The following is a 72,089-nucleotide window of genomic DNA, read 5'->3' as shown; positions in this document are numbered from 1 at the left end:
ACTTAAACTCTATATTTCTGCATTATAGGATTTGAAGGCTCCTGCTGAACTTGAGTCTCAAGGTTTCCAAGTTTTTAACTGTTAGGAGGAAATGGTAGGATAATTACTTGCTGGTAAAGTGCTTTGAGATCCTTAAATAAAAGCTTTCAGTGTGTGAGATTAGAGCTTTACTTTAAAGAGAGAGAGAACCTTTGGTGGTAGCTTTATCCATTTTTTTCTGTATTATAATTTTTTTTTTTCAGACACATCAGGGTTCTTTTGTGGATTGCTTCTGTCTTTATGGAATTCTTGCTTTTAACTAGCACCCAGGCAGCTTTTGGAAACAAAATGATAACAAAAGCAACATGCAGTCACTTCTTTGTTATGTGGGTTTTTCCCTCCCTTTAGTCTTTTATCTTTACATTTTCCTTTTTGTCTGACATTTCTGCATTCATCACCCCATGTCTAGTTGCAATAAGGCCATTATAAGATGGATGGATGAGGAGATGACAGGAACGTAGACAATTCATGTTTTTCATTTCCTTTGTAGCTGGAGTTTTAATAGTTTTCTAAATCTGTATTTATCTTCTTATCAAAACCCTCTTTTAAAAGCAGGTAGATAGTAGTCTTTCTTCCTATCTCATTCCCAAAACATTTTCCATGATTCCTATTCTTACAATATTAATGAGTCTATTGTGAAGATAAGGAGATACAGGTTCACTTATGATTCAGTGAACTAACAACTAACTTCATACATGCTCAAAGGCCTCAGAACCCCTTTCTCTAGAAGTTAAGGTAATTGTAATCCTAGGCTTCCTTTTTCTAACTCAATGAGCAGGAGCCTGCAGAACAGTATTCAAAAGGAGGCTTTCTAATGGGTGGTCTTGTCATTTCCAAATTGTGTGATCTTGCCACAGAGTTGGAAATGGGGCTCAAGTCAGAATTTTTGAATAAGTAAGACAGTTTCCTAAAAAGTCAAGGTCAATTAGATGAGAATTATTCACTCTGATTTCACTCAGAATTAATATAAAAAGAAGTAATGTTATAGCACAAAGACACTGTAAAATAATTGAAAATGAATTTCCATGAGTAGATGGTAAATTAATTTCATTCCTTCCTAGGTGGCCTGCTTTTCATCTTTGAGGGAGGCACTTACAAATTATTTGAGTGTAACACAGTGTGTATAAGAGAGTCACAATTATGCAGCATGTATTCAGTGGTTATTTTACCATAGCACCAAAATGTCTAGACCAATAGTGAAGGTTTAGTCCATCATCCTGCTATTGGTCAACATTATGTCACATATATTTAGAAACATATGACTTGAATTAATGCACATTTCAAGTTTATTCTATGTGTTTGTTGAGGTAGAATAAATATCTGGATAGTGAAAATTTTCACTGAAATACAGTTGGTTGGTTTTACCTTGTTATATACCTCTGCATTCCTTAGCCTTTTTTGGGCCTGCAGACTTCGTGTTGTCAATTCCCTACACCACTGATGGCAGTCAGTACTTTAGGAAGCCCATGGCTAGCCATAGGTGGAGGCTCTTATTCATCAGGCTGTTATTCATCATATGTTATATCAACATATATGTGTTGATAGTGCATAAAGTTAATCCTGAGCCCCTATGGTCTCTGATAGGCAGGCTTTTGTAATCTCTATTAGAGTTTCCAAATTTATGTGGCTGGTTTCTACTTTGATTTTGTTATTTTTTCCTTCACTTCTCCTGGTGGGACTTCACTACTCTAGGTTAGGGTTGTGACACTGTATAGTTATCCTTTGTCAACATTTCTTCCTTTTCCATGGCATGTGTGTGTGTGTATAAAAGATGTGATATATCTATATATAGATATAGATATACATATAGATATCTATATATTTTTATCCTTTCATCCACTGATACTTAGTTTGCTTCTATATCTTATCTATTATAAATAATGCAGTGAATATGAGGGTAGATATGTCTTTGATATCTTGTTTTTGTATCTTTTGAATATATACCCAGAAGTGGAATTGATGGATCATACAGTAGTTATAATTTTACTTTTTTGAGGAGTCTCCATACTGTTTTCCATAGTGGCTGCCCTAATTTGTGTCCCCCCCATGGTCAACAAGTATTCTCTCTTCTCTACATCCTCACCAACACTTGTTTTCTCTTGTCTTTTTGATTATAACCATTCTAACAAGTGTGAGGAGATAACTCATTGTGGTTTTAATTTGCATCTACATGATGTTTAGTGATGTTGACCACCTTTTATATACCTGTTGGTCATTTGTATGTGTTCTTTGGAAAAATGTCTATTCATTTCCTCTGCTCATATTTTACATACTTGAACATTTTAATAAAGTTTTAAAAAACGATTTTATTTATTTATTTCAGAGAGAGAGTGTGTGTACATGAGTGGGGGAAGGGGCAGAGGGAGAAGAAGACCCCCTCCTGGGAAGGGAGTCTGACATGGAGCTCAATCCCAGGACCCTGAGATCATGACCTGAGCCAAAGGCAGATGCTTAATGACTGAGCCACCCAGGTGCCCCTAATAAAGTTTTAATAAAGAGATAGAGTCCTTGAAGTAAAAATATCAGATCCCAGAAAACTGTCATTACCTTACAAATGTTTCCATCTTTTTCTAAATTTACAAATTGATTATATGTTAATATGCCATGTGTACATAAAAGTCTGATATATGATACAGTTGCCAGTAGGGGAAGGACAAATTGTTTGATGGATGGTGTAGGGAAAACCTCAACAAATGCAGAGAAATTAAGCTAAAATACTTGGCACCAAAAATATAGTCTTCCAGTTTGATTAAATATCTAAATGTAGAGGTAAAAATTAAGATTTAGTTTCTAAACTTTATTTTGTACCATGATTTGTTTTGTTTGTTCTTGAATAAGCATCATAATTTTTTATTATTATGGCATTTGTTATATGCCTTGATATTTGGTAAAATGTTTAATCTCTGTATTTTTCTTTTTCTAAGTTTTTTCTTTTTTTCTTTTTCTAAGTTGACTTATTCAATGGTGTTTATCCTTCCATATAAATTTGAGAATAGGTTTGTCAAGTTCTTCAAAAGATCTGCCTATAATATTGATCAAAATTGCATTGAATATGTGGATTAATCTGTGATAATTGACCTAATAAGTGTTATATCATTCTCTCCATGTACATGCATGTCTAGTTTTTCAAATCTTCCTTTATGCTTTTTAAAACAAACAAAATGTAGTCTAATTTCATGAGCTTTAGTAGAGTTGTAACTGATTTAAAAGGTTAGTGGGTCATTATTAGATTATTTAAATTTTGTGTTGCTGTTTTGGATGATATTTCAGATTGCACAAGATTTTCCAGTTAGCCATTACTGGTAGAGAGGAATAGTATTCATTTTTTAAGTTGGACTTGCACCTTGCAATATTATTAAGCATTAAAATTAGTTTTAGCAGTTTGTATAATCAGTGTCTGTGTAAATGATGATAACATCTGCAAACAATAAAGTTTAGTTTATTCTCTTTTAATTCATAAAACTCTTTCACCCTTTTATTATAATAAAAATTTGGCTAGGCCCTCCAATATTATGTTAAAATAGTAATGGTATTTGTGGACACATGGTGTTTTTCTTATCTTAATGGGAAGACATCTAAGATTTTATATTAAGAATATAAGTTGTTCTGATAAGAAAACAGTAAAAAACAACAGAAAGAAAACTACAGATCAATATCTCTTTTGAATATAGATGAAAAACTGTTCAACAAAATGTCAGCAAAAGAATCTGGCAATATAGAAAAACTAATTATATACCAATACCAAGTGGGATTTATTCCAGGAAAGTAAAGTTGGTTTAGCATTTGAATGTAATACATCATATCAGTAGATAAAGAATAAAAAACTACATGATAATTTTAACAGATACAGAAAAAACATTTCTCAACATCATTTCATAAGAATATTCAACAAACTAGGAATATAAGGGAACTTCCTTAACCTCATAAAGGCTATCTATGAAAAACCCACAGTTAACATCATACAGAGTGGTTAAAGACTGAATACTTGAATACTTTCCCTCTAAGATAAGGAAGAAGACAAAGATGTATGCCCTTACCACTTCTATTCAATATTGTACTAGAGATTTTAGTGGAGAAATTTTAGACAATAAGATGAAATGACAGGCACTCAAATTGGAAAGGAAGAAGTAAAATTATCTTTATTCAAAGATGACATGATCTTGCATATAAGGAATCCATTAAAACCTTTAGCAGTAATAAATGAGTCCAGCAAGGTTATAAGATTCAAGATCAATATACTAAAGTCACCTGTATTTTTATACACTAGCAATGAATGATCCAAAAATGAAATTAAGAACACAATTTTTACTTAAAATAGCATATAATTTTCAGAGTACAGGTCTTTTATCTCTTTGGTTAAGTTTATTGCTAGGTATATTATCCTACTTGGTGCAATTGTAAATGGAATTGTTTTCTTAATTTCTCTTTGTGCTACTTCATTGTTAGTGTATAGGAACTCTACCAATTTCTGGGTATTAATTTTGTATCATGAAACTTGACTGAATTCATTTATTACTTCTAATAGAGTTTTGGTGGAGTCTTCAGTGTTTTTTATGTATAGTATCGTCATCTGCAAATAGTGATAGTTTAACTTCTTTATTATCAGTATGGATGCTTCTTATTTCTTTTTCTTGTCTGATTGCTGTGGCTAGGACTTCCAGTACTATGTTGAATAGAAGTTATGAGAGTGGCCATCCTTTTCTTGTTCTTTTTTTTTTTTTTTTTTTTTTTTTCATCCTTTTCTTGTTCTTGATCTTAGAGTAAATGCTTTCAGTTTTTCACCATTGAGCATGGTGTAGCTGTGGGATTTTCATATATGGCCTTTATTATGTTTCCTCTAAACACACTTTGTTGAGAGTTTTTATCATGAACAGATGTTGAATTTTGTTAAATGCTTTTTCTGCATGTATTGAGATGATCATATGATTTTTATCCTTTGTTTTGTTGATGTGGTCTATCACATTGATTGATTTGTGAATATTGAACCATCCTTGCAACCCTGGGATAAATCCCAACTGATCTTTATGAATGATCCTTTTAATGTATCACTGAATGCAGCTTGCTAATATTTTGTTGAGGATTTTTTCATCTATGTTCATCAGGGATATTGGTTTATAGCTTTCTTTTTTTTGTGATGTCTTTGGTTTTGATGTCAGGGTAATGCTGGCCTCATAGTATGTATTTGGAAGCTCTCCTTCCTTTTCTCTTTTTTTGGAGTAGTTTGAGGAAAATAGGTATTTACAGCATAGGGAATATGGCCAATGCTATTGTAATAGCATTGTATGGTGACAGATGACAGCCACACTTGTGAGCATAGCATAACATATAGAGAAGATGAAATACTTATGAATAAATTTAAAAGAAGAAATGTAATAATCTGAAAGTGATAAAACATTGCTGAAAGAAATAAAAGAACATCTAAAGTAAATGGAAATACATCTCCTGTTTATAGAAGACTAATAATACTCTTATGATGAAAACATTCCCTAAATTGATCTACAGATTCAATGCAATTTTAATCAGAATCTCAACTTTATTTTTTGTAGAAACTGACAATCTGATCTTAAAATTCATTTTGAAATTCAAGATCCAAGAGGCAAAATGATCTTGAAAAATCGGAGCAAATTTGGTGGACTTATGTTACTGATTTCAAAACTTACTACAAAACAGTAGTAATCAACACAGTGTGGTAGTAGTATAAGGATAGACATTCAGATCAGTGGAGTAGAATTTAGAGTCCAAAAATAAATCCTTATGTTTAAGGTCAATTGATTTTCTTTCTTTCTTTCTTTCTTTCTTTCTTTTTTTTTTTAAGATTTTATTTATTTATTTGAGAGAGTGAGATAGAGCTTGAGAGAGAAAGAGAGAGATAACAAGCAGGGGGCAGGTAGAAGGAGAAGCAGACTTCCTGCTGAGTAAGGAGCCCAATGTGGGACTTGATCCCAGGACTCTGGGATCATGACCTGAGCTGAAGGCAGATGCTTAACCAACTGAGCCACCCAGGCACCCCTAAGGTCAATTGATTTTCAACAACAGTACCTAAACAATTCAAAGGAGAACGAATAGTCTTTTCAATAAATGGTCCTGGGACAAATGGCTGTCCACATGCAAAAGAATGAAGTTGGACTCCTTCCTCATACTAAATACAAAAATTGACTAAAACTGGATTACAGACTTAAATGTGAGAACTAAAATTATAAAATTCTTAGAAAAAAATATAGGTGTAAATCTTTATGACTTTAGATTTGGCAATGGCTTCTAGATATGACACCAAAAATACAAGCAATAAAAGAAAAAATAGATAAATTGAACTTCATTAAAATTAAAATTTTATGTATATCAAAGGACATCCAAGAAAGTGAGAAGACAACTTATGGGAGGAAATATTTGCAAATATTGTACCTGATAAGAGACTTGTCTCTAAAATATATAAAGAACTCTTAGAGCTCAATACAAAAAAGACAAATGACACAATTAAAAAAAAGGCAAGAACATTTGTTTAGAAATTTCTCTGAAGAAGATATACAAATGACCAATAAATACATGATAAGATGCTGAATATCATTAACCATCAGGGAATTGGAAATCAAAACCATAGTGAGATATCACTTCAAACCCACTAGGATGGTTATAATGAAAAAAGAAAGAATATCTAGTATTAGTCAAGATGTGGAGAAATTGAAATCCTCATACCTTGACTGGTGGGAATATAAAATGGTGCTGCCATTTTGGAAAAACATGTGAGTTCCTCAAAAAGTTAAACATAGAGTTACCATTTGACCCAGAAATTCAACTCTATGGTATATATCCAAGCAAAATGGAAACATATTCACACAAAAACTTAAACTTAATTGTCCATAGCAGCATTTATAACAATAATATATAATAATAAGTAATATGCAATTGTATTTCCTATTTATTATTTATAATAGCCAAAATGTGGAAACAACCCAGTGTCCATCAACCAATGAATGGATAAACAAAATATGGTGTATCTATAAAGTAGAATGTTATTTGGCCATAAAAAGAAATAAAATACTGAGCTATACTAAAGCATGGATGGACCTCAAAAATATTTTGCTAAGTGAAAGAAGCAAGTCACTGAAGATCACATACTATATGATTCTATTGAGAGATCTTTATAGACATAAAATTTAAATAATAGTTTAATTGGAATATAAAATTTTATGTTGAAATTTATTTTCTTTCAAAACTTTAACATATTGCTCAAATGTCTTATATTTACTGTTATTCTTGAGAAGTTTAATGATCCCATAATTATATCTTTTATGAGTGATCTTTCTTTTTCTAAAAGCTTTCCAATTTTTTCTTTCATTTTGATACTGTCATATTTCATATAATGTGTGCAGATATGAGTATATTTGTTGTTTGAAAATTTGTTTAATCTCTCCTGTCTGGTACTCCATTTTTCTTTTAAATTTGATGTTTCACATCTTTATTTAGTTCTTAATCGTTACTTACTCAAATATCTTCTTTCAGTCATTTTGTCTTCACTCTTGGGACTTCTATTACATAAATGCTGAAAAGTCTTCCATCCTCCATACCTCTCAGCATTTCTTTTCTATTTGTGTCTCTTTCTTCCCAGTGTCTTCTGAAGAGTTCCTCAATCTGATCTTTCAGCCACTAATTTATTTTTGGATTTTATTGGTTATCTTTTTACCCTCATTATTGAATTTACAGTTCATATATTACACATATTTTTGAAAAATACTTCCTTTTGGGACATAACAGACATATACAAATGTAGATAGAATAAGAAAATAGACAACCATGAATATATCACCAGCTTAAATATATTTATCAGCTTATGGCCAATCTTGTCTTATTTTTACACTTACCTATTTTTCTTTTTCCCTTCAAATCATTTTGAAATAAACTAATAACCTCATGACATTTCATCTGTGAATATTTTTGCATGTGTCACTAGAGATCCAATTATTTATTTCTAAGCATCACCATTTTCTGAAAAATTAACATTAATTCCTCAATATTATTAAATCTCCAATAAATACTTAAAATTGGTATTTACATCTAATCGTTTCTTTAATCTTAATCTTTTAATTAATAATTTAGTAATCTTTTAATCTTTTATTTTTTATCTTTTATGGTTTATTTGATAAAATTAGTATTGAAATATGGAGCATATATTTCAATTGCTTGAGTTTTCTCTTCAATCTCTTTAAATCTATAGATCTCCCCTAATTTATTTACTGGAAAAATCAGTTAGTTTTGTATAGTTTCCCATAATCTGAATTTTGTTGGTTGCATCCCTGTGGTGTTCTTTAAAATTGTTTCTATGATGTATTTGCTGCAAATTAGTAGCAAAAAATAGTTTAGAATTTCAGAGAAAATTTCTCAATGGTTGGATACTTCTATCAGTACCATAATGGCCTCTTTAGATTTTGGATGGTGTCAGTCATTGATCATCATTGTTTAGGATCATTGATTTATTAAGAGTTGCAAAATGATGATATTTTATTTTCTCATTTATTCCCATTTATTAGCTGGAATACTCTATGTTATAGATTGAATTGTATCCCTCAAAAGACATGTTGAGTCCTAATCCCTATACCCATAAATGTGGCCTTATTTGGAAGTAGCATCTTTGCATATGTAATCAAGTTAAGATGAGTTCATTAGGGTTGGCCCTTAATCTGATATGACGTGTTTTTTTTTAAGAAGAGGGAAATTTAGACATAGACACAGACACTGAGGGAGGTCCATGTGAAGATGGAAACAGAGACTGGAGTTATGCTGCCACAAGTCAGAGACTACCTGGGGCTTACAGAAGATGGTAGAGACAAGGATCCTTCCTTAGGGGCTCTGGAAGGGAACATGGCTTTACGGATATCTTGACTTTGGTCTTCTGGCCTCCAGAACTTTTGTAGAATAAGTTTCTTATGTTTTTACACTACCCAGTTCCTCATAATTTTTTTACGGTAAGCCTAGGAAACTAAAGGTCTATAAGGAGAAACTTTCCCTGGTCAACTCTTAGTTAACATTGGATAGGAAGAATATTTGTTTGAATCTTTTTGTTTACCAGTTTTCTAAGTAATGATCTCAAAACCCAGCATCCTCCTAAAGTGATGAGTGAGATTGTTTTTATTTTGTTTTGTTTTGTTCTAAGTATCATTATATGCACATGGATTTAAATATATTTGATGTCTTTAAATGCATTGCAGTTTTTCTTGAAGTTCGTATTGCTCCATATTTGGCCAGTGGGAGCCTTTCAATTGGCTGCTAATTGTTTTTTGGCTCACTCTCAGAAGTCTTTGATGACTTCCTTGTTTAGTGACTGATATGATAAAATATTTCAGCTTCATTTTATACAATTCCTAGTCCAGACCTCAAATCATATATCTCTTTAAGAAGCTGTATATTTCTTTTAGTGAAAAATGGTATTTAGAGACCATGAAATGGGCACCAAGGAAGCTTGTTGCTACCAGGTTGGTCTTTATTATACCTAGGAAATACATATATTTTTTAGAATAAATACATTATGAGTTCAAATTTATATTTCCAACTCAAAGACTGTAGGGTTTCTACTTAAGCTCATCCATTTACATTGATTTCCTCCTTTTCCTATGCTTCTAGTTCCAATGTCTTTACATTAATAAAATTTATTTGCTTTATTTTCAATATTACTGCAACAGTTATCAATACTACCACCTAAAGTAGGACTACTGAAAATTACTTGTTTTCAGTACTTTTTGTCTTTATGATATATTGCTCCTAGGATGTATAATAACATTTCTTTGTTTTAGTATCATTAGGAAGGGCTCTTCTCATTCTGATTATGTCATGAACTGCATATATGTTTAGGTAGATTTGTATAATTTTGCCTTAAAATTTTTAGATTGCTTTCTTATTATTTAGGTTTTTTGTATGATTGTGTACATTGTGTCAAAACCAAGTAGCTACAACAAAGTATATTTAGGTCCACCTTCTATTTATGATCATTTCACCCTATTTCTTCCTTCTCCTATAGGTAACTATTTTCCTGCTTGTAATTCCAGTTTGTTTTGTTTTTGTAACTGTTTCCTGCTACTTCAGGCTGATCTTATTTTTCCTTAAATCTTTTATAATATGTTTACCTTCATTTTATATTTTTTCTATTTGTGTTATAGTTTAGATTGTTTAGTTTGTTTTCTACCATTGTGCCTATCCCTCTCCTGTGGCATCCAGCCCCCATCGGCTCCAGACTTCATTTTCCTCCCCACACTGTGTCACATCAACCTTATGTCTCCCCAGGGATAACTCAGGATCTTTGTTTTTTCAGATCTTCATGCTTTTCTTTTACCCATATAGCATATCCAGGGATTGAACTAGGGGAGGGAAGTGGTAACCTACCGTGTCTACTACCAACAATCAGGAGCCCCAATTAGTTATTGTGAATATTTTTGAATACAAGGACCACAGGCAAAGACCATTTGAATATTATCAACTCTTAACAGGGAATGGATTTTATTAATTTAGAAATAAATGACAGAAATTGCTTCCAATTATCCACTTTAGTACACATGAATTGGAAAAACCAATTATATTCCCATTGAATAGTTGCCTTTGTTATTTTGTTACTATCTTATATAAAGAATATATTTCTCTTTTCATCTTAATATTTTCTTGCATAATACATTTTCTTGCATTTTAAAGTACGTTGTATGTTTTAATTATCAGCATATACATGGGGTTTGGAGCATGATGGACTTGATTAAATTCCAACTCTGGGGGTGCCTGGGTGACTCATTTGGTTAAGCATCTGCTTTGGCTCAAGTCATGATTCCAGGGTCCTGGGATCAAGCCCCAAGTTGGGCTCCCTGCTCAGTGGGGAGTCTGCTTCTCCCTCTCCCTCTGCCCCTACCCCCCCACCTATGCTCTCTCTCATTCTGTTCTCTCTCTCTCTCAAATAAATAAATAAAATCTTTGAAAAAAATGCCAACTCTGTACCAGCAAGCTCAGTGGCTCTGGGTCAGTTACAATAATAATAATCCCTAACATATAGGGATTTTTTGATGACAATGTCAATCATTGATGTCTATGATGTTAAAGATGACAAGGATGATGTGAGGCTACACTTCTCTTTTCTATATACCTTCAATTGTAATGAAAGATAATAAGTGAAGATGACTAAATAATGAATATATATAAAGTATTGTAAATATGTCTGTTCAATGAAATGAGATAAATGTTACAGTATATATGCTTTTATCTGAAATAAGAGCCTGAAGTGAACAATTTGATTCTAACAATATCATAATTTAAACTAGCCATTGTCTTATAATTTGTACTAATTTAGATTTTAAGGAAGGCAATGGTAAGTTACTTGAGAAAAAGTATTCTCTATTTTCATTTGACTTAATAGATAATTATTTAAAATGTTAACTGTGTTTCAGTCTTAGTTTTGAATTCTTTGTGAATTTTCTGTCTGCATATTTGCTCATTTATATCTTGCTAATATTTATGTTTATATCATTGTATACTGCAGAGATTGGGAAGAAATTACGTACCTTGAATTTTACTGGACTCCCTCTCATCTTATTAAAAGCCTTTTTAAACTGTTCTTTGACACAACTCATACTTTCTGGGATTTGGAATTTTCTAAATCCCCATCCTAGAAAGTTCTCTACATTTTTCAACCTGTGTCAAGAATTAGTGTTCAATTATCTCAATTCATTTAAACAAAGTGCAGGAAGGCAGAGTAGGACAAAGAAGGAAAGATGGGTAATGGTGGAGGTGATGGTCTGAGTGCTGTTCACCGGGTCCACACAAGGTCTGGGGGTGTGGCCTCTTCTGCTTCCCTGGCTGCAGTTTGTGGAGATGAACTATTGGAAGGAGAAAATAAAAATGTGATTTTGGGGGGCACCTGGGTGGCTCAGTCGGTTAAACATCTGACTGCAGCTCAGATCATGATCTCAGGGTCCTGGGATTGAGCCCCACGTAGGCCTCTGCGCTCAGTGGGGAGTCAGCTTGTCCCTCTGCCCCTCCCCCCCACTCATGCTCACTTGCTCTCCCTCTCTCAAATAAATAAAATCTTTAAAAAATGTGATTTGGATTCAGATTTAAAATGTCTGTCAGCAAAAACTGATTACCCTGCTTCTCAAGGGGATAAATCCTGCTGCAGAAAAGACTATTATACTTCTCTTTAAGACTAAATGACCTTAAAATAGTTCCAAATATCTGGATTTAATACCATATGCTTCAATTGTGCTATATTTATATGATAGGTATATTTAAACAAAACATGCCTCCTTTATTTTTTCCCCATGATTTTGAACAGAGCTGGTAAATTCTTTTACTCATTTATTCAACACACATTTATTAAATGCTTATTGGGTGTGGGTATTTTCACTTGAAAATCAGAATTCACTTAAGACAACTTAAAATCCATCTTTCAGGATCTCAAATGGATTCAGTGCTTTTTATTTAGTATAGTAAGGTGCTTTATCTTACATAAAACCCAAAGCTGCTGTTTATGGCAGAACACTTACTTAGCTTTGTCTTTTTTTTTCTCCTAGAGGTAACTACAGTTTTGAGCTGTTTGGTCCATACTCTTTATCAATAGCAATGGGACTTTCCCTGGCTAGGTACAGGGGTGAAATTCATGGCCATGGAATAGAACAAAGGCAGTTACTCCATAGGACTGATATTAATATTGTATTCTAACCAACTGAGCTAAACAATCTCAGACTTTGAAGATGTTCTTTGATTAGGAGAAAAGCAAACTCAACAGATTTCACAAATTTCAGCAGACGCCACAGATTTCAACAACCAAGAATTTAAAGGTCAACAATGAAACAACTTTATTTGTCTTGCAGCTGTTAATCTAAGTCTGCACTTAGAAGACAATTTCATGTTTTAATTTTTTGGGGTTTTTACCTGTTTTCTTTCCCAGAGCAAACATGCTAAGAGTTGGAAGTGAACCATCATGATTGCTGATAAATATATTCTCAGATATGAGCTGGCTGTGCAAATAAAGGCCACTTTCCATGGTGATCAGGAGCAGCAATGTCTGACTATGAAAGGTGGCTAGCCACATCCACAGACGGTACAATCTAATTCCTTTTTCCACAAATGTTGATTAAGCTGAAAGAGGATCCTTTGCAAAGTTAATTCAATAGCACCGTCTCCTCTCCCGAAAGGCTGGAGGATGATCTCACTATCATATGAGGCCATTAGCTTTCCCTGCAGCAAGACTCACCCATCTGGCCATCTGGCCTGGACTCTGCTGATTGGATGGGAGCTTTTCTCGCCCCTCACTCAGTCTTTTGGTGGTGAGTGTGAGAGTAGAAACCAGAAGGGGGCAGCTGGACAACATATGACTGCTGTTATCTCTGGGGGGAGCCAGGTGAACTCTAAGTGCTGCCTGATAGTAGCAGGACCTGTCTGGCACTGATTGTCTATTGTCCAGCATTAGCCTCAGATGACTTGGTCATTTATGATCAACATGACATGGTGGACAGATTTAAAAAAAAAACATAAATAACAACCCTTCTTTATAACCTTATAATCTTGATTTTTAATCCTGTCATTAGACAGCTGATCTAGGAAAGTCATTGAAGCATTGCTTTTATTAGCAATGGATGAAGCATTTTCAAAATAGCAACCAGCTTTAAGCCTTGAATCAAATCTAAGTTTACTCTGTTAATTTCTCTATGTCAGTTCTGATGGTTGTCCCTGTTTTAGCATCTCTTGGCATTACAGAATTAGAATTCTGATTGGATTGTTGGGAATAGGGGGCAAAATTGACTATTGTGTTGCCTTTGTTGAATTCTATTCAGAGTTAATTGCTGCTAATTATGCAGTTGCTTTTTGGTGCATTTCTATCCAGTTCTACATCTGAACACAGGGGAAGAAAGAAGACATAGGGAGGCTCCAGAAAAAGTAAACTTCAAGAAAACAGCTGAGCATAGCTCACATATAAGACTGCAAATCTGTTCTTTCTTTTATATATTTTTTAAAGATTTTGGTCCAAATACAGCATAGAATCAGTTAGTAACAACAACATTCAGTTGTCAACATCTAAGAGATGGTGGTATGGTCACTGCTGGGTGGAATGTTTGTTATTCCTGAAGCAAATAAAAAAAAAATGAGTCTAACACTGAAGACATGAAATAAAGTAGGAGAGTGAGGCTGGAAAAGGGCTCTCAGCTGGTTCTGATTGATGTTAAATGGCTACATTGACAAATCAGGAATTCAGTATCCTGTGTTTAGCAATTCAGGTTTCAAATGCCACTTGGTAGCTTAGCTTAATTTATTTGACAGAAGTAGTAAGTCTTACTTGTTTGGCAAAATAATAAATGTTCCCACTCTTTGGGATTGTATATTCATTTACTTTGCATATCAAGTGCATGAGAAGTAAAGTTGATGCAAAATTAAGTACCATTAATTAGTGAATTTACTGTAATTGAATAAGTATTCAGTGTAATGTACTTAAAAGGCACCGTGGATTTTTAAAACATGAATTACAACAAAAGGAAGAGAAAAGGATGGATGGTAGAGCCATAAACATGTTATTCATAGAAAGGAAGTCTAAATTGGCAGAATCCTTTCAGTTTCTTTACTCTCTCCTCATTCTAGCCTTATGCCAACATGGCCCAGGTTCTAGATTTGGTTCACATGAGGTCTATGGTGAGATAGAACCAATTCATTTTTTTTTTTTTTTTTTTAAGTAGGCCCTATACCAGCATGGAGTCCAGTGCAGGGCTTGAACTCATGACCCTGAGATTAAGACCTGAGTTAAGATCAAGAGTTGGATCTTTAACTGACTAAGCCACCCAGGCAACCCATAGTCTTGTTTTTGCCTTAACCAAGCCAAGTCATGTAAAACTTTCACATGTAAAAGTTGATCCTATTGACAGCAATTAATTTAGGTCCTCCTGTTTACAATTCCAACACAGATAAAGGTTAGTTACAGGCAACAGGATGTCAGCATTGCTTGTGGCTTAGATGGAACACATGCAAATAACAGAACGTGGAAGAGAGCTCTCAATGCTTCATAGCCAGTGAAGGATAGTTTTAGAAAAGGAGTAAATTTGAAATAAGATTTCATAGGACCTTTGGCAATCCTAAGTAGGAAAAAAAAGGTTTTCCTATAAATGAATGGATAAGTATCTGTTGAGTGACAACTATATGTGAAGCATTATGAGTTTTTCTATTCATAAACTCTTTTAATCTTTGCAAAAATCTTGTCATATAAGGATTACTAGCTTCATTTTACAGAGGAGGAAATTGAGACTCAGTTATTTAGTCTAGGTCAGATATCTGGAGAGGGATGGAAATTGGAGTCCAATTTTGGCCCTTGTAGCCCAGTCCTCCTTCCACTTCCACTGCATCACAGGGGTCTATCCTTGTAACATCTAAACAGAAACAGTACCAACACTGGAAAGTGGAAAGCTAAGGCCTTTTTCCTGACCCAGAGCACCCAATGCTTTCCATAGTGCTTGCTGTCATCATTACCATTGCCTGCCTACTACTCTACTTCCTCTGCTCAGAGGAAGCCATATAAAGATGTTCTCATACCTATGAGTTCCCTGTGCAGGCACTGACAGGCCTTGGCAAGTTGATTCATGTTCTATAGTTCTCAGCAGCCCTCTTCCTCTCAGCTTTCACCTTCAACATCCTGCACAGCATGCATGTGGCAGTGCTGTTAATCTGCTGTCAGACACAGGGGGAATAAAAGCAGGACACTGACACAGTACTCATATTAGGTAAATCTTTCCCCAGTCAGTACTTTCTATCTTAGGATTATTTTGTGAACACAGATTTCGTTAGAAAGTGATTGATCTGAACATCTGGGGGCTCCTGCACCAATATAAGCTCCTTCTAATTGCTGTAATGTGATTCCATTCTGATTTCATGCAAGCGGTGCAATCTTCATGCACAAACTACTGATTAATTGCACATTTAAGGCGTTAAGGTATTGGTCTAGTATATTTGTGGTTCCCTGGGATTTTCTTCTTTATTTTCCCTGTTTGAACTTTTTCTTGTTCCCTTACCTCTCCACCACCTACTGCCATTCTAATTAGTCTCTAAAGCATTCACTTTATAAATAGAAAATCAGAATTGTGCTTTACCATTTATCTGTTAATTCACATCGGGATTTGGGAGAGTGGCTGGTGTGAACGATGACTCATAAGAACATTATTTTTTCTTCTCTACTGAATAGTCTCATTGAAACACATTTGGATATGAGGATGGTATTTATAAGTACCCACGGCTGGTGGGTTAGCAGATTGTTTACACGTGGGCTCATGTGTGTGGCATGTTACTGCAGGGCTGTACATCCCTTCAGGAGATGTTCTATGGTTATGTGTGTTATGAAATTTCAAATAAGGGAAGAACAACAGCTGTAATGGGTCCAATCCAATGATGGCAAAAGGTGAATAAAATTATTCCCTCTGGGTAGCAAAATGCTCATTTAGTGGAGGGAAATTATCATTTCCAAGTAGAACATTTGGCTTCCTAAGAGTGAAAGTGGCTGCACAGCTTGATAATAACACCTCGGGCTGTAATAGTACCCTTTTCCTTTTGAGAGCTGGGCTCTTTCCTCTTAAATTTATCTTTACAACATTCTTGCAAAGTGGGCAGGCTCAGGTGTTACTGGAAGTCTTTTATGGATGGAGAAACAGAGAGGCTGAAAAATTTAGTAATTTTTCCTTGAAAGCTCAGAAATCAATCTTGGGCTTCTCAATGTTGGTGCTATTGACATTTTTGTCTAAATAATTCTTTGTTGTGGGGCTGCCCTGTGCACTGTAGAATTTTAGCAGCAACCCTGGCATCTGTGCCCTCGATGCCAGAAGCACCTTCCATTTGTGACAACCAAAAATGTTTCCAGATACTGTCAGATGTCCCCTGGCAGCAAAATCACCTCCAATTGAGAACCCTTCTGATTTAGATTGGTCAGCTTGGATGATCTCCTGTAGTTTGTAGAAAATCTTAGACAAATTTGAAATAATTAAAATTTGCTTTGACATTCATGGTTTCTCCTGTCTCTGATGACAGTTCTTATGTAGGATTCACCATTATAAGGACTTGATGTATATTAATGTACTTCATTCTCACAGCAGTCCTATTTTACACATAAGAAAACAACCACAGAGAGGTTAGTTGCCCAAGTTTATATAGCTAGGCAGCAGGATTGGCTTCATGGGCATGTGAGCTATGCAGCAGTACAGGGCACAATGTTTAGAAGGGTCTGATGCTTGATTTAATGGTCTGCTTTTGCCATATTAAAATTCTTAATGAATTTTTAACAAAGGGTCCCATGTTTTCATTTTGCCCTGGGCTCCACAAATTATATAGTTAGTCCTGCTAGGAAGTGGAAAAATCAGGATTTGAACCCAGATCATCTAAAAACTATATGCTTAACCTTTTTCTTTCTCTCTTTCTTTTACTTATTCATTCACTCATTACTGAATAATCAGTAAATTGTACCATGAATTTATTGTGAGCCCAGAACTAGGCTTGGCAGTGAGAGAGCAATAGGGACAAACAGATGCTGTCCCTTCTCTCATTAAGCTAACAGTCTTCCGAGGGATATAGGTATAGATTGCGGGGTTCTGGGATTGAGCCCAGCATTGGGCTCCACATTCAGTGGGGAGTCTGCTTGAAGATTCTCTCTTTCTCTCTCCCTCTATCCCTCCCCACCCACTCTCTCTCACTCTCTCAAATAAATAAATCTTAAAAAAATACTTTAGCATGGATGGAATGTAAGTTAGTCACCTTACACTATTATGGTGAAGTAACAACCCCACCATCTCAGTTGATTATTACAACAAAGGCTTATTTCTCACAAATGTTGCAGATGATCTGCTATTGAGTTTTGGTTCTCCTCACTGAGTCTCCATTTTAGGACCAAGGCTGGAAGAACAGTTCCTAACTGGGACATGACATTCTCATGACAGAGGGAAGAGATAGAAATGATTGAATTACAATCCCATTGGCTCATATTCCATTGGTTAAGCAGGCATGTAGCCAAGGTAGTCATTATGGAGGAGGGAAGTGTTCTTCTCCCCATGACACTATAAGTCCCATGGCAATAGGCAGGGATATTATATTCCTCTTAAAGGGAGGGTAAAGATTAATTGAGAACAATAATGTATATTCTGCCAAGTAAGAGTGAGAGGAGAGGAGTAGCAAGAGATGAAGTTTTTTTTTTTTTTAAAGATTTTATTTATTTATTTGACAGAGAGAGACACAGCGAGAGAGGGTACACAAGCAGGGGGAGTAGAAGAGGGAGAAGCAGGCTTCATGCAGAGCAAGGAGCCCGATGCGGGGCTCGATCCCAGGACCCTGGGATAGTGACCTGAGCCGAAGACAAGCGCTTAACAACTGAGCCACCCAGGCGCCCCGAGATGAAGTTTTGAAAATCAGCAGGAGCTAAGTTATGTAGAGTCTTATAGATCATATCAAAGTGTTTAGGCTCAATTTATTACTCTTTTCTCTACTTTCTATTAAGTCTTAAATATCTTACTCAAAAGCTATTTCCAGATTCAACAGAAATCAAGAACAATAATAATAGCAATAAAGAATCAAACAAGCCAAATATAATAAACTCATTATACACTAAAGTACAAGTGATTCATAGAGGGTACTTACATTTTTACAGAAACAAAGGAAAGAATCACTAATTGTGGAATGTCATAGTGGCAATAATATACTGGCGAAGGGTGAATTTTTTTTTAATTAATGAAGTATAGTTGACATACAATGTTAATTTCAGGTGTACAACATTGTAATTCTACAGTTCTATACAATACTCAGTGTTCACCACAATGAGTGGTATACATCTGTCACTGTACAACATTATTAGAGTACTATTGACTATATTTTCTATGTTGTACTTTTTCATGTCCATGATTTATTTTATAATTGGAATTTTGTACCTCTGAATCTCCTTCACTTATTTCACCCATCCCATACCTGCTGAGCAGGGAGTCTGTCCCAGTACCCTGAGCTCATGACCTGAGCTGAAATCAAGAGTCAGCTCTTCAACCAACCGAGCCACCCAGGTGCCCTGGTGAAGTGTGAATTTTTATTTTATCTGTGGAGGAAGGAGTTTTTTTGAGGTCTCAGAAATCATACCTTTTTATTGCTGACTGACTTCTAAGTGTGGTTCTACTGATTAAGACCAATCCACAAACATTTGTTGAGTTCATTTACACTTTAAGAATTGTGGTGATTGCTGAATTTACATTTTAAAATGCAGTGAGTGGTGCCTGGGTGGCTCAGTCTGTTAAGTGTCTGCCTTCAGCTCAGGTCATGATCCCAGGGTCCTGGGATCCAGCCCCATGGCAGGTTCCCTACTTAGCAGGGAGTCTGCTTCTTCCTTTCCCTCTGGCCCACCCCCATGCTCTCTCGCTCACACTCTCTCTCTCGCTCTGTCAGATAAAAGAAATCTTTAAAAAAAAAGTTCAGTTGAGACTGTTGAAAGCCAGCCTGATAGAGTGAAAAGAGTGAGCATCTTGACCTCTGATAGACCTACATTTGACTCCTGATTCATTCAGTTGATATCTGTATCAATTTGGGTATGTTATCTAACATCTTTGAGTCTTGGTTTTCTCATCTGTACCATGGGATTTTAATACCTCCCCTTCAACCACAAATCTATAGCAATAACAATGAAATATTATTGAGTACTTCTTAGGTTCCAGGCACAGGGCTAAGGACTTTGCGTTATGATATTTAAACGTTGTCACAACCCTGTGAAGTGAATACTATGATTCTACAGAGGAGGAAATTGAGAATTAAAGAGATGGTTAAGCAACTTGCCCAAGGTCAAACATTTAGTATGGCATGGAATCTGAAAATGATCCCAGCTGCATGATGGCCAAAGCTCAACTCTTTATTACCACATAATACAAATAATGATGAGAACAATAATAATAGTAGCCAGCCACCCTTCCAAGCTCTTTAAAAAAAATTAACTCATTTAATTCTCACAAAAACCCTTTCAGAAGATGAAAATGACATAGAAGCTCAGATTTAATATTAAATACATGTAACTATATATACCTATCTATGTATATCTCTTTAGTAACTAAGAACCTTTCTATTCCTGGTCAGTGATTATAAGTGAGATAGATATATTAGGCTGTCTAATTTCTTAGACCTTAATATATTTTCAATGGAAAAATTCTAATCTACAAGTTTGAGAAAACCTGATAAGCTTATTAGCATTGTCCCTAAAATAAGAATGAATAAATGTTGATGAAGGTGTAAGGTTCTCACTCTTACATACAAGGTATAGATGATACCAAGTAGATTTTGTCAGGTATTTTGACTTCTCAGAGGTATCTTTTTAAAATTTCTGGGTTCCTGGCTATATTTTGGATATTTAAAATGTTAGGTTAAATGACCCATGGATAAGTGAATTATTAATGTAGGTTATTTTCACATTTTCCTGGCTCTATTTCTATGATTTTCCCCCAGCGTTCAAGTGTAGCATCTTTATTAGATTATCATGCATAGTAGATAGTCATTGGCTTTATTTGTCCTATTCCCAGACTCATCTAACAAACAGAAATGTCCTATATTTTGCCTGACATTATTCAAGATGTTCTATGTATGATTTCTCTTTTATATGTGTCTTTTCCCCCCTGAAATCAAATTAAAAGACATTATAAGTTGAAAACAATCAGTCGGGATATGCTATTTATCCTTCAGCATAATATTTCACTGTCATTTTCTAATTAAAACAAGGCTTCCAAAACAGTTCTCTGATGCATTCAGCTCAATGGCTCTTGTGAGCTTCTTTTATAATATCTTAATAAAATATGAGGTTGAATAACTAATAATTTTAAGATTTAGTTATGAGGCCAAGTGTACTATTTATTCAGCCCTGCTTATCTTTAAAAAACAGCACTATATTTTCTAATCCACAATAGGAAAATGCACATCAATGGCTTCTTTTACCCATGTTAACAAAAGGATTCACCACCACTGAATGGGTGTTTACTTAGTATGGACAGAGTTTCAGTCGCAAATCTTAGGATTTTGTAATTTGCACCTTTGATAAATTCCTCAGGAGATTCTTGTGCATACTAATATTTGAGACCCACAATTATGGGGATTAGAAAAGATAAAACTTGTCAACATAGATTTGTCAACTATTATGCTAGTTGGACTGTTTCTCAGGATTTTAGTTTAAAAATATAAACCTTAGGTGCTCATTAAAAATATTTTTACTATTTGTTGTTTGGAGTTCAAAAAGAGTCTGAGATCTGAGTATTCAATGTTTAGATTAGGTTAATCTAGAAAATTCAGCAAACCAATGACCTAAAACAAAGGGTGTTGGTCATCTTGTGAAATAGTGAAAAAAGACTACTGTGAATTTCCTAACAACTCAAAGTGTGGTCCATGGACCAGTAGCATCAATATCAGCTCCTCCCAGAGCTTGTTAGAAATGTAGAATCTCAGGTTTCACCTTCAATTTACTGAATTAGATCCTGCATTTTAATAAGAAACCCAGGAAATTCATACATACATTAAGTTTCTGAAGCATTGCTCTAAGAACCTTGTAGTTTTTAGAAAGTGTAGCTTAAATATAGGTTCAAAACTGTTTGTTTACACAGGAGGATTCCTATTGTAGCTAAAATATTAAAAAGCACAGTTATCAGAAGCGAATGGTCCTTGCAATAACTAAGGGGCAAACAATGAACCCTGGAATGTTAAGAGGTTCCATGATTGAGGACTGCAGCATTCACTGTTGGCATTAGGTAAAAATGTGAGCAGAGCTGACAGTAGTTCCATAGAATCATAGAGAGTCATTTGAACTATTATTTTTTAATTTTAAAAGAGCTTTCTTATCTAGTGTGGACTATACAGAATATGATACATATTAAATATGGAAAAATTACAGATGACATGTGTGTCTGTGTGGCTAAAAACTTGGTAAAGGGGCGCCTGTGTGGCTTAGTCTGTTAAGCGTCTGCCTTTGGCTCAGGTCATGATCCCAGAGTCCTGGGATCGAGTCCCGCATATGGCTCCCTGCTCACCTGGGAACCTGCTTCTCCCTCTGCCCCTCCTCCCACTCATTCTCTCAATCTCTCTCTCTCTCAAATAAATAAATAAAATCTTCAAAAAAACTTGGTAAAGAGGATAGAGTACATGTATAATGGAATCACTGTATGTTGGTAAAGGAGAGTTACATTTTTATAGCTTATTTTTTGTCTGGTGTAATAAAGAGAGGACTTAAATCAAGTGCCCAAGCTCCCCAAGGGAAGTAGGAGAACTCCTTGGAATTATTCAAATATGAACTGGAAGATCAGTGGTTTTGGATATCTGGGGTGAACTAAATGTGTCCTGAAATTTTATTCCATTTCCAAACCATTCAGGTTGCATAAACTGGGCAATGTTACTGGAGACCATGCAGTCAAATTATCTGGATAAGGCTTCGACTGCAATATGGATTAATCTGCCCTCTCCTGTGCCAGAAATGCCTATGTGAGGAGTGAAATATGGGCTTTATAAATCAGGTTTGTAATCACTGAGCCCAAACAACTTCATGGTCATCTGTCCTTGACCTAATTTTATGACTGAATAAATAGGTTTAGAATATTGGCTACTGTGAAAATTTCAGCAATAAGGATGTTTATAATTTGGTTTTGTTTACAGGTAATTTTGCCTTTTAGTGAATGCCTCTTCTTAAGGATAAGCCATTTTAACAGGGGCTATTAAAATGACAAATGTTTTAAAACATTGGAAAGTAAGTCCCTAGATTGGCCATGAATAGGTAAAACAAAACGTAGATTTTAAAAAAGCAAAAAATATTAGAACCTATTTATTTAGCCATTGTTGCTTTTTCTTGGAAAATATTTACCTTAGAAGAATTAATATAATGACACTACAAAGGATAATATTCCTCAAATAGTAGCAGTCTATAGTCCTATAAATACCGGTTCATTATCTACTTACTCGTGTAGACACTTAGCACTACAACACACATATTTTCACATTATAGATGCTTCTTCATCTTTTATGATTTGATCACAGCAGGAGGGGACAATTTTAAATATAGAGTAGAGAATAAAGAGATAATCTCCCCTCTCCCCTGCTCTTTTTACCCCTTCTTTAGTGAACAAAAGCCATCTTTTTAGAACGAATATTTAATGGTATGGTAAATAATGTGCTCCCAAAGTGGCAAAATAGATGGATTAGGGAGAGGATCAGTCATCCCAGGAGGTCCGGAGGAAAATAACTTCCTATAACTCCCCCATATGAAGAGACATCAACTTTCCTTATCCCATGCAATGTCGTCTCTCTCTTTCCTCTCTCCTACTTCCTCTTCCATCTCCAATAGGAAGAAGAAAAAACCCCAGAAGATCTTCTGAACTGTTTTAGAAAAATAAATTGTCTTTCCTGGGACATGAGATGAATAAGAGTTGGCATTTTTTGTTGTCACTTTAGGTACAGGGGTTAAAGGTCATTATGTAACAGGCATCCAAATGGAATCAATCTCTCCTTCATAGATCCTGTCAGAAGCACCTGAGCCTCCTGGGGGTTGTGCAGAGCAGTTCATGGTCAAAGGCAGGAATGGATATCGGCACTCCAGGAGAGGCTATATTTTTCTGTCAATAGACAGAAGATTGCAGTGTCCTAGACAGGTAATCAGTTATCAAGCACTACAATCATTTCACGTTTAAACATTAAACAGGTGGGGCAGGAGACAAGTAAAATTTGTCATGTTTATCAGGTTTGCCAAGAACAACCAAAGAACTGCTTTATTCTTTTAAATCAGTTCTAATCTGTGTTTCCTGCTATCAGTTTTTTTTTTGAAGAAATTGAATGAGTTTTTTTTTTTCTTTTTCTCCTTGGCAAACGCTTGGTGGGTTCTCAAAGTGTCAAAAAGCTATGTGTTAAATTATAGGTATATATTTTTGAAAGTTCCCCCATTTTCCCTTTACCTTTGGTTAACTGAATCCTAATGCATTTAGCAGTGAGCCCCAGTGACACTCAGTTTCTCTGGTGATTGATAAAAGAAAGAAAACGGAAGAGCCTTAAAGCAAAGTTTCTTCTAAGATTAAACACTATCTTATTTGTTAAGACTTCTTTCCATCCCACCATTAAAAGTAAAGAATACCTTTTCTTTTTTTCTCCCTGATTAGAGGTCTTCACTGGATTCGTGGCAAATAAATTGACAAGTGAGGGCGCCGATGACAAGAGAGTGATAATTGATGGTGGCAGGTGGGGGCCTGGTGTACTGGCATGTCCTGTGGAGGGTGAGCCAAGGACATCTATCAATCAAATTGGTGACAGCAGCCAGGGAGACTTAATTGGAGATTCATTGAACCTTTAATGATGTGACAGAGAAAAATAAGGATGCTTAAAAGGCTCCTGGGCTATTTCTTTTTCTTCATTCCAATAATTCTCATAGAAAGAGTAGAAGAAAGTGGACATTGCTCCAGGGTTGAACATTCATTGTTTCCATCAAAGTTAATCACATTGTTTTGAGAGGCAGAGTACTGAAAGTATTTACCATCAGTCCAATGTAGAATTAAATCTATACTTGGAGATTTAGAGATTTGACTGTCCACGACTTCAGCATAATCAGAAATACTTAGCAAGCGGTGGGATACCATGTGCTAAACACTGAGTTACAACTAGGGTGCAGAGATTGTCAGAGTATGGGTTTCAAACATAATGAGGAAAGAAATCCTTTATCTAATTTAATGATTTTTTTTTTTTTACCTCATTCTTCTAAAGAGTTCTCTGTACTATACAAAAGTAAATATTTTCATTTTTTTTTTTTTTTTGCCAGAACGTTCACAATAACTTTATTTGGGAAAGGAAAGGCCCTACAAAAGTATTTGTCCTTTAGAAGCAAGGATTTTTCTTAACATTAGCAGTGCAGGAAAGAAACCTCCCAGTTTCAAGGCACTGTGCATGAATATAATGTGTGAAAAGATATGTAGCATGGTTTCCACCATCCAAGATCTTGTATTTTCGGATTTATGAGTTTATAAATGTATTTATTTTTTCTAATTCACAATTTTGGACACCTACTATGCACAGTGTGTTTTCCCAGATCAATGAGGCATGGAAGAATTTATAGTCTAGTGAGGGAAGACAGATGTGTACATTACAATGTTATAATGATATAAGTAAGAATTAAAGAAGGTAGTGTGGTGCTGTCCAGGACAGAGACACTGTAGATATAAGGCCATTTGAGTAGCAATTTCTTTTTTTTTTGAAAGTTCACTGCATTCATTGAAATACTTGCTATAAAAAGTTGGGGAAGGAAGAAAATATCCTGGACTTGCTATAGCAGAGATTTTACACTTAATGGTGTCCAAATTTAGCAAAACCTGAATCATCTTACACATAGAAAGAGATTTTCCCACCCTTCCCTCACAGTTTTAAATTCAGCATCTTGTCTCATTTTTTTTTTTCTCCGTAAGTCAATGACTACAAACGTGACCCATTAATGACTCAATGGAGAAAAAGGAACTAATTGTTTAAAATTCCCAGAAGGTCAGCATCTTGTTCCACCTAGCAAGAACTCACTTTTCCCTGTGCAGAATCTCAGTTCAACATTTATTTTCCATATTAAACACTTTAAGAGTTATGACTGTTTGGAGGTCCTCTTAGTGCCTGAATTGTGAGTGGGTTGCACCCTACTCAATATTCTCTCTTTAGTTAGTCTTTTTAGAAAGAGTTGTGTTGGGGTGCCTGGGTGGTTCAGTTGTTGGGTGTCTGCCTTTGGCTGGGGTCATGATCCCAGGGTCCTGGGATCGAGCCCCGCGTCGGGCTCCCTGATGAGCGGGAAGCCTGCTTCTCCCTCTCCCACTCCCCCTGCTTGTGTTCCCTCTCTTGCTGTGTCTCTCTCTGTTGGAAAAATGGATGGAATCTGAAAAAAAAAAAAAAAAAAAAGTTTTGTTTATTTCCCTATATTCATGGATTCCTTTATTTTTATTTTAAATCAGTTAATTAACATAGAGTATATTATTAGTTTCAGAGGTAGAGTTTAGTGATCCATCAGTTGCATGAACACTCAGTGCTCATTACATCAAGTGCCCTTCTTAATGCCCATCACCCAATTACCCCATCCCCCCCACCTACCTCCACTCCAGCAATCCTGTTTGTTTCCTATAGTTAAGAGTCTCTTATGGTTAGTCTCCTCTGATTTTGTCTTATTTTATTTTTCCCTCCCTTCCCCTATGTTCATCTTTTCTCTTTCTTAAATTCCACAAATGAATGAATGAAATCATATGATAATTGTCTTTCTCTGAGTAGCTTATTTCATCTAGCATAATACCCTCTAGTTCCATCCACGTCATTGCAAATGGTAAGATTTCATTCTTTCTGATGGCTGAGTAATATTCCATTGCATATATATCCTATTCCTTCTTTATCCATTCATCTGTTGATGGACACCTGGGATCTTTCCATAGTTTGGCTATTGTGGACATTGCTGCTATAAACATTGGGGTGCAGGTGCCCCTTCCAATCATTATGTTTGTGTCCTTTGGATAAATACCTAGTAGTGCAATTGCTGGGTTGTAGGGTAACTCTATTTTTAACTTTTTGAGGAACCTGCATACAGTTTTGCAGAGTGGCTGTACCAGCTTGCATCCCCACCAACAGCTTGCATCCCCACCAAGAGAGGGTTCCCCTTTCTCTGCATCCTCACCAACATGTCATTTCCTGACTTGTTAATTTTAGCCATTCTGACTGGTGTGAGGTGGTATCTCATTGGGGTTTTGATTTATATTTCACTGAGGCTGAGTGATGTTGAACATTTTTTCATGTGTCTATTGGCCATTTGGATATCTTCTTTGGAGAAATGTCTGTTCATGTCTTCTGTGCATTTCTTGACTGGATTATTTGGTTTTTGGGTGTTGAGTTTGATAAATTTTTTTTATAGATTTTGGATACTAGCCCTTTATCTGATAAGACATTTGCAAATATGTTCTCCCATTCTGTCAGTTGTCTTAAGGTCTTGTCAACTGTTTCCTTTGCTGTGCAGAAGCTTTTTATCTTGATGAAGTCCCAATAGTTCATTTTTGCTTTTGTGTCTCTTGCCTTTGGAGATGTGTCTAGCAAGAAGTTGCTGCAGCCGAGGTCAAAAAGGTCACTGCCTGAGTTCTCTAGGATTTTGATGGATTCATGTCTCACACTGAGGTCTTTCAACCATTTTGAGTTTATTTTTGTGAATGGTATAAGAAAGTGGTCCAGTTTCATTCTTCTGTGTGTGGTCGTCCAATTTTCCCAACACCATTTATTGAAGAGACTGTCTTTTTTCCATTGGATATTCTTTCCTGTTTTGTCGAAGATTAGTTGACCATAGAGTCAAGGGTCCATTTCTGGGTTCTCTGTTCTGTTCCATTGATCTATGTGTCTGTTTTTGTGCCAATACTGTCTCAATGATTACAGCTTTGTAATAGAGCTTGAAGTGGGGAATTGTGATGCCACAGCTTTGGTTTTTTTTTTTAACATTCCTTTGGCTATTGGGGGTCTTTTCTGGTTCCATACAAATTTTAGGATTGTTTGTTCCAGCTCTGTGGAAAATGTTGATGGTATTTTGGTAGGGATTGCTTTGAATGTGTTTGCTTTGGGTAGCATAGACATTTAACATTATTTGCTCTTCTGATCCATGAGCATGGAATGTTTTTCCATTTCTTTGTGTCTTCCTCAATTTCCTTCATGAGTGTTTTATAGTTTTCAGAGTACAGATCCTTTGCCTCTTTGATTAGCTTTATTCCTAGGTATCTTATGGTTTTGGGTGCAGTTGTAAATGGGATCAATTCCTTGATTTGTCTTTCTTCTGCTTCATTGTTAGTGTATAGAAATGCCACTGATTTCTGTGCATTGATTTTATATTCTGCCACTTCGCTGAATTCTTGTATGAGTTCTAGAAATTTTTGGGTGGTCTTTTGGGTTTTCAACATAGAGTATCATGTCATTTGCAAAGAGTGAAAGTTTGACCTCTTCTTTGCTGATTTGGATGCCTTTTATTTCTTTTCACGGTCTGATTGCTAAGGCTAGGACTTCTAGCACTATGTTGAACACCAGTGGTGAGAGTTGACATCCCTGTCATGTTCCTGACCTTAGGGGAAAAGCACTTAGTTTTTCCCCGTTGAGGATGATAATTGCTGTGGGTTTTTCCTATATGACTTTTATGATATTGAGGTATGTTTCCTCTATCCCTACACTGAAGAGAGTTTTAATCAAGAAAGGATGCTGTACTTTGTCAAATGTTTTTTCTGCATCTATTGAAAGGATCATATGGTTCTTGTCCTTTCTTTTATTAATGTGCTGTATTACACTGATTGATTTGTGATATTGAACCACTCTTGTGGCCCAGGAATAAATGACACTTGGTCATGGTGAATAATCCTTTTAATGTATGCCGGATCCTATTGGCTAGTATCTTGGTGAGAATTTTGGCATCTATCTTCATCAGGGATACTGGTCTATAATTCTCCTTTTTGGTGGGGTCTTTGTCTGGTTTTGGGATCAGGATAATGCTGGCCTCACAGAATGAGTTTGGAAGTTTTCCTTCCATTTCTATTTTTTGAAATAGCCTCAGAAAAATAGGTATTAATTCTTTTTTAAATGTTTGGTAGAATTCTTCTGGGAGGCCATCTGTTCCTGGACTCTTGTTTTTTGGGAGATTTTTGATTACTGCTTCAATTTCTTTGCTGGTTATGGGTCTGTTCAGGTTTTCTATTTCTTCCTGTTTCAGTTTTTGTAGTTTATATGTTTCTAGGAATGCATCCATTTCTTCCAGATTGCCTAATTTGTTGCCATATAGTTGCTCATAACATGTTCGTACAATTGTTTGTATTTCTTCGGTGTTGGTTGTGATCTCTCCTCTTTCATTTATGATTTTATTTATTTGGGTCCTTTCTCTTTTCTTTTTGATAAGTCTGGCTAGGGGTTTATTGATTTTATTAATTCTTTCAGAGAACCAGCTCCTAGTTTCTTTGATCTGTTCTATTCTTTTGGTTTCTGTTTCATTGGTTTCTGCTCCTGTCTTTACTATTTCTTTTCTCCTGCTGGATTTAGGCTTTATTTGCTGTTCTTTCTCCAGTTCCTTTAGGTGTAAGGTTAGGTTGTGTATTGAGACTTTTCTTGTTTCTTGAGAAAGTGCTGTATTGCTATATATGTCTCTCCTAGGACCGCCTTTGCTGCATCATTGATGCCTTTAAAGGATAACTCATAGAGGCAAAAAGTACATTAAGTAGGAAACTCTACCAAACCAAAGAACTTCTCTTATCAATATTGAGAACAGCTGCTACTAGCCAAGTGTATACTATATTTTCCAGAAAAAAAGTGGTTAAAATAATTTTGAACAGGTTCTATGGTGGAATAAAAACATATTAACTATAACATTTAGAGGATACATTTTGAAAAGGAAGACAGTAGATTAAAATATTAAAATATTTTGTTATGCTAGTTTAGCTGAAAAAATTTTTTGTAGAAGTATAATTAACATACAGTGTTATATTAGTTTTAGGTGTACAATGTAATTATTTTACAATACTCTGTATTACCCAGTGCTCATCATGATAACTGTACCCTTATTCCCTTTCATCTGTTTCACCAATCACCCGCCTCCCCTCTGGCAACTACGAGTTTGTTCTTCGTATTTATGGGCCTATTTTGGGGATTTTTTTTTTTTTTTTGGTCTCTTTTTGTCTTTGTTCATTTGTTTTGTTTCTTAAGTTCTACATATGAGTGAAATCATATAGTATTTGTCTTTTTTCGTCTCACTTATTTCTCTTAGCATTATTATTCACTTAGCATTCCCTAGGTCTACCTATGTTGTTGCAAATAGCAAGATCTCATTCTTTTTTATAATTGAATAATATTGCTTTGTGTGTGTGTGTGTGCATGTGTGTGTGCATGTGTGTGTGTATACATCACATTTTATTTATCCACTTATCTATTGATGGACAGCTGCATTGCTTCCATATGTTGGCTGTTTTAAATAATGTTGCAATAAACATTGTGTGCATATATCTTTTTGAATTAGTGTTTTCATTTTCTTTGGGTAAATACCCAGTAGTGGTATTACTGGATCATATAGTAAATCTATTTTTAATTTTTTGAGGAAACTCCATACTGTTTCCCACAGTGGCTGCAGCAATTTGCATCCCACCAACAGTGCGTAAGGGTCCCTTTTTCTCCACATCCATGCCAACACTTGTTATTTCTGATCTTTTTGATTCTAGCCATTATGACAGGTTTAAGGTGATATCTTATGGTGGCTTTGATTTACATTTCTGTGATGATTAGTGATGTTGAGCATCTTATTTCTGTTGTCCATTTGTATGTCTTCTTTGAAAAAATGTCTATTCAGGTCCTTTGCCCATTTTTAATCAGATTATTTGTTTTTTGGTATTGAGTTGTATAAGTTCTTCATATAATTTGGATATTAACCCCTTATCAGTTATATCATTTGCAAACATCTCCCATTCATCAGGTTGCTTTTTTATTTTGTTGACAGTTTCCTTCTCTGTGCAAAATCTTTTTGTTTTGGTGTTGTGCCAATAGTTTATTTTTGCTTTTGTTTCCCTTGCCTGAGGAGACATGTATAGAAAAATATTTCTGTGGCCAACATCAAAGAAATTACTACCCATGTTTTCTTCTAGGATTTTATGGTTTCAGGTCTCACATTTAGGTCTTTAATCCATTTTGAGTTTATTTTTCTGCATGGTGTAAGAATGTGGTCCAGTTTCATTCTTTTGCATGTAGCTGTCCAGTTTTCCCAGCACCATTTGTTGAAAAGACTATCTTTTCTTCATTGTATATTCTTGCTTTTTTTTTTTTTAAGATTAATTGACCAGATAAACATGGGTTTATTTCTGAGCTCTCTACTCTGTTTCATCGATCTCTGTGTCTATTTTTGTTCCAGTACCATAGTGTTTTGATGTTAGAAGAATTCTCTCATCTATAATCCTTTTTCAGGCTGATCAAATATTATAATTAATTTTCTTAGATCCTAGGAAGATCCTTTTCCTAGGTTAGAAAATTATCTGTGGAATATGTTGTTCATAAACCATCAGCATTGACAATGAACCAACTCAAGGTCTTTTTAGAAATAGAAATATAGACTGCCAAGGTTGTAATCATTCTTTGTCAGTATTTTGATCAAATCATCCCTGGGGTATTTGAATCTCCCTTATAACATTCCCATCAAATGTTCATCCATTCCAAGTTGTACACCTGCAGAAAGGCAGACTCCATCTCCTAAGGCAGCTCATTCTATCTTTCAGTGGTTCTGTCTGTTAAATACTTTTTCTTATGTTGGCTTCCTTGTAATATCCAATTTTTGGCCGGGACTCATCCTCTCTTTTTGGACATTTAAAGTAAACAGAACAACCGGACATGGGAGTTGTCCTACTTTTTGAAGATGATTATCCTTTTCCACCTATGTCTCTCATTTAAAAAAAATTTTCATTTCCTTTAACATCTTTACCATGTTATAGTCTTAAGTCCTTTTATCATCAAAACTGCTGTGCTTTGTGTTGACCTGATAATGCTTCAGTGTCTCTGGATTCTTCTTAGAGCACCTCACCAAGAATTGAACACAATTCCTGGAAACTTCTGACCAGGTTTGAGCTGAGTGGGGCAACTTTTTCTCACCTGCTGATTACATCTCTTTTAAATTTCTTCTTGCTATTTTCAGTCCCAAATGACAGCATGCATATTTTGTCATCTTGGTTGTTCCATCTAATATATATGCTCTTTAACCTGCTTTGTGTCATCTACAAATTTGATAGCAACAACAGAGACGTATGTATTCTCACATGTGTAAGAACAATGGACTTTTTCATTTTAGTGATTATAAAGTTGATTTGCGGGAAATGGTTCTTTATAGAGAAACTTCTACCATTCACTGCTGATTATGACTATCCTGTGAAGTATTGAGAACATTAACACTGCATCTCAGCTCCCTCTGGTGTACACAACCATCTTAGACATATTTTAATACTCTGAATCACTGAGTACAGTAATATATATTATTGATAAAATATAATGGGATTTAGCTTACTGTAACTCTCCTTTTAAATATGCTACTTGGATAGCCATGGATTTTAATACTCCTTTTGGGATTTTAACTATTTGTGAAACTCTGAGCTTCTTTTTCTCTTCACTGTGACCATTCATGATGATTTAGGAAAGTTGTACTATGAATATTGAAGCTATTTAGGAAACAATTTTATAGAACTAATATAAAAATGATGTTGCTAGATGTCTAAGCTGGAACTATAAAAAACCACTTGCTAACATAGTCTTTATTATAGTAAGCAATAATGAAACATCTTGGATTTTATTTTTCTAATTCCATTAAAATTATAAATCCTAACCCAGTACTTATTAGCCCTTAAGATTTAAAAACTATTATAAAAGAATATGGATTAAACAAATTTTATTTATAATAAAAATTACTAATGATAACTTTTGAGGGTGTATTACTTTATGGCACTATGTAGTTTATATAGGTTAATATTCATACACTTCATAATAATTTTCTAAGCTAATTCTTTTGATCTCCTTTCTTTATTTAAAGGGTCAGCAAACTATAGCTTGATATGGTCAGATTGCACATATTTGTCTTATAGGCCAAATATAGCCTTTGTATGGACAGATTTTGTATCCTGTGAGTTCAGATGTTTTTTACATTCTTAAATGCTTGGGAGAAAAATCAAAAGAACAGTAATATTTCATAACCTGTGAAAATTACATAAGATTAAAATTTCCATAAAGTCTTTTTGGAAATAGCTACACTCATTCATTTATCAGTTGTCTATGGCTGCTTTCATGCTGCTGTGGAAGAATTGAATAGTTGCAATAGTGCTCATATAGTATGTAAGGTCTAAATATTTATTGTCCGGCCCTTAACAGAAAAATGTTTGCCAATCCCTGCTATAGATAATAAAAGTGAGGCTTTATATTTTTAAGTGATTTCTTTAGGAAACATTAGGTTAATTAAAATAATAATTTCTCTTTTAATTGATTTCTTCTATATTTCAAGTAATTTTATAACAGAATCCCAACTAAATGTTAATATGTGTGTGTGTGTGTGTGTGTATACACATAGAGAGAGAGACAAGTTGGAAATACGAGAACAAAGTGTTTTTGTTTTTTTTTAAAGATTTTATTTATTTGACAGAGAGATACACAGCGAGAGAGGGAACACAAGCAGGGGGAGTGGGGGAGGGGAGCGGGAGAGGGAGTGGGAGAGGGAGAAGCTGAGCAGGAAACCCGATGTGGGGCTTGATCCCAGGACCCTGGGATCATGACCTGAGCTGAAGGTAGACGCTCAACAAGTGAGCCACCCAGGTGCCCCCAAAGTGGTTTTTTTAAAAAAGATTTTATTTGTTTATTTGAGAGAGAGAGTGAGCAAGAGAGAGAGAGAGAGAGAGAGCACAAGCTTGGGGAGAGGCAAAAGGGGAGGCAGATTTCTTGTTGAGCAGGGAGCCCAATGAGGGGCTGGATCCCAGGACCCTGGGATCATGACCTGAGCCGAAGGCAGATGCTTAACTGACTGAGCCACCCAGGCACCCTTAAGAGAACAAAGTCTACTTTTTAAATACATTTTAAATCTTAGGATTTAAAAGTATTATGTGTATCTTTGTGTATTCAAAAAGAAAGAAGTATATGTTGACAGAAAGAGAAGCAATTAAAGACTGTAGGAAATAAAATGGTGATGGAATGGGTGGATGTGAACTCTTAAGTCTATAACTACTCACTAAGGTTTTGGTTAGGCAGTCAATGCGGTAGGAAGCCTTTTTGTCCCATTCTGGATTTATGTTTTCCCATTTCTGAAACTTCATTGATTAAACCTCCATAATATGGCATTGAAAATGTCATTTGAGAGGGAACATATAGAGATGCTTGGAAGTGAATGGTTCCTGTGTTAATGAGATGGTGATCCAAATTAAATAAGACGATGCACATGAAGTGCCTGCCAGAAACGTTAGTAGAAAGTTAATAAACCATAGCCATCACCATAGTTTTAGAAAATCATGACTGGAATATCTATAATCATCAGAGTAATCCCAGTGTTAAAGTGTCTAGACTAGACCCAAGATGAAATCACTTATGCTAAGCAAGCGGAAACAACTAAATTTCTATTCTTGGCTCTCTCAGGAAAGGAAGGGCTAGGCCACCCAATCAGCACTTGCTTGCTCAGGTCAAATTACTTAACCTAGCTCTAAGACTTCCCTTTGTTTCATATAAGGAAAGTAGCCCTGCTTTAACCAGTCAGCAGATTCCCAGTATAACTTTCTTGTCCCTGCTCAGTTTGATCTATAAAAATCTCTCCGCTTGGGGTGCCTGGGTGGCTCAGTTGGTTAAGTGTCTGATTCTTGATTTCTGCTCAGGTCATGATCTCAGTGTCATGAGATCGAGCCCTGAGTTGGGCTCTATGCTGGCCGTGGAGTCTGCTTAAAATTCTCTCTCTCCCTCTCCCTCTGCTCCTTCCCACCCCCTCTAAAAAAAATCTCTCAGCTTAAGCAGCCCTTTGGAGCTCCTTTCTATCTACTAGACTGGATTCATGAATCACTGAATCAAAGCCCATTAGATCAGTAAATTGTCTGTGGAAAATTTTCTTTTAACAGCAGAAACCTAGATACTTTGTGTCAGTCTTTCAGATCTTTAACATGTCTTCTTGCATGTTTCCTTGTGCTAGCTGATGAGGATTCAAGATGATTAAAGCAAAGGAGAAATTATTATTTTATTGGAGAATATTGATTAAATATAATTTTCATTTTACAAAGGCTACCAAACAACTAAGTTAGATATAAACATGTTTCCTCCTTCTACCCTTGCCCTCTGAAGCCAGGAAGTCTTAAGATAGAGTTCTTTCCTCTTTGTTTGGGACTTATATAGAAACCATGAATTGGAAGGTGCACTCCTTTATTATCAGTGGTCACAATTCCTTTACCTTAAGGATAAGGAAACTGAGACTCAGGTAAGATCATCTGCCCCAAACAGAGCTAAAGCTAGCACTGCGCTCTGGATTCTTCCATTATACCACCTTGCATTCTCTTCCAGATTCAAAGATTGGAAAATTTTCTCCTTATGAAGAGTAAATCCTTTATCCTCTTCTTCAGAGTTTCCTTCTAAAGATATTTCCTAATTTCCATGGGTAAGTCAGGTTGAAAGCTCTAAACCTTAGCTAGTATGCCTTGCAAATTCCTTCACACCATAATGTCTATTTCAAAGCTTTTCCTGGGATGTGAAATTCTTGATGATAAAGCCTAACTCTGGAGCAGTAATAGAGAGGATTTATCTGTACTGGGGAATGCAAACTCAAATGCCAAAGAGGTGTCAGACAAGTAATGACTGTTTATAAATTAGTAAAAGCTTAGGAGATGAAAGACAATAGGGAGTAGTAGGGTATGTGCTCAACTAGAAAAGAAATGCTAACAAAAGGGGCAGCTGTTATTCAGCTGATCTGATTGTTACCATGCAGGAATGTCATTCCAAATTTGCTAAATCCTCTGATAATTCAAAGAAGCTGGAAATCTAGACTTTTAAACGTGGAAATGTCCTGATTTTCTTATTACTGTGTAGGTCAAGCAAAACAATCTGTGGCCTAGTTTGTACCTTTAGGAACGATTTTAGCAATGAAAATCCATAAAATTAACATTGAAAAATGAGAGTTTTACATGCAATTTGGGTTATAGGGCTTACAGTTTAATATTTTATGACTTTTCTTTTTCATTCTGGGAACAAGAGCATGCTATGATTAGCCTGTAGATTCAGTGTGGCTTTCTGGGTGAAACATTAGATTGCATCAAGCAGCTCTGCTTTTGTTTTCTGCTTGAAAAAACTGACACTTGTTATGGTTATGCTCACTGTGTGAGCCATCCCCTGTTGACTTCTGGACAATCACTATAAATCTCTATTATTCTGCTGTTATTGTCTTGTTATACTAGTGCTGTTAAGGCATCTTCTCAAGGGAAGTGAGCCCAGGTGTGTACATACAGAACAAGAAATGCTCTCCTTTAAACACATAAATAGCTATTTTATTTGGCATGACACACATAAATGTTAGTGTAGCCAGAGAAATCTTGAACAGTTATTTGCATTGCAAATATTTCAAAAAATGGAGCAAGGGTATCAGAGCTCAATCTGCTAGCCATTTGAGTTTTGTTAGATCAGAGAGTAATCCATCTTTTATTTTTTCCCAGTAATAAGAGTTGAAAGAGTTGAAATGCAGTCCGTTACAATTGGGCTCCAAGGCATAAGAATTTCTCATAAAAAAGAATGTATTCTTGTACCCCCATGAAATTCAGTTATATAGACCTCTTTTTATGGATACTCTTTCTTTATGGCCTTGTTCAGAGCAAATGTGCAGAGTTAGGTTCTTCTTGTACTATACATTTCATTGTTGGTATCAAACTAATGGAAGACTGGAACAGTGCTTTCTCAGATTTCTGGGCATGATGGCTTGAAGGTCTTGAAAGTAAAGTTATGCTAACTCCCTCGACTGCATGTGTGAATAAGGGCTAATCTTGATTCTGGTACTTGCCAATTAATGAGGTAGCAAAAGGTTATATGAAACACTGAAGTGCTGATAGGAGGTTGTATTTTGGAGAAATGAATGGAATTTTGAAAAAGTTTAATAAAAGCTGGGAGCTCAGTGTCTTATTTCTATAAGTAACAGCTAAATATGGAGTTCCAAAAGTAGAGAAAGCAGAGATTTTTAGGTAACTAATTTTTTGTTTGTTTTATTTTTAAGCTAATGTATAAGATTTGGTTAATGGAATCCTTGGGGGAATGTCTGACCTTTTTGCTAACTTGTATTATTTTCTAAATTTACTAAAACAGAAAAGGAAGTTAAAATTACAAATTTGCTTAAAGCTTTTGGGGTGAAGTTTTTTTTTTTTTTTTTTTTAAAGATTTTATTTATTTATTTGACAGAGAGAGAGAGAGAGAGAGATCGCGAGACCAGGAACACAAGCAGGGGGAGTGGGAGAGGGAGAAGCAGACTCCCCACGGAGCAGGGAGCCTGATGCGGGGCTCGATCCCAGGACCCTGGGACCATGACCTGAGCCGAAGGCAGACGCTTAACGACTGAGCCACCCAGGCGCCCCTGGGGTGAAGTTTTAATAACCTGAAATTCTCCCTCTCTACTCCTAAACTACTATCTCTAAACAGTTTTATATAGCTCTGAGTAAAAAATATACATCTGAGCATGCAAATATTTTTTATTCTGTGAAAAATAGGGTCATACTATTTAAGTTATTCTGTTGTTATTTAACAATGTAAAATGAACACTGTTCTAAGCAATATGTACACTAAATTAATTATGGCATTTATTTTTAACATAACAGTGGCAAAGTAAGGAACTGTGACCCAGGCAGCTTGGTGACATGTACTGATATGCATACTCTCCACTCCCAGTTAAAAGAAAAGATAAAAATAGGTAATCTAATGACCTGAAAGACTTGATTTTCTCTGAGCTGTTAGGACAAACGAACTTAGGGTTGTCTTGCCCTTTTCATGAGGAACAAAGAGGATTCACTTAGAATTTTCTGCACTCACAGAGGTTTAGAAAGGGAGGATGGAGGCGTACAGAAGCGGACACATTAGCAAACATATTGACAAGATACTGTTAATTAAGAGAGTTACAAGAAATGTAAACAAGGTGATGTTACAGAGAGTGAAAGGGGGTTCTTTTTAGATGGCTTGGAAAAGGAAGGTCCAGTGGAGAATATCTGATTGGCAAGACGAAGCCAGATGTGGGGATTGCAGATTATTCTATGCAAAGGGTAAAGCCAATGCAAATCCTAATATGAAGCAAAAATCCTACATACATTGTTAACAATAGTATCAAACAATATATTATTAGAATCATGGCCTATAGGGTTATTGTGACAATGCAGTGATTTCATTAGGAAATTTAAAATGTAATTCATTACAATGATAATTATGTAAAAGCATCTAGAGAAAAGACAACCTGATTATATATGAAAGAATGACAATTTAAATGATAGCTGACTTTCGATAACAACAATGGAAGTCAAATAATAGTAGAATGATAGAGCCAAAATAGGAAAGGCAATATCTGTTAATCCAGGATTCTATACTGAACAAAATCTTATTTTTCAGAACAAGAGTGAAATATTTTTTCAGGCAAATGAAAACTGAGACTTTACTAACAATAGTTTTTTAACTGAAAGAATTTCTAAAAGATCTCCTTTAAGAAGAGGGAAAATGATCATTGTGAAAAGATCTTAAATTCATGAAATTTCAGTGGGTAAAACAATGGCAAACCTGTGGAAAAATCTGAACAGTGACTGTATAAAACAATAACAATACTGTCTAATTAGTGAGGATAAAAATCTTAAGACAGAAATTAAATCTTATACAATAATTTCATAGAAGCAAGGAAAGAGTATAGTTATTGGAATCAAGCATTCTAAGGTCATTGTACTAGTCAGACGGGAAATAAAGCTAGAACTGGTGAGGTTAAATAAGCATGCCAAAATTTCTGGGGAAATAACTAAAAGACTAAAATTATTGCAATTTATTTAAGAATAAGTAGAAATACACACCTGGGGGTAAAATCAAATTAATTTAAAAGAAGAAAGAAAAATAAGCAACTACAAGAAGAAAGAAAAGGACAAATGAAGAATACAAAATAAGATGGTAATAAATCCAAATTTATAATCAAGATGAATGAGATAAATTTTTCACTTAAAGACTGATAAGACTGAATTAAAAACCAAAATGAAATTATATTCTGTTTATAATATATAAATCTAAAGACAGTGCTTTAAAAATGAATCAGAACATGTTATTCCAGTTTTCAAAATACTGAGATGCCTCTCCAATTTATACAGAGTCCACACTTTATAGTGGCTTATAGGTCTTACATGATCTGACCCTTTAACCATGATTTTCTCTTTCCCTTGCTCACTCTGCTCCAACCCCACTGGCCTCTTTGCTGTTTCTGAAACTCACTAGGCACATGCCAGATTTCAAGTTTTTGCTCTAGTTGTTCTTTCTGCTTCTAATGTTCTACCCCCAGATGTCTGCTCATCTAACATTCTCATCTTCTTTGGCCCAGATTTTACATTCTAATGAGGCATACTAAACTAGTTATTTTTGTAACTTACTCCATTCCTTCCACTTCCTACCTTCTTACCCTGTTGTAGTAATTATTGACACCTATCAACTTTTAATATGTATATAATTAAACTTTTAAAAATGATTGTTTGTTGTCTGTTTTACTCCCATAGACTATAAACTCCAGGAAGAAAGGAATCTCTTTCTGTTTAATCACAGATGCCTAGAATAGTGTTTAGCATATATTAGCTGCTTGTTCAATATTTATGGAAAGACCAAATAAATGTTATTTGTACACCTAGTTATTTATAGCACAGCATCTGACACTAGAGAACACTCAATACATTTTTTTGAATAAAATAATAAATGAATAAGTACAAAGCCAATAGGAAAATTTCAATTTCTACAATTTGTTCCATATTCTAGAATATGCTGAGGATAGGGTTATAGAAGGAAAAAATGGGAAGGAATCAGAGACAAATGAACCTTTCTCCCTTTCTTCCAGAAGAAATGCCTAGATTGCAGATCCCCAGTTTCCTAGCACTGATGAAGAATTCTCTCATCTTTTCTCTCAGAGATGATTCTTAAAACAGGATCTATACTACACAGTTTCAAAATCAATAGGTATATGATAATTAACAGTTTGGAGAACTATGACCTAACTAATGATGCAAGAACCATCAGTTTTTAAGTCCTAACAGGAAAATTTGACATGAAGAATTAGCTTTGCAGTCTGACTTGTAGAGATAGCAGTTGTCTTCTGCTGTGGACCGAATTATGTCCCTCCTTTACTCTCACATTCATATGTGAAGCCCTAACTCCCAGGGTGACTGTGTTTGGTGATAGGGCCTATGAGGAAGCACTAAAGATTAAATGAGGTCATAATGGTGGTGCCCTGATAATGATATCAGTATTGTCCTTATGAGAACAGACACCAGAACTCTCTCTCTCTCTCTCTCTGCCATGTGAGGACACAGGGAGAAGAGTGTTCTCACCATGAACCTTAGAACAGCTGGCTTTAAAATTTTGGACTTGCCAGTCTCCAGAACTGTGACATATACATTTCTGTTGTTTAAGTCACACGGTCTGTGGTATTTTGTTATGGCAGCCTGAGCTGACTAATACAGTTCTCCTGTTCTTTTTGCCATTTTGAAGATGACACACTTTTTGTTCTAGGGCCATATCATGTAGAATAAAACTGACAAATAAAAACAAGGTACAATACACAGATATAGGAACAACTCAGATTCTGAGATAGGTTGGTTCCCTTTGAAAACTGAAAAATATAATTAACCCTAGAGTAATATCTTCAAGAAAAACAAAAAAAGAAAGGAAGGAAGGAAGGAAGGAAGGAAGGAAGGAAGGAAGGAAGGAAGGAAATGAAAATCGTGCTTTCTAAACTGCAGAGATAAAACTAACATTTTTTCCATTGGTCAAAAAGCTTCCAACAAATGTGATCTATAATATAAGGAGTCTATTTTTTCCGAATGTGCTTTCTTAGCACAGTGTATAATTAAAAGCTAATCAGACACTCAGTGGGAATACAAAATATAAGGGCATATTAAGAGCTTTTGATATATTTAATTCTGACAATATTTTACATGAAGGAAATTATTATTCTTGAGGAAAATTTACATGTTTCTTGAAGACATCTATGTAAAGAGAGTGTGAGGATATGGTAGCTTGTTGCAGAAATGGCCTCAACAATTCACCTCTCTATGTGTGCTCAGAAGTAGTCCTTCATGCTCTTGCCCTTGAATTGACAATGTGAATTACTTTGATCAATAAGATGAGATCAATTGTGACAGAAGCTGACTTAAAAAGTACAACTCACTGGGCTTTTCTTTTCTTGCTATTGTTGGGACCCCTGTGACTATAGCATGCATATTAACTGGGCTAGTCAGCTAGGTGATGAGCTACATGAGGCCAAATCATCTCTGTGGCCTTCCCTGACAACAAACCAACTGCTAGATATGAAAGAGGTCATCCTACACCATCCTACTCCAGCTAGGATGGCCTAGACCAGAAGTACACCCAGCGGATCCATAGAATGGTGAGAAATAATAAATGTTTATCATTTAAGTCACTAATTTTGGAGATAGTTTGTAATTAAGCAAATGCTAATCAATATAAAGAAATAGAAAATGAAATAAAGATAGAACAAAGATCAAGTGAAAACAAAACACCATAAAACAATTGTAGATATCCACTTAAACTTCCTGAATTCAATGGTGGTCCTATTAATTCAATATATCATGGATTCCCAAGATGAAGGAAAGAAAAAACAATCTTGAAGTTCAAAACCAGTCTTCACTGAGAGAAAACATATGCATTTAAAGGTAATAATACCTATCATTTCTAAAATGTCTTCTATGTGTCACTGTTCACTTCTTTACATATTTCACATCATTTAGCCTTCGTGAGTGCTTTGCAAGGGAAGTGTTTTTAAAGTCTTTTGACAGATGTAGGATCTGAGGCTCAGAGAAGTTTAGAAACTTGCCCTAGGTCTCCCAACTGCTGCGTAAAGGAGATAAAAGTTGACTGCAGTCTTTTGTGACAACACACTATCTGAAGACCACCAAATCTGTGAATGACAAGCAAAGGAATTCAGGCATGATTGTATGAACAATATCCATTCTAGGCATGGTTATACTTTAATGCAATGTGTATGACAGCTTTGCCAGAGACTTGAAAAAAAATATCTATTATAAAATGGAAAGTCTCTATTTTGATGCAAAACATTTTTAACTGATTTAAGGGAATTCTACAAAATTATCAGAATTGTTTTTCTTATTGGCAACTATTGATCTCTGTGCCACTGTCTCATTAACACTTTTATTACCTTGTCAATCAAATCCCCACCTGCACCAACCAGGGACTGAAAGGATTTGCCATTATTAAGACTGTCTGGTGCCCAGGAGCAAAGAAATCCTGCTGAAAGTGTAAGGATAAATCAGCAGGGATTTAGATAGCATTCTAGATGCAGAAAGCAATTCAGTTTAAAAAAAAAAATCAGAGTATTCTAACATCATTTGAAGAAAAAGGTTTTTTTACTTCTTTAAATGTTTAAGATTTTAGTATTAAAAAAAACTTGATTTCAAGTATGTTTGGTTAAAAGCTTGTGATATTTGAAACTGTTTTGTGAACAATTTTATTGTACAAGCTTGCTGAATTGCACTGATCTCAGGGCAAAAGTAATATGTAGGCAATAAATGTTTCTTATGTGTGTAGCTAATTTTATCATTTCCTCTAATAGTGGCCTATTAGAGCAAACAGATTAGCAGTTAATTGGTATCCAACAAAGAACTATTTCGGTTGTTATTTGCTTTTTTCCCTCCTCCATCAGTCATCTTAATCAATACCAACACACCAGTCTAGATTCCAGTGCTTGCCATTACCTTATAAAAATCCTGCATTTAGAATGTCATTATTTGCTAGGTATTCAACAAATTACACACAAATTCACTCTTCTGGAGCTTCCCTTACTTGCCTCATTTTCAGCCATCAATAATTTCATGGTGATTACTTTCACAGTACATAGGCATTTTCAAATGTGTGAGCAGCTAATTTTGTTTGGGTCTTACATTAGCTTAATGAGTATTTATTGAACAGATAACCTGTAAAAAATACCAATCTAGGCCCATTAAGGGATACACAGATGAAGATAAGATGACCTGTTAAAGTATGTACACAAGCAACCATAATATAAAGCATATATGCTAAATGCCATAAGAATGGTATGCACAAAATGTCACAGGGAATCTAATGGAATGTCAGGTCCAAGTGCTTGGAGAATCAGGCAAGGTATCATGGATCTTAATGCATGGATGGTATTGGTCATGAGGCAATTGTGACCAAACAAAATATAAAAGAAGACAGTATGAGTATGTTGTGTCTATGTGCATGTATGGGGAGGTGAAGTTTAGAAAACAAAGATGAGTCCTAGTATAATAAAGGGGAACATATATACAGGAATGCCAGATTCATAAATTTGAGCTTAATTTTATGGGCATTGAAAAACAATGATTTTATGACATAATTGGAGCTATGCTTTAGGAAAATTAACTTGACAATAGTGTATTACAGCATATTTCAAGCTGAAATAAAATATGAAACACTTTTAAAGAAACTATTACAATTCTCTTGGATTCCTGGTGTGGATGCAAATTATTTTTAATACCACATAAATATGTGTACCTGTAAATCAAATATAAATCCTAATGATTATAGATCTTATAATTATAAAACCTAAATAAATTTAAAATTAAATACCAACTAAATAAGAAAACTAAGATAATCCAAATTAATAACATTAGACTCTGGACCAAGATATGACATAGGAGGTTCTTGAATTTCCCTCTTCCCGTGGACACACTAAGTATACAGCTACACATGGAGTAGTTCTCTCTGAGAGAAATCCAGAAATTAGCTGAGTCCTACACATTGGGTGAAAGGGAAAGTACCCACATCGAAACAAGTAGGAAAGTGTGGGGATGTACTCTTGCCACAAAACCCACCCTGGCACAGTGCCATATAAATGGGAGGGAATCTCCAACTCTCTGCTCCTTTTGAGAAGTAAAAGAGTTTGATCTGTTCATTTGGCACCTCAACTTTTAAGGCTCCCACCCGAAGTATGGGCCCCCAAAACATCTACCTCTGAAAGCCAATGAAGCCAAAGTCTATAAGACCCATAGGACTATAGAAAACAAGTAGCTCTCAATGGGCATGCTAGCACTCATGATGGCTATACCCATCAAGGCTCAGCACAGAGGCAGCAGATGAAAACATTCACCTACCAGTTTTTTCTGGAAGCGATTTTATTGTATACTTTACAAACTGTAGCCTGAGGGTCTGATGTCTGATCAGCCAGCATCTAAGTGCTGACCACAATCCTACGGTTGGGGATACTGATGGGTCTTGGTGCACTCTCAACTATTGGGAACTACTAAGAACAAAGATGGTGACTTGGATGATCACAAAAGTTTGAGGGAGGAACTCAGGAACTTAGGCCAGGCTGATTGACAAAGTTCATATCTTACATGAGACCAGTCTGTTAAGACTGGGAAGGTGGCTATTCTATCTAAAGCACAGAAATCAACATAATTAAAGAAAATGAGGAAACAGGAATATGTTCCAAACAAAAGAATAAATCTCCAGAAACCAATGTTAATGAAATGGAAATAAGTGAGTTACCCAGTAGAGTTCAAAATAATGGCTGCAATGCTTACTGAGATCAGGAAAGCAGTGCATGGACAAATTGAGAATTTCAACAAAGAGATAGGAAAAAAATAGCAAACAAATCCTAGAGATGAAGAATACAGTAATTGAACTGAAAAATTAATAGAGGGTTAAATAACAGACTGGATCAAGTGGAAAAAAGGATTAGTGAACTTGAAGACAGGGTAGTAAAAGTTATTTAATCAGAGGAGCAAAAATGAAAAAGAGTGAAAAGGAATAAATGTAGCCAACTTCTTGCTTTCCTTCTGCCACTGTCATGGTTGATTTACTCCTTGTGCACTTGTATGGTTGAACTGCCTAGAACCTACCAGCCATACATGGGGCATGGGATTATACTTCTCAAGAGATTGCTAAGGAGTAGGATACAACCCAGACATGTGAGGGGTTGCATTCTAGAGGGGCAACTTTAAAAGTGGAAAACAAGAGATGGGCAGGACCTATGAAGATTTATACCTACTTTTGTTCCTCTTCCACTGGAATGTTCTAAGGCACATTTTTTTTTTTTTTTTTTTTTACAACTTTCCAGAGATATTCTGCATGGTTGTGCAGATGCTTCTACTAAAGAATCAGGTGTGCCTGTTCATGGCTCCTCATGAAGCAGTGGCTGGTCCAGAAATGCATCACTTTGCGTTGTTTGACATTCTTCATGCCCAATTCCACTTTCCTTCACTCTCACTGCCCTGGGTTGCTCCCACCCAAATAATTAATCACTCTTACTTAATCCTTGCTTCAGTTTCTATTTTCTAGAGATTTTTGAACTGAGAAATGTTTAGAACTTTCAGCTTTCAGTCTCTTTTCCTCAGAATTATGCACTTGGGCTACTTTATTGAATGATAAGCAAAAATGATGTCAAGCAAAAATTAGAGTAGGTAAGTGTATTTGCTTAGTAATTTACACCTCACCTAACCTACAAATAGATAAAAATTACCCAAATATCTGAAGCTAAATTTTAATAGTTGCATTTCTATTAAATTTAAAATTTTTCATTCTTATTTTGATATTAACATCTAAATAATTTTTAAAGATTTAGGTAAAATGATTTGCAGTACCTTAAGATTCCATCATTTACTAAGAAATGTGGCAAGTAGTTCTTCAGTTCTGTGGTATGATTAAAAAGAAAAGAATCTTGGGGTCAAAGACATGGATATGAATTCCTGTTCCATAATTTTGTTATTGTGTGGTATCGATTTTTTTTCCTGTGTATATTTCCTATTTAAATGTGTGGTTGTAAAAATAGAATATTATGAATCCATTGTGTGTAACATTATTATGCAAATAGTTTTGTTTACAGAATTTACAGTCCTCTAAGTGTCCCAGGCTTATGGTCTCCTCTCAGCCCTCCCACTTGTCACATATTCTCTTTTCTTTTAATCAGAAACCCTTTGCTCCTTTTCACCTTCCTAAGGTTCAGAATTAGATTACAATATGAACATTTGGCTATAATAGCCAAATATTATGTTGATTTCTGAGTCATCTGGGGTAAGTCACTGAGCCTTTTTGCATATCTATTTTCTCAAGTATAAAATGCAAATGGAAACATTTAATCTCTCCTTATTCCATAATGATCTTTGAAAGAATGAAACAATCACCAAAAGAGCCATTTTTCAAACACATAGGAGGGGATATACCATTAATAAAATTACCATTATTTTTTAATTTATTTTGTAATATTAAGAAAACAACAAAAATGGATATAAGAATATAATTACCTGGCAAACAAGATGTCCAAGGAGTGAGATGAAAAACTGTAAAAAATTAGGAACATTGTTTATCCTTAATGTAACAAAATTTCATTTGTTTTATCTCTTTTCACTAAATCACGTGACTAATTATAATTGAAAGATGATCACCCATACAGTATAGGAAAAAAATTTATTTAACGTAATTTTGGCCCCCAAAGACAAATTAACATATGGATATAATTTCTATGTTAACTGGAATAGATATATTTTTTAATACAGACATATTTTTATTGACTAAATGAATATTTCTTACATGAAGATTTTTAAGATTTTTAAAAATAGGGGTACCTGTGTGGCTCAGTCAGTTAAGCATCTGCTTTCAGCTCAGGTCATGATCCCAGGGTCTTGGGATCGAGTGCTGCATCAGGCTCCCTGCTCAGTGTGGAGTCTGCTTCTCCCTCTCCCTCTGCCCCTTCTTCTGCTTGTACTCTCTCTCTCTTTGTCTCTCTCTCTCAAATAAATAAATAAAGTCTTAAAAAAAATTAAAAAACACATTGTTGTAAGAATGAAGGAACTGGAATTTGAAATTTAGCAAATGACTAAAATACTACTAATTCATTACATTTTAACCCAGTAACCTAAGTAAAAATGTTTTTATTTTTATAAATGTTCTCTCATGCCATTTCTTTTTTCCCCCTTAAGAAGTGTCTTGAGGTCAGGTAATTTATGCCTAAACATGTATTTAAAATAGAAAGTATATGGCAAACTTTTCAATTATCCACCTCCCAGGAGGTAATTTAGCAGTGATTAAGAATAGGGACCATGGAGACAGGCTGACTAGAGTGTGAATCTCAGTCCCACTCCTTAGCCATGGCACTGACATAGTTGCTTAGCCTCTTTATGCCTAAGGATGCGTCATTTGTAAAAGAAGGATAATGATGATCTCTTTGTAATAGAACTATTTTGAGGATTAGTTTTAAGTATGTAGAGGGCTTAGCACAATGCTGGGCACTAGTATAGAGCCATATTATAGACTGAGGCAAAAAGAAAAATCAGTAAAACTATCTTTAATTAAGAACACTAAAGAGTTTGTTTTTAATTAAAATGTTAATATAATTATCATTTTAAAAAATATCATATCAAAATATTATGAAACTTATTTATATGATTTTCTTGGCACTCCTTATTTATATAGTTTTTTGGTACCCCAAGACAAGTGCCTCACTCACTTCACCCTAGTCCCTGCCTGTGGGCACATAGTAAGCACTCAGTAAGTATTAGAAAACATTAACATTAGGTCAAACAGACATAGGTTACTTATTTCAGATATGGGTTATGAGTTAGATTATAGGGGGCTTTGTGGCATGTAGTAGGGGGACTCTTACCTTAAGTTTAAGGATTCACAGAGGGTCTCCCAGAGGAAGTAAAATACTAGCCAAGACCTGAAGGATACAGAGACTTAGGTGAAGAAGCAGGAAAGGTGAAGAGAGAGTAGTGCATGGAAGTGATAGGTGAGAGAAAAATCTAGGGCATAAGAAGTTGACATAATCTTAGGGTGGTTGTGGCACAGAATGTCAAGGGAACTTGACTATAGGATTAGGAAATTTATACTAATATGTTATACTAATATGATTAGTATAATTTATAAATAATATGTAGACTCAAGAATCACTTTATTGATGTGAGACCTGTGCCAGTTACACAGGACTCCTTGTTTAGAAGAATCCCATGCTTCTTTCCATGCTCTGTTATCATCATCTTGAAATTCTTTTTGAACCAGGGGTCCCACATTATCACTTCGTTCTGGGACATGCAAGTTATATAGCTGGTCTTAGGTAGACTTTATCATCAGTGCCTTTCAAGTAAGGTGACAGGAACAGATGAAAGTTTAGAAAGATCACTATTGCTGCTGTTTGGGCCAACACTGAATGCAACCTTTTCACTTGGAGACAGTTGCACTCCCCCAGGAGAGAAATATTGTGGCTTAAAGTGGGAGAATGGTCAAAGGGATGAAAAATGTAGAAGGATATCCAAGATATTTAGAGAAAAGATCTCCAGAATAGAGTTGAGGTTATTGGGAAAAGTTTTCAATTAGCAATAATCACGCCTTGGATAAACCTCATTGGCTATGATACTGCCACTGCGCAAAGCTTAGAGTTGAGGTTAAAAAAATAAGAACCAAAGTGCTATGTTTTATGTTAAGGGCATTATATTCTTTTAAAAATATTTGCATAAGGAAATACTAGAAAAATATATAAGAAACTAATAAGTGTTTAACCAGGTGTGGGATAGTGGTTGAACAGAAGGAATGGGGCATGGGTGGAGGGAAACTTCTGGGTGGATGTTTGTAGTTTTCTATTTTGTTTTGTAATATTTTGATTTTTGAAACATGAATGCTTTGAAGAGTCGAAAGGTAAAATATGAATTAAAAGAAAGGCATGCATACAAAAGAGAGTTACAAAGCACAATCTATGGAGCTTGGTAACTGCATCTGAAGGTGGTAAGGAAGAGGGAGAAGTAAAAGGTGACTGACTCTAGTGGTCCTTGTGGTTGAGTCCCCACAGTTCTTTCTACCACAAACGACTAGGTCAAACCAATGGTCCCAATCCATTTTCCTTTCCAGTGATTTGTTTAGGAATGGATTTGTGACCCAATCCTGGAAATGTGATCCACAAGAACATAGGCTTGAACATTGTATTGGTTTCCTAAGGTTGCTGTAACAAATTACCACAATGTGAGTAGCTTAAAACAACAAAAATTGATTCTCTCACAGTTCTGGGGACTAGAAGTATGAAATCAAGGTATCCATAGGGTGAAGGCTCTGAGGGAAGAATCTGTTCCATGCCTCTCTCCTATCATCTGGTGGTTGCTCACAATCCTTGGCATTCCTTGGCTTGCAGCTGGATCCCTCCAATCTCTGACTCTGTCTTCACATGACTTTTCTCTTGTGTATCTCCTCTGTTTCTTGGTGTTCACATGATATTCTTATAAAGACAACAGTCATTGGGGGGCGCCTGGGTGGCTCAGTCGTTAAGCGTCTGCCTTCGGCTCAGGTCATGGTCCCAGGGTCCTGGGATCGAGTCCCACATCGGGCTCCCTGCTCAGCGGGGAGTCTGCTTCTCCCTCTCCCTCTGCCTGCCACTCTGCCTACTTGTGCTCTTTCTATCTCTCAGTCAAATAAATACAATCTTTAAAAAAAAAAAAAAGACAACAGTCATTGGTTTGGGGAACTCACCATAATCAATAATAACCCTAATCATTAATTAAAGAGCTTGTCTTTAATTAAAATGTTGATATATTGTTCTTCATGGATTGAACATGATGTCATCCTAATTACATTTGCAAAGATTTCCTTTTTTTTTTTATTTATTTGAGAATGTGAGAGAGAGAAAGAAGGCACGAGAAGTAGGGAGAGGGAAAGGGAGAGAGAATCTGAAGCAGACTCTGCACTGCGCACAGAGCCCCAGGTGGGGCTTGATCACAAGGCTGCAAGAGCATGGCCTGAGGTGAAACGAAGAGTGGGACACTTAACCAACTGAGCTACCCAGGTGCCCTGCAAAGACCTTATTTCTAAATAGCATCCCAGTCACAGATATCTTTTTGTGGGACAAAATCCAATCCATTATGGAGGTCTTTTGAAAGTTTTCTCATTTCTAAGTGGGAGATGTGGAAGACATGGTCCCTTTTTCTCTTCAGGATATTGTCATGTCTGGAAGTGATGTTTAAGCCTGCTGCCAACACCTTTCTTTTAGTCTGGGCATGAAGCCAACATGTAAAGGAAGATAATTCCAAGAAAACTACAGAGAAGAGGAGCTAGTGCTAACGAGGGGTGTTAAGTTAGTGTCTAAGCCAGTTTTAGTCAGGATTTTTATTATTTTCAGCCAATAGCATGTTAAGTGACATAATGACACTCAGATTCCTTATTAGCCAATCAGATGTGTGGTGATACTCTGTGGGAGTACTGAAGGAAAATAGTTCTGGGGTAAAAGATGTCACAACTATGTATGTATGTATATATGCATGTATCTATCAAGACAAAAGGATACTTACTTTTTGGAATAATGTTACTTTTTCCCAAAGAAAATATCTGATCAAATGGCTTATAAATTATTTTAATTATTCTAAGGGTTTCTCTACAGGACATGCCATCCACAGCCAACTTCAGGTTAATTTGTGATTCTACATGACATTTGTGGAGTTTGATCAACATGGAGCTCTACTGTCATTAAAGCTTCCACAGAAGATACCATAACTGTATGAGATCTATAGTGTAATCACTTTAAGAACCAAAAATCTAGGCATTTGATAAGGAGGCTGCTGTAGTGGTCCCTGAGAGGGGTGACAAGGGCTTGATATAGTGAAGTAGTGAAAGTGCTATTAGAGAGGATGGGATATACTTTCAGAGGAAGAATGTAAAATTCTTGGAAGTATGCTTGGAAAATGCAAATAGACAAGGTAGGCAGAAGAGCCATATCTGATGCCAAGTGTTTGAACCCCTCAACAAATCTCTTTACATGCTGTCAAAACTAATCAGGCCTACTAGGCATGTGAAATTGGTTTGAGGACAGTTTACTTGATGTTATGTTTGAGTTCTTTGATTTTATTTCGCAGATAGTAAAGAAGGAAATCATTTTTATTTAAGCTTTTATGTTAATTTGTGAAATGCTGGATCCAGATGGAATAACAATGGGTCTCCTTTAATCTCCCATTAACCCAGCAAATATCTTTAAAAAAGTGTTGATCATTTCTAACAATTGGACTTGGATTTGGTTTGATGGTGATCTGAATTCTTTGGTAGGTCTCCTAAAAATCATGAATAAAATGGTATTTTTATAGAAACCATTCTGTACATATTTAAACATGTTACTGTGATACCAACTGATCAGTATAATTCTTAGGGATAGTGCATAATATCTGTTTGTATGACAAAGTTTCTTTTCATGAAAATACAATGAAAAACATGTTAACTTATTTTTGACATACCACAAGTTGTTTTAATCTCATTTTTGCATTTAAGTTAATTTCTGAGAACAATGAGGAGCAGTGAACACTGAATCCCAGTAAGCATAGATTAGGCACCATTCTATTCACTTTTTTTTTCTTTCTTTTCTTTTTTTTTAAATTAATTTATTTTTTTTGATGTAGTGTTCCATGATTCCTTGTTTGCATATAACACCCAGTGCTCCATTCAATACGTGCCCTCTTCAATACCCATCACCAGGCTAACCCATCCCCCCACCCCCCTCCCCTCTAGAACCCTCAGTTTGTTTCTCAGAGTCCATAGTCTCTCATGGTTCATCTCCCCCTCCGATTTCCCCCTCTTCATTTTTGCCTTCCTAATTTCTTACTGCTTCGCTGCTTTGGGTTCTTTGTTTTGTCAGTAATTTTCTAGTTTTCCTGTATCTTCAACATTTTACTTTCGTCTCATTTTCATCAGTATATATACACATTATAGTATTGCCTATGTTTATGAAATCCTTCCATAAACCTTTGCTTCCTCTAGTTAATCTTTTTCTTTCTCTTGACATCCACCCTTTCATTTCTTTAACAGATACTAATTCAGTACCCATGATATGACTGGCATATTCTAGGTGCTGCAGACACAACGGTTAATAAAGCAGATACAAATCCCTGCTTTGATGAAGCTAATGTTATAGTGTGTGGAGACATATGATAAACTAAGAAGTAAATAAAATAAAATTTTATATAATGATAAGTACTAGGGAAAAAGAGAAGAGCAGGGGAGGTATGTAGAGAGAGACCAAGGTTGAGGAGTTTGCAGTTTTATATATAGTTGCTCAGGGAAGACCTCACTGAAAGAGTACTATTTGTGCAAAGACCTGAAGGAAAGGGAGGAGCAAATTACAGAAATACCCGAAGGACACAGTATTTCAAGCAGCAGGAACAGCATGCACAAAGGCCCTTGGGCAAGACCACCTTTGACTTATTGGAAGACTATGAAAAGGCCCGTATGGCTGGAATTGAGTGAGGGAAGTAGGCAGTTGTAGAATTTCAAGTCAACAAGGTGGTAGTAGGGGACAGATCATGTAGGGTATTGTGACCATTGCAGAGACTGTGAGTGAAAGGGAAGCTACTGGTGGGTTTTGATTTGAGAAGTGATATTTTAACTAGAATATTCTTGCTCCTGTGTGGCTAATAGACTCAAAAAAGGCAAGATTACAAGCAGAATGGCCAATTAGTGTCCAGAAAAGAGAGGCTGGTGGTTTAGATTAGGGATAGCCCTGTAGGGAATGAAGAATGGTAAAATGTGGACACATTTCCAAGAGAATGGAAACGTAATTTCTTGATGGACTCAGTGTAGAGTAATGCAAATGTCATTTTATTGAAAAAGTTTGTTCATATGTATCCATTTCTCTCGAATTCTTACCTCTTTGTTGCTCTTCAACTTGCTGAATATGGGGTTGTTGTTTTGTTTTATATTTTTCTTTGCTCCTTCCCTTCCCTTGAAACTGCTATAAAAAATCATGAAAACTAATAAGTGTTCTTCAGTCTTGATCTTATATTATCACTCTGTAGCATTTGAGCTGTTCTTCCTCCTTCCCTCTTCAAACTCTCTTTTCCCTTGACCTTATTTGGGTCTCAGTTTTTCATGGTATGTCAATCTCTACTGGTCTGATTTCTCTTTTTTAGGGTGCTAAGTGGGCTTTCCTTTTTCAGATATTTGTTCAAATGTCACTCTTTCAGTGAGAACTTCCCTGAGCAACTGATACAAAGTTGCATGAGTTTTCCCTGAAAACTCTCTATACCTAAGGGATTAATAAGGTTGCATTTTTTTTACTCATTCATCACTGTTCAAAGTTTTAAACTTCACAAAATTATTCAGTGATGTTAGGAGTACTGTGTCTGTATATAAAGAGATGATATTGGCCTGAAATTATAGGAATTTTATACATTACTATTGTCATTAATATTGGAATATTCTAATATTATGTATCACATATATTGTATATGGACTCTTCACAGTGACGCCCTCAAATTGAGTTATACTTATCCATAACATTATGTTTAATGTTAATAATGGCCCATGAGGAGATAGTAAACAGAGGCTAAATCATGTCTCAGAAATTAAAGAGCTATCTATAATATAAATAATGGCTTTTTATTGCACAGGGGAAGGGAGCTCCTTATTAATTGAAGAATTGTTGCTTGAGCAAGATACCTTCTCTGAGTCATAATTTCAAATTTAATAACTTTAAAATTGTTTACTGCAAAAGATTATTATAAAATTAAATGAATTTTCATGTAAAACTAGTTTGACAAAGAATTATTAAGTTTCTTGATGATTCAAGCATTGCTCTGGGTGCTAGAGATATAATGATAAATATGATAGCCCCTGCACTCAATTAGATTGTAATCTGGTTGAAGTGATGAACCTTAAAACCAACCATCACTAAACATTTCTAGTACACTATTAAAAGTTGATGGCACCAGAGGGGGATGAGTGAATAAGTCTTTCTTGAGGAGGTAATGCTTTAGTTGAGTCTTGAAGTTGAGGTATTTTTATCTTGATAAGGCTGGAAAAGGGAACCCAAGTTAGGAGAACATCATGTAGGCATGAAACAATAGGTCTCATTTATGTTGTAAGAAGCTCAGTATTGAAATCAAGGTGTATTTAAAGAGCTTGTAAGACAGAATAAAGATTTAGGTGTGACTTCTACAATAAACTAAGAAATCCAAACCAAAAGTCAGTGTTACTCTGAAGGATTCTAAGAAGGGAATTAATGTGATTATATTAATAATATTAAAAGGTGACTTGAGCAGTGAGGAGGATGGATTAGAGGGAGTCTGAGCTAGAGAACAGGGAAGAATTCTAATAATGTAAATTAAGAAAAAATGATGAGATCTGAATTAAACAGCAGTGATAGAAATGACATAAATTCGAGGCATGTGTACGAAGTAGAAGAGACTGACTTTAGTGACAAGCTGAATCTGGAAGCCTCCAAGTTTCTGTTTTAGACTGTGGATGGAGGACACCTTTCACTAAAAGATAGGAAATAAAGGGGGAGAAATCAGAGTTCAAGCTGAAGACAGCTTCCCCTCCAACATGCTACATTTGAGGTTTCATAGCGTATCCAGTGATTTTTTTATAAGGACAAAATTCTTTAACATAGCCCTCAAGGCTGCATGGTTTTGTCCCTTCTATTCCAATCTCATTCGTATGACTGTGTTCCCTAAAGCTCTCTGTGGAGCAACATAGGCCTTCTTTTTGACCCTTGTATTAACCATCACAGAGCCTTTGTATGTGAGATTCACTCAGCCTGGACGACCCTTCCTTCTCTTCATTGCTTAATTGTTTTCTTCTCATGTTTTGGCTCAGCTTCAGATTAAATTCCTTGGGGAAGCCTTCCCTGACTTCCTTAACAAGATCAAATGCAGTAGACTTCCATTACACTCTGAGGCCCCCAAGACTATATTCACTGTGGAAGGGGTAAATACTAAAAGAAAGACAAAGCAGCCAAAACACAACAGATTTCCTTACATTTTTTATCTTGTTTGTCAATGTGTGTCTAGTTTCTGGGTTCTAGGAATTCCTGGATCTAACCATACCATTGTTGACTGCAACAGAAATTCAAAGGAAGAAACTGGATCTGAGAAATATCCCAAGGGAAATAATGATAAGATTTGATGACTGAACAGATCTGGGTATTATGTCTAGACTTTCCTTTCTGGGTAATTAGCAATGCTGGATGGTAGTAGAATTGACTGAAACAGGGGGAATCAGGAAAATGAATTCATTTTTCAGGAGAGATGATTAAAAATAAATGTGAACATTGAGAAATTATAAAGGACTCCATGCTAGCTGTGAGACTGATAAATCCTAGCAACTGCACCTCTTCATTAATATTTAATAAAAGCCTTATAGGTTGTTAATGATTCCTTTCTTCAGTGAGGTATATGACTGATCGACAAGAAAGGTCTTTTCATGAAATCAGTGGCTGCCTTGTAACTTCCAACCTCTTTTCATCAGACGTATTATAGAAAATATTGGTTGAAAGAAGTCATGTTAGGTAGTGATTTTGTTTTCTTTCTTTATTGGCAACGTTAATTAACCTATTAGGTGGGTTATTCTGATGCCTGTTATTAGGACACATTAGGAGTTTTATTGCACTGGGATATGCTTAGCAGACATGACCTCTTGCTCTACTTTTCCAAACATCTGTTCTTCAGAGTTCACCCATAATGTCACTACCTAATTAGACTCTAAAAGCATGAAAGTTTTTCTGCTAACTATAAAGTGGTTACGATAAACCATGATACAGGAAAACTAGAGACCTGACTTAAAGGAAAGGAAAGGTTATCTTCAAGCTTAAGTCTTTCATTAGTGAGTGGATATTGCTACTTTTGACCAAGGCTCTTTTGTTAAAGGATTACAGGTTTCTCATATGATTCATTTTTCAGAGAGAAAAGTGATATAGAAAAGCCATAGGGAGGGCTGTAACTTAGATTCTGAGGGATCCAAAAAGAGAAGGGGTCTTCAGGATCTAGTGACCTGCCATAGAGTTGGTTCTGATGCTTCCTCATAGTCTGTGTAAGCCACGCTAACGGCTATTTCAAAGGCTTCATTAACATTACATTTTTATATATTGCTAATTTTCACTGTTTCCCTGCATTTTGAGGAATGGTTCTTTACACAGGTACTCGATGATAATAAAGTCATGATCATATGGACCCTCATTTAATAAAATTTACTAATCAGTATTCAGAGTAACATAACTTAAAGTTTTTTGTGACTTGATGTAGTGTTTAAAATTTAGTGCTATTTGGTGGTAATTGCTCCTGGAAAATGATTCCAAAGGAAATTACTATAATCCTATAATTAGGTTTCCAAACTCTGGTCCCTGAATATACATTCATTTATTCACTAAATATCTGTGAACACCTATTGGAGAATAAAAGACATCAAATAGATTTCATCTCTAGATTTCTTTGTTTAGAATAATATTTTTTACTAATAGTTGATACAGCAAATCCTAGGGATTTGTGCTTTCTTTGTACATCATGATTTTGTCTTCCCACCAATATTAAGTACCCCAGGCCTAATGGAAACTAGAACAAAACTAAAATTTGTACAATATAATCCAGAATAAATGTATGTGTTTTTAATATTTATAATTAGGATTATTTTTATTGATAAGTAGTAATTTGTTATGGGTTGTGCATTCAGTTATTCATGAATTTTCCATGTACTTACACAGACATGTTTTTTTCTTAACAATATCTGCAATTCTGTTTGGGTTCTCTCAGAAACTATCATCATGTTATGTTTTAACACACTAAAAATCATGTGTGATTCCTTTAACTATGGTATAGACTATTGAAGGAGCATAAATATATGCTTATCAGAATATGTATTAAGTAAAGTTTGAATGTATTAAGTAAAGATTGCCTTAAAAATAAATTTTTTTTTAATTTTAAGATCCGGGAATTGTTAACAAAAATTGATCTCAGGAATATTTGTCTAAACTATTTCCAACTTGCATTCATAGTGGATTTAGAAGTGAGGAGGGTAAAAGAATAGCAAGGTTATTCAGGGGTCTCAACGGTTAAATGTCTCATAAAAAGGATCCTTTTCTACACATGTTCTTACTCACTGCACATTGCACACAGATGATTCTAATCACCATTACTCAAATCACCTGATGCCTCAATTACCTTGGCTTCAATGAGCACATTCCAAATGCCAGAGCACCCATATACGTACTCTGATAATAGGCTGCCAATTAAGTTATCTTTCTCTGGAAACTTATTATGGCAGCTCAGTGAATATAAAATCATTAGCACCCTTATATCATCATAGCCTGGGCAGTTGCTGACACTGCATGAATGTAACTGCTAAGCTATCAAAGTAGCTGCTCAACCACAATAGCCTTGAAATTATTAAAAAAAAATCTATAGCTATGTGTGCTTGTGTACATATATGTGAAGGCTGCAAGTGTGTGCATTTATGCATGCATGAGCAAATCAATTTTTTTGTATAAAACATAGGTAAGGAAAATGATCATCATACACAAGGAAAGCACAAATACCTAGATAGAAGATAGATAAATTAGTAGTAAAAATTGCCTTAGAAGCTCACGCAACTTTGCCGCCAATAAGAGTGACATCAGTTGTAGCTATGGTCAGTATTTCTCTATCATGGAATTCTCTCAGAGTGAATTATGTCTTGTAAAAATATTCTATAAGGTACACTGTTCCGACATGGGATCTGGGAGTGAAATTAAGGCTTTAATTAGAAGCTTCAAGGAAATTATGAAAGAATTTTTGAGACTGACTAAACTTTCACTCTATAGCTAGAAGTAGAGACATTTTTCTGGTTAAGCATAAGGTTATACAAAAATTACAAATGTTGTTTACTGAGACACCAGTGTAAGTTGGAATCATGCTTATTCATTTTTATTAATTCATTTATTTGACTCATTTTTATTAAAGAGCTGGTAAAGGGCATCAGGAGATTAATCTGCTTTGTCTGGACACTATTTCTCCTTAGAGTGGTGATAAAGAGCATGGTAACAGTCCTTTTGACTGGCTCGGAATCTTATTTTTACCACTTATCCTTGGTAAATTCTGTAATCCCTCTAAGCATCAATTCTTCATTTATAAAATGGGCATTAAAATAAGCACTTGCTTCATAGGTTTATTGTGAGGATTAGATAATGCAATACATACAAAGTGTTTAGCATGGTGTCTGGAAAATAGTAAATACTGAATAAATGATAACTTTTATTTCTATGGTTATTTGTATTTTAAATTATTTTTTAACACTTCCAAATTCCATGGACTCTTCTTGGTGGTTCTTATATATAACTGGCCCTGTGCTGATTTGTTACAATTTAGATTAGAGACATTAGTACAATTTGGTTTTTATTTTTACATTTGTTCAATGTTTTCCTTAAGCAAGATGTTTATCAATTGCGTTAACAAGGAAAATCGCTTCCACAAAATGACTGCTGTTTTACGATTTTCTTTTGTTGTGGGTTTTTCTATTATTATAGTTGTTGTTGTTGTTGTTATTATTATTTTGAAGCTTTAGCTCTGCTCTTAAGCTCCCTGGCTGATTGCCTACCTGCTTAGTTCCTTTGTTCTCTGCTGCAGTAAGTGAAACAAAGGTTACTTAAAATACCTCTTGGAGGGAATGAGTAACTTCCTAATTGAGGTTTTTATGTAAAACATTGTCACTCTCATACTTTTCCACTCCCCCCAAAGAAGTATGGACTCCATAACACTTCCAGGTTAAACCATTAACCCCACTCTCTTGGCTGCATCAGTTCAATGTAGCCTAGTTAACCATTTCATATGCACTATTGTGTAAGCCTACACAACATCAACTTTCCTCCTACCATTTAAAATCTATGTGATAACAAGATATTTTCAATGTTTCCAACCACAGAAAAGAAACTGTACAATAAAAGACAGCATTCAAGATAAAAACAATTTCAAAAAGCAATGCACATTCTTAAAAGCTGAGACTAATTTTATACCATTGTTTCCTTGGACTACCAAACTATACTCAAAGTATTTAAGTGTTACATTTTGGAAAACTGCTGGCTGTAATTAGATAAAGAGGCTTTTGAAAACAGTAGGCTGAATGGATTTACACATAATCTAATAATGTAGGAGTCCAGTATTGCCACATCATTCATCAAGTAAATATCTTTACAATATGCCTTAAAACATGACACAACACTGCCAAAATAGAAATTCCTTTCATTATGGACCACAAAGGAGATACTGCAGTGCTAGATTGTGAAATGCCCTTATTGGTAGGAGGGCATTCTCTCTGCTATAATTAAGGATGCTACCGAGTAAAGGATCCTAATACCAGTCATCATGGTTGAAACTAGAATATGGTTAGGAAAAGAATGACTGGCATATTGGTTTCTGCAAAACTATCATACTGAAAGCATGGTGTCTGATTCATTATTCTGTAAAAAGAGCATCTTTAGGAAGTTCTATGTGAATATCAACAGCTTCCCGGAGAAGGCAGGGAAGATGATGTGGGGGAATCAGAAGAAGCTGTTTCATCATCAGATTTGGCTTTCCTGACTTGCATTTGACTCATAATGCAAGTCATGCAGAACATGGAGAGATAGGAAAAAAAATATAAATCCCACTAGGCAGTTCCTTTTGATAGCCATCTCATTAGTAATAATTTAAGACTCTATTCCTTTCCGCATTCAGCTATCTGAATGTTATAGGGCATGGCAGTACCATTCATAGGACTAGTGGAAACGTGCTTTACCTAACCTTGATTTATGCCCCTAAATTTGTAAAGGACTGGCCTTCACTCTGCTGAATCCCCTCATGCTGCCTTCGGTGCTCATGCATGAAAGTCTGAAATCTGCTTAAATTCCCCCTGTGGTCTTCCAGTATATGGAACATCTGACTATTTTCAAAAAATAGAATAATAGAGGAGCAAGCAGCCTCCCTTTCTGAAAGCAATATTAAATGTTGATAGTAAAGAGAAAAATAATTATTTTTTGAAGTCAACTTAATTTCAGAGGACTTTTCTTTATATTTGACCTATATTTGCAGATGATACAGACCAATGATGTAATTCATTCTAACTTCATAAACATGAAGGTGAGGTATTGAAAGTCACTAAAACACAGGAGGCAAGCATGGGAGAAAAGCCAAATCAGAGCTTTGTAACTGGGTCATTAAAAAGTACCAAACTGAACCTTCACATAGAAGGTTTTCTGCGGGTGAGAACTCAGTGAGGAGGCCCAAGTTTCTGGTAGGAACTTGGTGTGCAAACATGAGGAAGAAAGGTAGACACACGATATATTGGATGAATCCTTGGATAGAGACCTTGATATTGGGCACTGTAGGGATTCCAAAAGGTAAAAAAATTCTTACTATGGACATTTAAAAAAACTAATTATAAAAAAGTGAAATAAGAGGGAATTAGAAATATGGCATGGGGAATGATGGTGTCCATATGTGCTCACGCCATCTAAATTCTGTATACGTGCTGCATAGGCGATGACAATAGCAGTCTCTGCCAGAAACCTCGGAGTCACATCTAATCAGTCCTGAAGTTTTGTTGATTCTGTTCCTTCAGTAGTTCTTAAGTTCGTTTCTATTTATCTCAGATTTTACCAGATTGGGGTCCCAACATCAGTCACCTGGATTACTATAATAATCTCCAAATTCCTGTGCAGCTAAGCAACCTTCCCTCCAACGTCTTCTGCACACTGCAGCTGGAGGGGCTTTTCTTAAGCACACATCTGATCATACTGTTTTTTCATTAGAACCTTTCACTTTGCATTACTCTCAGAATAAAATCTAACTTTCTAGCATAGCAGGCCATCCCCTCCATTGTTTGGCCCTTGCTTCCCTCTAAGATTCATCTTTCTCACTCTGTGGTTCACCATTCCCAGGTCCACGAATCCCCATACTTTTACTTCTACATTTTTTCACAGGAGTACCTTTCCCCCCCTTTGCTTCAAGTACTCTTTTAGTTATCAAACTGAGTGTCTTTCCCTCTGGGCAAATCCTTGAGACTGTAGTTCTTTCTCCAATGTGTTCTCACTCCATGCTTATACCTGTTGCAGCATAAACCTACTGAAATGTCCTGTGAACTTGTCTGTTTTCCTTAGACTATAAAATTCTTGACAAGATCAGTGTCTTGTCAATTTTTTATATCCTCCTATATATTAGAGAATATTTGTTGAATGAATACATTGAAATAATAAATAATTGTTGAATCAACCTACTCATAGTATAGCTGGTCAACAAATTTTCTGGGCCAGATCCCAATGGGTGAACTAGACTGAAATGATCCCTGCTTTCCTGGGCTAGTGAGGAAGAGAGTAAAAAAAGACAAAAGTGCAGAATACTGAAGAAAAAGGAGTGAGGGCCAAATGAGAGATTGGGGGGAGGGCCCTCAGAAAGTATAGGGGACAGTGGTGTATTCCTAGGAAAATTCCCTAAATGGGTCTGAAGTGACAAGCACAACTGTGGAAATACATTCCTTTTTAGCAAACTAAATGAGACTAATGTATAATTACTGTGGTTTTAAAATAAGACATGAGAACATTGTTGCAACCTATGGGCATTCACATGGAAAGAGAAAAAGTAGCATCTGTACTATTTTCTACTCTGCTTAAAGTCAATTTGTATAACATTTGTATAAGATCTTTCTTTCTTTCTTTCTTTCTTTCTTTCTTTCTTTCTTTCTTTCTTTCTTTCTTTCTTTCTTTCTTTCTCACTCTCTCCCTCCCTTTCCTTCTTTCTTTCTCTCTCTCCCTTTTTCTTTCTTTTCTTCTTTCTTTCTTTTCTCTTTCTTTCTTTCTTTCTTTCTTTCTTCTTTCTTTCTTTCTTCTCTTCTTTCTTCTTTTTGATATGTATAATTGGAAAGAAACTTCTTCCTCTGCATCTCAAATAGGGCCAAAACCCTTTTATAATGAGATTTCAACTTTGGCCCACAATTTCTGCTTCAGGGAAATAATGCGGTCCTTACTCTTTGCTGGAAATGTTGCCTTGTCCTTCCTAGGACCTTAAGAACTACTGAATCACACCAACTTCGAGAACATATAAAACTGGGTGATTGAAAATTCCCACTTTCAGATAGAAGGCTGTAAGCAGTGCAAATAGTATTTGGATTGATACTGCTTAACAGCGGTAAGGGCTTGTGAAATCTGATGAATCGTTATCTCTTGGTGTCCTGAAATTTCTGTCTCATTGAAATAAAAAGAATTGCTCTATTTTCTGCCTCAGAGAGATGAAGCATCGTGGTGTGCACTGGTTAAGAGCAGAGAACCTGGAGTCAGGTTGCCTGCCGTTGAAGCTTAGCTCCCAGATTCCTAGCAGTGAGACCTGGGCTGAGTGTTTCAGTGGCTCTAGTTTCTTTGTCTGTAAAACAGGACAATAATGATGTTGATTTTTTTAGGGTTATTTTAAAGATAAGTTGATAAGTATGTGCAAAATATTTGGAACCGATCCTGGTACAAAAGGAATGTGAAGTAGATGTTAAGTATTATTGTGGTTGTTATTACTATTGTTATTTGTATTTCCCAACTCGGCAGACCTACCATAAAAGAATGGGGAAAGGTTTTTCTGTGGAAATGATGTTTAAATAACAAAAGGAGGGAAAAAGTTTTCAGACAGAACGAAGAGGGAAAACCTGGAGGCAATGTGCTAAAGAAACAGAAAAAAACAAACAAACAACACACACACACACACACAAAAACAAACCAACCCTGTCTAACTGGCATGTCTGGAGCAAGGAAGAAATCAGTAGGCAGAGTTGAAACCAGAGAGGGAAGTGAAAGCCAGAACCTTTATGGTCTTGCAGACCATGTTCAAGGATTTTGTCTCTTATTCCGAGATTAATGGGCAACTCTGAAAGGTTTTAAGTGACAGTGCTGGTAACAAAATGGCTAGAGATTGCATACAACCTGGAGTGGGGAGGTGAATTCTATCCCAAAGGTTGGAAGAAGAGGGATGTGGTTTGAGAGAATGGAATAGGGATCTGTATCTAAATAAGAAGTGGCAGTGTCAGTTGTGATAAGTCTTAAAACTTGAGGTTACAAGTTTTGTTTGAATTTTAGAGCCAGTGTAGAGCCACTTGAGCTGTCTGAGAAGCAAAGACTATAAAAGAGGAGTAAAGAATCTATCAATGAGCATACTTAGAGAAGATTGCACCCATGGAAACCTCTTATGCTGCTAAAGCCAGTCGGTTGTGCTCAACACAGCATACCCTCCTGAAAGAGCAGAGAAAGCTAAACTGAAATGTTTTCTATTACTTAAAATCTAGGGACACATACTTTTTTTTCAATGTACAAATAATTTTAGTGTATGAATTTTAATAGAAAATAAAATCACCATTCAAGTAATTAACCTCATCCAACACCCAAAATATGCTCATACATGTACATGTAAGCCCCAAAGCAAGTGGGCTTTTCCTACATTTTCTCCTACCCTATCTAGAGGCTGCACGTGGCTGAGGGTCCTGCAGTTTGTGGTGACATACAAGTCTCCACTTTGGCTTGGCTCTTTCTCTCCCAGTGGCTGTGGCCCTAAGCAAATCTTTTTCAGTCTTAGTTTCTTCTTCTTCAAAGTGGGAGTCAGAAATGACAATATTTGAGAAATATTTTATAAATTTTGGGAAATAAGGCTTTTGAGTGAGACAAGAGTGTCCATCAAGGCTCTATAGATAGATAGAACATCTAGCAATCAATTTTCTTCCTCAGGCTGGCCCCTGCCTTCTCCACCCCATCTGTTGCCCCCAAGCCAGTCTTTAGCATGCCCTGGAGGGCCTCTCCTCTTTTTTCCACCCTCCAGCTGCTGATCCTGCTCATCAGTCACTTCCTCCTCCTCTCCTTGTCCTTGTCCCCCTACTCCCCTCATCCCCCCTCCTTCTCCCTCCTCCTCCTCCTCTTCTTCTTCTTGTCCTTCTTGTTCTTCTTCTATCTCTGTATCTATCCTTTCACCAGTAGTATCCAGTTTCGATTACTATAGATGTAGAATTAGTCTCAAAATGGGGTAAATTGATTCCTCCCACTTTATTCTTCTTTTTCAAAATTATTTTAATTTTTTTCCTTTTCCATATAAGTTTTTGAATAATCTATCATACCTACAGAAAAATCGTGTTGGGATTTTAATAACAATTACTTTAAATCTATATATCAATAATCAACTGACACATAACTATTTTCCAATTACAGAAATCCTTATGACGACAGAGCTGCTATTTAGACATGATAAAAATCTATATAGAACATGAATAATTTCCTTCTTAGCCATTTTATAAGAATTGGTGTTCTAGAATAGCCTCCAGAATTAAATGGAAAGAAATAGGTAAGAAGAAAATGGAATTTTCTCTTTAGTTTGCCAGGTTCTCAGAGCTGATCTCATTCTTTAAGTATCTAACTTAATGCCAATTTGTTAGATTCTCCCAGCTCCCAATCCAGTGTTAGTTAGGGCAACACATTTGAATAAAGCATTAACATTTGTGAAGGGAGGCATTGGAAAGACAGTGCTTCTTGGATTTTCCCACAGGAACAACCTAATTATATCTCTTATTTAATTTTCTGTAATTCTAAATGTAAATTGGAGGGAGCTAGTAGATTTTACAAGTCAATGTCCTTGTTTCAGTGATATAACAGTAAACCATGCTGAAGTAATGGGAGGTTCCACTTCATTACACCACTGTTTGTCATTTTTAACGTTCTGCAAAAAATGTATGGGACATATGGCATTTGAAAGAAGAATTCACTGCATTCTTATCTGACTTCCAAAGACCCTTTGAAGCATCTGTGTAGTGGCATTAAGTGTGAGCCCACTGACTGAATTTTAATTTTAATGGGAATCAATGAAATTTTGATATTTTATTAGCTATTTAACATTGTCAAGAAAAAATGTTTTTATTCATCACTAATTATTTATATTTAGTATATGAGTGCTGTTCATTTATAATCATTAAAGTGTAATAAACAGTAGTCAATTATGCACAACAAATACCTTTTCAGATATAGTGCTAGTAAAAGCTAGGTATGCATACTTACTGGCAGTTTATAATCTATAATGGATCATGCACAATAAAATTATGAAATTATATCACTTAATGGTTTTATTAACCAGCTGTTTTTAATTGAAAAAGTAATTTATATTCATGGTAAAAAATTTAAGCACTGCAAAGATGATACAATGAAAGTAATTCTTCTTTCTCTAGACCCCCTCCAGCGCTCAATTCTCTAGTGTGGAGGGATAGCTGTAGGCCCAACTGCTATTTACAGTATTTATGTGATAAAAAATAGTTTAAAACCTCACTAACTCACACTAACTGAAAGGAAGGTCACTACAACTTGATGTAAAATCTGAATTATAGTATATTTCAAAAGAAATATAGCTTTACTACTTTGGGCTATAATGAGTGCTGACTGAGAAGGGGGAGGATGGAGCAGAGCATTTATTTTAAAGTATCCATTTGTGCTTTTCAAACAGATTTTACCCATATTAATTCTTTTAATGCAAAGCTACTGATACTGTGGTGCTTCAGAATAGTTTGCTGTCCTTCACAGTTAGGTATGCTAAGTATTTGCCATGTTGACAATATTCTTTGCTTATCAAATTTCATTTTACAGAAAGCACACAAGTAAATTCTAGCTCAAAACCTGAATTGCATTTGTGTCTATTCATATGCCACATATTTCAAAGTTCTGAACTTAAATAGATGCTTTTCTATATTTCTATGAGGGCTGCATATGTTACTTGGGAAAATACTCATGGAAACATGAAGATGTCATATATAATTCTTTTTAAACATTATAAGGTGTTTTTGAGTACATTATCTTATTTTATCCCTACAGTTCCCTCTGAGTGCCAATGAAAAGCATTAGAATGCTAATCTCTAAAGTGAGGCAATTGTTTTTTGGGATGTTATTGGACAATTATAATTTGGAAAAGACATTGATAAAGAGGAATGAATCTTGATGGAGAATGTATAAGTAGAGAAGGAGGAAGATATAGGGAAAGTTATAGAAGTAAAATTTAATGACCCAATGGGTGTGTGGGACTGGAGGAGAGGACAACAGAAGTATATTGTTATAGAGTTTTTATATTATTCAAGATAGTATCCTATTATTTGAAAGTAGACTGTGGTAAGTTAAGATGCAAATATAAACCCTGGATTAACCACTAAAAATATAAAATAGCATAAATAATAACAACAGTGGAGATAAAATGAAATATTAAAATAATCTCAATTAATACAATGAAGGCAGGAAAAAGACAAGGGAATAAAGGACAGGTGGCCCAAGGAGGAAACAAGGAAGATGGTGGACTTAAAAACTCAACTTATTGATAATTACATTAAATATGAATAGTCTAAACACTCCAATTAAAAGCCAGAGATGATCAGACTGCATTAAAAGAAAAAGCAAGCACTAATTATGATTTTTGTAACAAAAAACAAAAAATATATGTAAAGACAAAGATAAGTTAAAAAAAAAAAGATAAAAGTAAATAATGGTTGGGGCACCTGAGTGGCTCAGTGGCTCAGTTGATTAAGCATCTGCCTTCGGCTCAGGTCATGATCCCAGGGTCCTGGGATCAAGCCCCCCATTGGGCCCTGCTCAGCGGGGAGTCTGCTTCTGTCTTCTCTGCCTGCCACATCCCCTGCTTGTGCTCTCTCTCTCGCTATCTCTTTCTCTCTGTCAAATAAAATAAACAAAATAAATAAAAATAAATAAAATATTTTTTTAAAAAAGTAAATAATGGAAAAGTTATATTGTGCAAATCCTAATCATAAGAAAATAGAATGTTTATATTAATAATAAATAAAATAGACTTTAGCACAAACATATTTCTAATGATTATTTTTAACAATGAAAGCATCAATTTATCAAGACCTAAAAATCTTAAAACCATATGCAGCTTATAAGAAAATTTTGAAATACATGAAGCAAAAACTAAAGATGTGAAACAAGAAATAGATAAACCCTGCTATTTTTGTGACATGGATGGATCTAGAGGCAATTATGCTAGATGGGATAAGTCAGACAGAGAAAGACAAATGTATGATTTCACTTATATATAGAATCTAAAAAACACAACAAATGAACAATAACAACAGAAAAACCAGGAATAGACTCAGAGATACAGGAAACAAGCTATTGCTTACCAGAGTGGGGGGGGTGCTGAGGGGTGGGCAAAATATGTGAAAGGGATGAAGAGGTACAAACTTCCAGTTATAAAATAAGTGAGTTGTGGAGGTGTAATGTATGGCATAGAGAATATAGTCAATAATATTGTAATAACTTGTATGGTGACAGATGGTATGGGGGATCATTTCATAATGTATAAAAATATCAAATCACTATGGTGCACACCTGATTGGATATTGTATGTCAATTATACTTCAATAAAAAAAGAAATCCATGATTACTGTTGAAGGTTTCAACACTGTTTTTGGATAATCAATAGACTAGGAAGACAGAAAATCACTAAAGAGAATATTTGAGTAATACTATCAGGAAAATAGACCTAGCAATTGCCAGGTAGACCTTGACAAATATGGAATACTGTACACAACAACAGGAGAGTGCACATTCTTTTAAAATGCACATGGGACATTCACTAAAATATGTCATATACTAAGCATAATATACCTAAAATATTTGAAGTCATATGTAGTATATTCTTTGAGCACAAAGGACATAAATTAAAATTCTTTAATAATGAAAAGAAAATTTCTTCACAAATTTATAAAAATTCCCAAATAGAAAAAAAAAAATCACAAAGAAAATTAGGAAATATTTTGAACTGAATTACAATGAAAACACAGTTATATATTTTTTCACAGAGTGAAAGGAGTGCTTAGTGGGAAATTTAAGCTCTAAATGTTTATATTAAAAAAGGAAAAAATGTCTGAAATTAATGCACTAAGGGCAGAAATAATAGAGGAAATCAATGAAATAAAAAACTGTAACACTGAAAGCTTGTTCTTTGAAATCATTAATGAATTTGATAATCTAGCCAGACTTACAAGGGAAAAAAAATAGAGAACACACAAAGAGTCAATATCAGAAATGAAAAAGGAGATGTCAATCCAAATCCTACAGAAATTAAGATAATAATTAGGGGGCGCCTGGGTGGCTCAGTCGTTAAGCGTCTGCCTTCGGCTCAGGTCATGGTCCCAGGGTCCTGGGATCGAGCCCCACATCGGGCTCCCTGCTCGGCGGGAAGCCTGCTTCTCCCTCTCCCACTCCCCCTGCTTGTGTTCCCTCTCTCGCTGTGTCTCTCACTCTGTCAAAATAAATAAATAAAATCTTTAAAAAAAAAAAAAAAAAAAAAGATAATAATTAGGGAATATTATGAACAACTTCATGCCACTAAATTTGACAGATTCAATGTAATGAACAAATTCCAAAACTTGCACAATAAGTAATAGGAAATCTGAGTAGCTCTGTATTAAAGAAATTGAACTGATAATTAATAACTTTCTGACAGTCTTCTCTGGTGACTTCTATACTAAGCATACATGGAAAAAAATGCCATCTCTACAGAAATATTTCAGAAAAAAAGAGAAGGGACACTTTCTAAACTCATTTTATGGACTCCAAATTTTCTTGATACTAAAACCAGATTGATTACATTACAAAAACAAACTAATAACTAAAGGGGACTATCTCTCATGAACATAATGGAAAAAAATTCTTAACAAAATCAAATCAAAGAATACATGAAAAGGAAATACATCATGACAAGGTGAGATTTTCCCAGGCATGCCAAGTTGTTTAAACATTTGAAAATCAATAAATGTAATTCATTATGTTACTAAAAAAGGGGGAAATTAACAATATAATCATCTCAAGAGATATAATCATCTCAAGAGATGCAGAAAAACCATTCAACAAAATAAATAACCATTCATTAATAAAACTCTCAACAAACTAGGAATAGAGGAAAACTTGCTCAATCTGATAAGGGACATCTATAAAAAATCTAAAGTGAAGGTTATTACTAATGTTGAAAGACTGATTACTTCTTCCCTAAATTTGGGAACAAGACAAGGATGTCTTCTTTTTTACTACTTTTATTCAGCATTTCAGTAGATGACCTAGTTAGTATAATAATGAAAGGAAAGTAAAAAAAGATAAACTTAATAGGAAGAAGTAAAACTGTTTTTATTCACAGAGAGCATGTTTGTATATGTAGAAAATCCTAAGGGATCTATAAAAAAGCTACCAGAGCTAACAAATGAATTTGGATAGGTTGCAGGATACAAGGTCAGCATACAAAAATGAATTTTATTACCATGCATATGCAACAAAAAATTGAAAATAATTAAAAATACCATATATAAGAGTATCAAAACATATCAAAACACAAAAATAAATGTAATTCCTATATACTGAAAACTGCAATATATTACTGAGAAAAATTAAAGATCTAAGTAATGGAAAGATGTAGTATGTCCATGAATTAGAAGACAACACTTTAAGATGTAAATTGTTCTCACATTGAGATATATATTTGAACAATCCTATTCAAAGTATCAGTGGATTTTTGTGGGTGTGTAGTAGAAATTATCAAGCAGTTTTTGTATTTTGAAAGAATATAAAAAGCTACAACAATTTTTAAAAAGAAGAAATTTGAAAAATGTACAGCCCCTGATTTCAAGAATTAATACAAACCCCAGAAACCAAGACAGTGTGGTATTGATAGAAGAAAAAAGTGAACCATTCCTCTTATGTCACACCTTACACACTTAGGTAAAAGCAAAATTTACAATTCTAGAAGAAAACATAGAATAAAATCTTGATCTTTTCTTAGGTCACAAAAAGCATAAACAATGACAAAAATTAATATATTGGATTTCATCAAAATTAACAAGTCTGTTCTTCAAAAGACTTACACAAATGAAGAGGCAAGCCACAGATTATGAGAAAATATTTGCTTTATATGCATATGAAAAATGGATTTGTATGTAGACTATAAAACTATTCATTAATTCAAATAGCTAAATATAAAATATGCACAAAATTTGAATAGTCACAAAAAGAGGTATATAAATGGTTGATAAGCACATACAAAGATGCTCAACATCATTGATCGTTAGGGAAATATGAATTAAAACCACAATGAGATCCTATCACATACCCACTAGAATAGCTAAAATTAAAAAGACTAAAAAAGACAAAATGTTGGTGAAGATGTGTAGCAACTGGAACTCTCATACATTGCTAAGAGGACTCTAAAATATTAAAACCACTCTGAGAAACTATTTGACAATTTCTTATAAACATACAAGTTTTATATGATCCAGCAATTCTACTCAAAGGTTTTTACTCAAGAACAACTAAAAAAAAAAAAAAAAATCATCCATACACACACAAAAAGTTGCATAAGAATGTTCATAAGAAGCTTTATTTTTAAGAGCTAAAAAACTAGAAACCACCTCAATGTCCATCAACAAGTGAATGGATAAACAAATTGTAGTATATGTATGCAATGAAAACTGATAAGCAATGAAAAGGAATAAGCTACTGATACAATATAATACAATGATGAATCCCTAAAATGTTATGCTGTGTAGATGAAAGCAAAATATAAAAGCATGCATACTTTATGATTGCATTCTTGTGAAGTTCTAGAACAGGCAAAGTTCATTTGCAGTGCCTGTAGCTGGGGTGGGTGTAGGCCTAGGGAGGGGACTTAACTGCAAAGCAGTACAAAGAAATATTTTGGAGTGATGGCAATATTATATACCTTTTTAAAAAAGTTTTTATTTAAATTCCAGTTAGTTAACATACAGTGTAATATTAGTTTCAGTTGTACAATACAGTGATTCAACACTTCCATACAACACCCAGTGCTCATCACAACGAGTGCACTCCTTATTCACCATCCCCCCACCCACCTCCCCTCTGGTAGTTTTTGGCATGTCTTAGCTTGTGATATCTGAAATATCTTAATTGTGGTAGTGTTTATATTTGCCACAACTTCTTGAAATATAAATAATAAAATGGATGCATTTTATTATTTGTATTTATATCTCAATAAAATTAAAACAATCAAAAAGAATTATGGAGGTCCTCTAGTCTAAAATAAATCTACTTCCAATAAAAAATGATATATTGATATGATCCTATCTCTTCAAAATGACCCTTAATTTTTTTCTAAACTATCCAGATATTCTTAGGTTCATTCAACAAATGTTTATCAACCATATGTAATGTACCACAAAATATAAAATGTGCCTTATATATGAAACAAGAATAATAAATGTATACATAATTGTACTGAATTGAATAATGTCCCTCCAAAATTCATGTCCCCCCAGAACCTATGAATATGATCTTATGAGGAAATAAATTCTTTGCAGATGTAATCAAGTTAGGATGAGGTCATACCAGATTATGGCGGGCCCTAATCTAGTGACTGGTATTTTTATAAGAAGAGGGAAATTTGAACATAGAGACAAGCACAGAAGGAAGATTATGTGAGACACAACAAAGACAGCCATGTGAAGACAGGCAGAGCTTGAAGTGATTTATCTACAAGCTAAGGAATGCCAAAGATTACCACCAACCACCAAAAGCAAAGAAGCAGGAAGAGTCTCTTCCCCTAGACCTTTCAGTGAGAGCACAGCCCTTTGATGTCAGACTCCTAGCCTTCATATCTGCCAGAGAATAAATTTCTTTTGTCTTGAGCCACCCAGTTTGTGGCACTGTAGCAGCCCTGGAAACTGATGCAATATCCAATTTTTAAACTGTGAGGCAAGAAAATACTATGGATATATGGAAGAATTAATAGTAGTTTGGATTCCCAAGGAAGATCTCTCTCTTTTTTTTAAAGATTTTTATTTATTTATTTGACAGAGAGAGAGACACAGTGAGAGAGGGAACACAAGCAGGCGGAGTAGGAGAGGGAGAGGGAGAAGCAGGCTTCCTGCTGAACAGGAAGCCCAATGTGGGGCTCGATCCCAGGACCCCGGGATCATGACCTGAGCCGAAGGCAGCCACTTAACGACTGAGCCACCCAGGCACCCCTCCCAAGGAGATCTCTTAATGCAATAATCTCTAGTTCAGATGGAGAGATAAGTAGCAGTTAGCAAGACAAAGATGAAGGCAATGAGGAAGAGAAGGTGTAATCAGGCACAGAGGTCTGCTTTTTGTGTTCTCTGCGTAAGGAAAGATCTTGCCATATTTCTAGACTCAGAGAGAAGGCAGCCTACTGAGAGTGGAGAGGACACATTGGAAATATGATCAGCCATATTTCTCTCAGGAGAAATCATAGGGATACAGGAGAGTGGGCAGAAAAGAAGAATGGAAGAAGTTAAGAGGGTAACTACTGTGGTAATTCAAGTGACAGATATCACTGGCTTAAACTAGAGTAGAAATGGTTGGAGGCAGCCTTATTTGAGATTTTTGGAGGTAGACTCATCAGAACTTCGTAATGGATTGGATGTGGGGGTGAAAGAGAGGGAGGTATTAAGAACAACTCTGGGTTTCTGGCATGAATAATTAGGTGACTGAAAAAGCCATTTACTGTCATCAGAAGACTGAGGGAGAAATGGTTTTGTTAGGAGAGGATCAAAAGTTGCAT

The 72,089-nt window shown here is 35.3% G+C and overlaps 1 pseudogene; it reads right to left on the bottom strand.

Annotated features, from left to right (window-relative positions):
* Positions 1 to 48,040: 48,040 nt before the first annotated feature.
* On the bottom strand, positions 48,041 to 48,165 carry LOC118538765 (U4 spliceosomal RNA; annotated as a pseudogene).
* Positions 48,166 to 72,089: the final 23,924 nt, after the last annotated feature.

The sequence above is a fragment of the Halichoerus grypus genome, chromosome 3 (assembly GCF_964656455.1).
Source record: "Halichoerus grypus chromosome 3, mHalGry1.hap1.1, whole genome shotgun sequence".
Taxonomy (NCBI): Eukaryota; Metazoa; Chordata; class Mammalia; order Carnivora; family Phocidae; genus Halichoerus; species Halichoerus grypus.
The sequence above is the reverse complement of the archived record's forward strand: the minus strand, read 5'-3'. Positions and strand labels throughout refer to the sequence as shown.